A 72,089-nucleotide genomic window follows, 5' to 3' on the forward strand; every position below is an offset into this window, starting at 1 on the left:
GATTCGATTAAAAGTGAATCATGAAAAAGAATCAATGAATATCTGAATTAGAAAAAACCAGAAAACATGTAATAAAATGATTCATATGGTTGAGGCATTGTGGTCAGTGACTAATTTGAAAGGAATTAAAGTTTGGAGGATTAAATTGAGTAACTGGTAAAGAATAATAAATGATTTAAGTAAGACCAATTTGTAAGAGATAGTTTATTGAAAGGACATTTTGGTCTTTTAAGTGTAATGAATTTAAATCCTATTTAAATTAGGGATTTAAGAAAAGAGAAAAGGGGAAAAACTTATTTCTCTTATTCTTATTCTTCGCGTGCAAGGACCATCCTCCACAGCTCAAAGGTAAACTTCAATTTAATCAGTTTTTCCTTTCGATTATGGGTTGTTTTTACAACCTTAAGTGATATGTAAGCTAAAGGGAGGGTTAAATAGGATTAAAACAAAGGTATGGATGAAATATTAGAGATTTAATAAAATGGGTTTTTAAATGAGATGTTAATATAAAAGTGTTTATGGAGGTTTTATGGTAGATTTGACTTGTCATAGAGGTAAATGAGAGATTAGAAATATTAGATGGGATAAAGAACATTTTAGAAAAAGAGGTTTGATTCTTAGAATTGAATATTCTTGAATGATTTTAGATGTTCTAAGAGGCTAAATGAAGGAATGTTAGTATAAATAGTTAAGGAAGAGTTTAATGGTATTGTATGGTGGTTATATAACGAAATTTAACCTCATTTGGGTGATTTTCGAGCTAAAAACTAGCAAATCTAGGCGAGGGTATCGGTATTACTAAGAACAGTACCGATACTATAGGCTAAAATGAGGTAAATTAGATGAGAAGTATCGATACTGATTCAATCAGTATCGATACCGATGAGGCAGTATCGATACTATGATAAGGGGTATCGATACCCAACAACATCGAATCCAATTTTGGTATCGATACCGGTATGGGGTATCGGTACCATAGTAGGATAGTATCGATACCATGGTAAGGGTATCGATAATAGACAACATCAAACTTATTTTTGGTATCGATACCCAAAGGGGGTATTGGTACCATAGTATAGAAGTATCAGTACTAGGGTAGTAGTATCAATACTATGGAGCCAAAAATGTTAAAATAGGCCGATATTGGTATAGAAAGATATTAATATGTTCTTTTGAGTATTGTTTAAGTATAATGGTTAGAAAGTATTCTAACATTGGGTATGATACATGTTTTATGAATGCTTGAGTAGATCAGAACCAAGCTCCCGAAACAAGTAAAACTAAGGGCAAAAGCAAAGTATTAGAGTAATCAGCCTTATATTTGGGATACATCGTAAGGATAGTCAGGTGAGTACATTTAATTATGTACGTGTATGTTATAATAGTCATATTGTTAGGAAATATTGATGTATGTATGGTGATTACCAAATGGCATTAAGTGTGCTAAAATGATAAGAAATTCATACTAAGGGTATGAATTTCAGTATAGGGCACTTCGTGTTCTAAAAGGTTGAGAAATTCATACTAAGTGTATGAATTTCCTTATAGGGCACTTGGTGTGCTAAAATGATGAGAAATTTATACTAAGTGTATGAATTTCCGTATAGGGCACTTCGTGTGCTAATATGATAAGAAAATCATATTAAGTGTAAGAATTTTTGTATAGGAAATATATATACGAATATAAGAAGTTTATTATAAGTAAGTGAATTTACGTATTGGTATTGGTTATGCAACTCACGTAAATTATAGTAAGGGTTAAGAAATGACGTATTTGCACTACCAATGTAAACTACAGAGTTTATAATGAGTTTAGAGAGTTTAGTGATTTTTTTATATAAACAATTATTAAAGTAGAAATTCTTCTAAAGTTAAAAGATTTGAAGCCTAATTGTGCATATGACAGAAAGGTGTTATTTATGCCAGTTAGATGAAAGGCTAAGTGCCTTTGAGGCCTAACTGTGCATATGACAAAAAGGTGTCATTTATGCCAGTTAGATGAAAGGCTAAGTGCCTTTGAGGCCTAACTGTGAATATGATAGAAAGGTGCCATTTATGCCAGTTAGATGAAAGGCTAAGTGTCTTTGAGGCCTAACTATGCATATGATAAAAAGGTGTCATTTATGCCAGTTAGATGAAAGGATAAGTGACTTTGAGGGCTAACTGTGCATATGACAGAAAGATGTCATTTATTCCAGTTAGATGAACAGTTAAGTACTGTTGAGTAAAAGAATAGTAGCCTAACTGTGCAATAGGCAGAAAGGTGTCATTTATACTAGTTAGATGAACGATTAAGTACCGTTGAGTAAAACAATAATAGCCTAACTGTGCAATTGACATAAAGGTGTCATTTATGCCAGTTAGATGAACGGTTAAGTACCGTTGAGTAAAACAATAATAGTCTAACTGTGCAATTGGAAAAAGGTGTCATTTATGCCAGTTAGATGAACGGTTAAGTACCGTTGAGTAAAAGAATAATGGCCTAACTATGCAATTGGTAGAAAGGTACCAATTATGCCAGTTAGATGAACGGTTAGATACCGTTGAGTAAAAGATGAAAAGTTAAACAATGTTGAATAAAAGAATGTTAGATTAGATGTGCATTTGACAGAAGAGTGCAGAATATTCAAGTTAAATGAAAAGCTAGATACTTTGGGGTAGAAAAATAAAGAAATTGAAATGTAATATGAACGTCATATAAGTAATAGAAGGGATATAATAAAGGAAAGTGTGAACAGGACAAAATGGGCATGAAATGATGCTTAAATGAAAATACAAAGCGATGTAATAATAGTATTTAAGGTTTCAACATAATGAGTATAAAAGATACATGATCAATTGGCATCTTGGTGAAATACATGTATAGTAATTTCACCTTAAATGTACACTGGGAAAATAAAGAATAAAGGGGAAAATATACAGAAGGATAAGTATAATAGGCAAACTAAGAATAAATTCCATGATGGTACGAAAGAAATATGTTCTGACTGAGAAGGGCTTAACTAGTCACTATGAAAGTTGCAATTAAATTCTTTATTCAGTATTCATAAGATATTGAAGTATAATTGGAATACCCTAGTAGAATTATGTCTTGCAACGTAAATGCTTAACGTGTGTTTATTTCACGCGTAGGTAAAATCAAAGATTAGTGGCGTAAGGAGTGCAACAGTAGCAGCAACGTTCATTTATTAAGGTTGACCCATCAGAAATGTTAGGATACTTATTCCTTTTGAACTTAGTTGGCACGTAATTAAACTATGACAAATATTTTGTAATGTAATTATGTAAAAGTTTTAGTATGTTGTTTTCAGAAAATATCATATTTTATAGTAGATCGAATTGAAACAAATTTTTACGGGTTTTAAAATGACAAACATTTTTATGAAGTAATGTGACAGCTGTATCTCGTATACGGAAGGGTATACAGGATATGGGTGTTACAATAGTACCATGGATTTCCATATTCCTCTTATTCAATGCTATAGCAATGGGTCAGATAATCATAAGTCTGCATCTCAATGGCATCATGTTCGACTGTTCATTCACTATGAATGCTGCCGCCAAAGTAGACAAGGCATCTGTCATTTGATTTTCTTCTATGGGGAGGTAATTGAATGTCACATCTTCAAATTCTTCGATAAGCTCCATGACCAATTTATGATATTCCACCAGTTTGGGATATTTTGTTTCCCTTTCTTCCTTGAGAGTTGATAAATTACTAAAGCTGAATCCCCATATACTTTGAGTATTTTTACTTCACATTCAATGGAAGCTTTGATACCAAAAACAAAAGATTCATACTCATCCATGTTATTTGTGCAATCGAGATTTAGTTGGCTGGTGAAAGGGTAGTGTTCTCCATTATGTGAGACCAGAATTACCCCGATTTCATACTCCAATGTGTTTGAAGCACCACCGAAGTTCAACTTCCAATGTCCATTGCTAGAAGTAGACATTTCTTCCACCGAAATAGCTATTAAATCTTCATTTGAGAAATCAAAACTCAGTGGCTCATATTCTCCGGAAGTCCTGCTTGTTATAAAATCTGCTATAGCACTCCTCTTAACTACTTTATGGATCACATATTGGATGTTAAACTCTGAAAATAGAATCTGCCAACAAGCCAATCTTTTGGATAGAGCAGGCACGTCCATAAGATATTTCAAATGGTCAAGTTTGGAGATCATCCAAGTGGTGTAATACAATATATATTGCTTGAGCCTTCGGGTAGCCCAAACCAAAGCACAACACAACTTCTCGATTAGCGAGTAACTTGCCTCACAATCAATGAACTTCTTACTGAGATAGTAAATTGCTCTTTCTTTCTTCTCGGTATGGTCATGCTTTCCTAGTACACACCCCATCGAGTTCTCGAAGACTGACAAGTAGAGGATTAATGATTTTCTTGAGATAGATGGCACCAAGATTTAGGCATTTGACAAATATTGCTTGACTGCTTCAAAAGCTTCTTGACAATCATCACTCCATACCTCTGAGTTATTTTTGCGAAGGAGGAAAAAATGGGGTCACATTTCTCGGTCAACTGTGAGATAAATCGAGCAATGTAATTTAACCTCCCTAGAAACCCTCGAACTTCTTTTTGTGTTTGTGGGGGTGGTAAATTTTGAATAGCCTTGACCTTGTTTGGATCTATTTCGATTTCTTTTTTGCTCACTACGAACCTCAAGAGCTTCCCAGATGTTACCCCGAAGGTACATTTATTTGGGTTGAGTTTCAATTGGCACTTCTTTAGTCTCTGGAAGAGTTTCCTCAAATTCTCAACGTGTTCGTCCTCCTTAGTGGCCTTGAAAATCATATTTTCGACATAAACTTCTATTTCTTTATGCATCATGTCATGAAACAATGTTACCATGTCTCTTTGGTAGGTTAACCCTACATTTTAAGCCTAAACGACATCATATTGTAGTAAAATATAGCCCACATGGTGACAAACGTAGTCTTCTCCATATCTTCAGGGTGGATCTTTATTTGATTGTAGCTGGAGAACCCATCCATGAATGAAAACAAGACACAATATTATCCACCAGGGTATCTATATGTGGCAAAGGGAAGTTGTCATTCGAAATGGCTCTATTGAGAGCTTGTTAGTCGACATACATACAAACCTTCCCATCATTCTTCGGTACTGAGACGATATTTGCCACTCACTCAGGATATTTGGCTACTTTGAGGAATCCAACATCAAATTACTTATTTTCCTCTTCTTTAATTTTTAGCAGTATTTCGGGCTTCATCCTTCTAAGCTTTTACTGCACAGGTCTGCATTCTGGCTTTATTGGCAACTCGTGTACCACCAATTTTATTTCCAAACCAGAAATGTCTTCATATGACCAAGCGAATACATCTTTATATTCTCGGAGCAGTTCAATCAAATTCCGTCGTCCTTTAGCATATAGGGTGGTTCTAATTTTTACTTTTTTCCTATCCTCATCTGATTCTAGGTTTAAAATTTTAGTAGTCTCTTTATGAGGTAGAATCTGCTTATCCTCATTTTCCATCATTTTTAGTAGTTCATAAGGTAAGACACATTCCTCATCATTATCACAACCCTCGACTTCCCCCTGACATATGGGCAGCTCGAAATAAATCTCCAGGTCAATGTCATCAGCATTCATGTTATTGATATATGAGGTCTTGAAAGAATAATGAGCAAGAATATATATACATATACACATACACATACACGAGAATCTATCTGATATCAAAATAAATAGAAGAAAATAATATAAATAATAAAGAATGAAGAAATGCATGGGAGAATGTTTTACCACTTTACGAATTAATGGAAATGCATCTTTCCTTGAAAGGTTAAAAACATATAAGTTAACCCTTTACATAAGATCTCCTACTACCCCGGGTTTAGGCAGCAGGAAAATTTTTCGCGTATTACTCTGAAATAGATTTGTAAAATACAAGGAATTCTTCACCAGTCTAATTGTTTAGCACAAAGCCTGGTGGAGCGGGATAGATTCCTGCAACCATTCCTTCTTCAGATTCATCGCCTAGTATGGCATTAAAACTTAGGTCTCTCAGTACGTTCTCAATGATAAGATCCTTGTCTTGTTGAATCCTTTGGAACATATCTCCTCCAGACATAAATGTGTCATGCAATGAAGGGAAGGTCATCGGCTGCTAGCAGAGGTCTTCTCCAGCTAACTTCGTTTTTCTCATTTCTTAGCTTTTCTTGATGCCACTTAGTTTTTCTCTCAGAGTCGATTGATATCCCAAATCAAAGTGATCATTCTTGGTGATGGGGAAAAATGGTTAATAGCTCCTTGTAAACGGCTTTATACCCCATTCCCAGCCTTAGCCCCTCTTCCTAAAGTCAACTTTAATCTCATTCGGGTGCAGTTGGATAACATGGGCTTAGATATCATTCTCCCCTCAGGCATGAATGTGGAATTGATGAATTCCAGGGATCTGAATAAGCATTCGATGACATCCTCATCTACCTCAACGTAAGGAGCAGTGGTGGAAATATAAAAGATAATATCCTCTTCGGCATTAATACAGATCAGCCTCCCTTCGATCACAAACTTAAGCTTCTAATGCAGTGTGGATGACACTACCCCTTCCTGGTGGATCCATGACGTTCCTAATAGGAAGTTGTAAGTAGACATGATATCTATGACGAGGAACTCAACCTCATAGGTAGACGGGCCAATAGTTAGGGGGAATTCAAGATAAAATATGTTCCTCACATCTGATGGTGATGTGCAAAGCTTTGTGGTTGCCCATCATCCCGGAGAGGATGTCATCATTAGAAAAGGAAATAAAATTTTCTGCTTGGATGTTCACAACCAACCTATCCAGCTTGTCTACATGTACATCCTTAGGCACAAAATTCTAATTTAAAACTTTTAAAAGGGAATCTCGGTGTGCCTTGGAGCTAAATAGAAGGGCGAGGACTGAGATGTGAGCGGGCAACTTGTGCAGCTGTTCGACAATGCTGTATTTGTTGTGTTTCAAGAATTTCAAGAACTCCACAACATCTTTCTCAGTCACATGTTCGTTAATGATTGGCTCATCCTCTTTTAGTAGTCTGTCAACCTTCTTCTCTTTATCAACGGTAGATCTTTTCTCGGGCTCTTTAGTCCGATTCGGAGAGTAACTCCTCCTATTTTTGATAAAATGGCCTACTTCACTTACTTCTTGTTCAACAATATCTGATGCTCTCACGTTATATGTCTTACACTCATATCTTCAAGGGACTTGTTTGTTGTCCTTATAAGGAAATGGATACGGGGCATAATTATCACATTTGTATTTATTTTCTCTTCCGGACAAGTTTTCAGTGTGATGATTAGAGGACAACTAGCATTGTAAATCCCCTGGACGAACATTCGGATGCACAAATCTCTCATTCTTCTCTTTCATCAGTTTCTCGATAAAACTCTATTTCTTTATCATCCATCATTCTTTGTACTAGAGTTCAGAATTTAGGACAACATTGCAGGGTGTTTCCATCGCAGTTATGATATTGGCACACATCCTCATTAACACTTTTCATAATCTTCTTCCCATTTTCCTTAATAATGGCATTGACTCCTGAACCTGCTTGACTTGGCAGTGGGTTTTAAACCACGTTCGGTTGCTAACTATCACTGAATTTAATGACATTCTTTTCCCTAAATCTCTGGATAACCTTTTTAAAGGTAGTATAATTCTCTATTGAGTGTCCAAGGACCCCTGTGTGATACTCGCATTGGGCATTGGCGTCATACCATTTGGGATATGGGGGTGGTAGAGGCGACACATGGAAAGGAAAAACCATATGTCTATCATATAGGGCCTGGAATAATTCTTTATAAGATATAGGGATCAGGTCAAACTAAGGTTTCTCTCTTTCTTGCCTTAGCTCCCTTTCCCCCTACTTGGAAGGACCCTATGTGGATAAACTTATGGCTTGAGGTTGAGACACATTAATATTGTTAGAGTCATATTTCCTCACGTTGTTGACCTCGTTATCCTTCTTTCTCATTGGTTATTTTTTGTAAGACTCACCTCTATCGAGTCTCCCATTTTTAACTTCCATTTTGATTATCTCTCCCGCATTAACTACATTAATAAAACTTCTTGACAAATTCCCTATGAGGTGGCCCATAATTGGAGCTCTTAAAGTGTTGATAAAAAGAAAATTGGTTTCTTCTTCCTCTAACGACAGATGAACATGTACAATCACATCCCTCCACCTTTGAGCATACTGTCTGAAGCTCTCATTAGATATTTTCTCCATGATTTGCAACATGATTCGATAGGCCTTACATCTTTCACGTGTTTATATTGTTCTAGAAAAACTTTAGCTAAATCCTTCCACGACTTGATGTGAGCCCAGCTCAATTGGTTATACCATCGAATGGCGGAGCCTACTAAGCTTTCTTGGAAGCAATGAATCAACAATTGATCATCCCCTACATAGCCAATCATTTTTCTACAAAACATAGTAATGTGAGCAGAGGGGCATCTCCTGCCATCGAATTTTTTAAACTCTGGCATTTTGAACTTGGGAGGTAACACCAAATCAGGAATCATACTAAACTTTTTAGTATCAATCCCATACATGTTATTGTCCTCCTTCATAACCCTAATTTATTCTTCCAATTATTTCTATTTCTCTTCTAATTGTTTGTTCGACTCTTTTCTACCCTCATCGTCAAAATCTGAGACATCTTCAGCTTGTTGTTGGTTTATGGAGGTACCAAGTAAGTTTATGTGCACCCTTCTTGGATGAACAATCGCTCCTTGTTGTATTATAATATGAGGCGGTGTAAAGCCTAGAGGGTATAGGGGTTCTTCAGTAGTAACACCAACAACCGAAACCTTTCCACGATCTGCCAGTGGTGCGAAATCCGAGGGGTATAGAGGTTATTTGGCAGTAGCACCGACATTTGGAGTCTCTTCTTGATCTATATTTCTCTCTTGTAGCATGCTTGCTAACTACTCCATCAGATCATTCTGGGATTTCAGTATTTGTTCACGTGTCTCCTCTTGAGCTTTCTTGAAACTCTTCTACATTTCGAGCTAGGTTCTCTCAATTTGAGCAATTCTCTCGTCCATTGCCTTTTTTCGGGTATTATACGAGTGCTTAGAAGTTTCCAGTATTTTGTAGTGTACTCTTTATTGCTAATTTCAATGGTTTGATGATGAATATAAATTATACATAAATGAAATACTAAACAAATAACTGTAAAAACACAAATAAAATGCAGAGAACAAAACTTGAACGATAAATACAGTGCGAATTCATGCAGAAAGACATTGATTAAAAAAAGTGATCAATCTTAGAACAACTTGTTGAACCACTTTTTATAATATTTTGATATAACAAATTAAGGAAAAATTTTTTTAGACTTTAATTGAATTTATTCAAAGTTTTAAAAAATAATTCAAAGTCCATTAAAAGTGAATTTGAGCACAAAAATGATTTTCAACATACTTAGTACTGATACTGTTCTTACAGTATCGATATTATATGAACAATACCGATATTGTTTATGTGGTACATATACCAAAGGTAAGAGAAGTATTGATACTCTCAAAGTAGTATTGATACTACCAGCTTGCTCAAAATCCATAATGCAAATTAGGTATCGATACCCAAAAGGGTACCGATACTACTTTACATAGTAGTATCGATTTCATAGTCTTAGTATCGATACCATCAGGCCCAATAGCTAGTAACGACTAGTTTTATTTAAATATTACAAATGTAGTACCGATACTCCCTATTGGTGTACATATACCCTATGTCCTGACAGTTTTATTTTGTAGAGAAAATATCCCCAAATAGATAGAAATCATCCTAAATGGCTATAAACAGCCACAAACATAATCCATCATATAAATACAATTTCAAGACACTTGAAGAAAGAGTGAGAACACCTATTCAAGCATTCAAACAAAAGAGAAGAGTTTTTCACTCTTTATTTCTATTCTCTTGTAAATATTAGTGTTTAGTGAGCTTTAACTTGTAAACACCTTCCTTTTTTAGAGGATTCTTTGTTTACATCTTTTTTCTTTTGTAAAAGGGGATTGGTTCTAGCTAAGCCCGTTAAAAGCTAGGGAGTTTGTAAAGTTTACTCTTGATCCTCTAAAAAGAAAGAACAAATTAGTGAATTTGTAGAAAACTTATTAGTGAGGAGCTAAGGTAGTGGAGGTAGACTTAGTTGAGAATTCAAACCACTATAAATCTATGTGCAAATTTATCTATCTTTTCTTTCTCCTTACTCCCTAAACACATATTTTCCAATTCACCTCTTGTACTTTTTTCGGTTGTTCAAATTGAGCTTTAACAATCCCAACAATTGGTATCAGAGCTTGATTCTTTAGAAGGCTTCACATCCTTAAGACGATCCTAAAATAAGCTCTACCGATTCCCGATGCAACCGACATGAAGATGACTTCGACCTCCTGCTCTTACTACATTGAAGACTCTAAATCGGTCAACAAGCCACCTTACTTCAATAGAGAAAATTATGCATATTGAAAGAATACGATGATGCTCTTCATTCAAGTTAATGATCTAGGAGCTTGGAACTCAATCATGAAGGGATACTCCATTCCACCTGGTAAGATAGATGATTGAAGTAATGGAGAGAAGAAGAAGTTCCAACTCAATGCCAAGGCTATGCACATTCTATTTTGTGCATTAGGCCCAGATGAATATTGAAGAGTTTCATCTTGTTCCAATGTTAAGGAGATATGGGACAAGCTCTAAGTCACTCATGAAGGAAACCAAGATAAGTCTTCTCAATCATAGCTACGAAAATTTTTAAGATGAAACTGGATGAAGACATTAAAGCTATGATGGATAGATTTTCCGTGATTGTCAACGGTCTCAAGGGATTTGGAAAAGTAATCCCTAATAAGAATTTTGTGAGGAAGATGATCTACTATCTTCCAAAGTCTTGGCAATTGAAGAAGATAGCAATTATTGAAGCTAAAAACCTAAAGTCACTCACTCTTGATGAGCTTATAGGTTCTCTTCTCACTCATGAGTTAATGGTAAAGGAAGAGGAAGAAAATGAAGAGAAGAAAAACAAGAAAAAGAATGAGGCAGGCATTGTCTTCAAACCCACCAATGAAAGCAATCAAGAGTCAAATGAAGAGGTGTATGAAGAAGAAGAGATGAAACATTTGGATTAAATTAGAAACATATATTTACTTATTGGGTTCAATGTTAAAAACATATAATGTTAATAAATTTGGATTAAAGAACACAATGGTTACTCGACTATAAGGTGTTACTTTATTGAGTCCACGACTATTAAAAGTTACAAAATGGTCCCCTGACTATAGGGCATTACTTTGTTGAGATTTCTACTATTAAAAGTTACAAAATGATCACTTGACTATTCATATATTCCAAACTCATCATTTTCTATTAAAAAAGTGATGGTCGTTTGAGTTTGAGGATAACCTACAATATGAAATATGATAAAATTATATTTTAATGATATTTATTGGCACCGTCGTTACTTTTAAGCACTGACTCGACGACATAATGATTTAAGCACTGATTCAGCAGCATAATTAAAACGAAGAATCGAACAAAAAGAACGATTTTGAAATCAGATTTTATCATATCTCAATTAACATGTTTACATCCAACTCAAAAATCCGTTAATTTTTTAACGAAAAAAGACGAGTTTGAAATATATGAATAGTCAGGTGAATATTTTTTCAATATAAGTTTTAAAGTTTAAAGATGGATTTAAAATGAAGATGATAGTTGAAAAATATAAGTTGGAAAAAATTTGATTAAAGAAAACATATGAAAACAAGTAGCTCTAAAACTAATATTTCTGCAACAAATAGAAATAGAAAGTGGGATTACCTCATAAGAAGTGGTGTTGTGTTTGGTGAGAAGGGAAGCTTGGCTGAAATTGCAGAGATTGAAGGCATTTTTGTTCTGGAAAATATAGAGCTTGTACTAATACTTGTGCTTGAAAACTGAGTAAACCAAAGCAGTTACAACTCATAACCCAAAATTCAAAATATTGAACTTGTTTGAACAACACTTACTCACTGAGTCACCAACATGAACAGTAGGGTTTTCCCAGTGTGAAATGCCACCCACTATGATTGTTGCAGACTGAGAGACTAAGAAGAAGTGGAAGTGGAGAGCAACGATGAAGATGAACATGAGCAGGTTAACATCTTCATTGTTCAACAACTCTTCTTTTCAGATTTTTGGCCTTAGAAGAAGAGGTTTAAAGTCCTTCTTTGTCCTTTGGGAAGAGCATTTCATGGGGGAGGAATTTGGTATCAATGGATGACAGACAATCAGAGGTATATAGGAGCTTGTGTTTGTGTGGCTTTTGTATTATTTTACACAGTGAAAGGTGGTATCATTTTGTTTGTGGAAAACAAAACTCACCTCTCTCACTTTTATTTTTTCTTTTAAAAAGGAGGAGAATGTAGATGTGATTAGGATGTACTTCAGTGGGCGGAGGAGGCAATCGACCTCTTTAAAATTTTAAATTCTAATATATTTTAGATATTTTTTTATAATTTTTACTGAAATTAAAGTTTCGTCCCCTAAAATTTTATAAGTTATTTTCTACTTAAAATTTTATAAGTTCATCCTCTAACATGAAATCTTGCGTCCGTCTCTAATACTGCATAATATATTCTATATTGTGTTATGTCTAAATATCAAAGATAGTAAGAATGATGGTGATTATTATTCTAAAATGATTAGCTCTGTGATTTTCTTTTCAAATAGTTGTTTTAATTCTTTTGTTATTTTCTTTTTTTTAGTAGCTAGGGAATCCAATTTGTGTTTTTTTAATGTTATTATCAATGGAGTTATGATATGTCGTAGTGATGGTCAAAGTATTTTTCAACTCCCTAGGGGACCAATCTACAAGGAAGTCTATCACTTCTTAGTTTTCCTTTAAGGACACTTCGTATTAAATCAATCAATTTCACTTGAGTTTAAAGACCAAAAAAATATAATGTTGGATTAGGGGCGAATGCAAAAATTTATATTAGGGGTTAAGAACTTAAATTTTATATTAGAAATTTAGGGAGTATGAAATTATAAATTGTTATGAGGGTGCAAAATTAAATAGAGAAAATCGCCTCAGTGACCAAAAAAAGTTATAATATACGATTTTAACCAACTTTTTTTGGATTTGCCAAAATGACCAACAAAATCGCAACGCGAAATAAAAATCGCAACGCGATCCCCAGAATCGCAAATCAGTGTCCAAAATCGCAACGCGATTCTTGAAAATCGCAATGCGATAGTCAAATTCGCATTGCGATTTTCCAAAATCGCAACGCGAATATGAAAATCGCAACGCGAACACATAAATCGCAATGCGTATCCGTAAATCGCAACGTGTATCCGTAAATCGCAACGCGTTTCCGTATATCGCAACGCGTATCCGTAAATCGCAACGATAATCCGTAAATCGCAACGAGAATCTGTAAATCGCAACGATAATCCGTAAATCGCAACGAGAATCTGTAAATCACAACACTGAAATTTTGGGTATATAACACTGAAATCATAAACTAAATCCCTAAATCGCAACTCATTCCATCTCCATCTATCACTCTCTCCGGCGACATCCGTTCCTATATCCAACGACATCCTTCCCAATCCGGCAACAGGTTTTAGTTTCGCAGCTCGTCTGTTTAGTAAATTAATTTACAACCATGAAATCATCTAATGTTGATCATGTTTGGATAGATTTGTGTTTTGGAGGGTCATGGGATAATGTTCATGGTGTTTTACAATATATGCCTTTACCCATGAATCTTCAACTAAAATTGTCTTTACAAAAGTTAACTTATGAAACTCTAATGCTACGTGTTTCAAATAAATTGAATTTAGAGCCCCTAAGTGGATTTAGGCTATCTTATCAGAGAAATGGTAAAGTTTATTTGTTAACCGACAATGAATGTTGAACGATTCATTGCTTACATTAGGGTTTCACAAGATGATGTTACATTGTATGTTGTTGAACCTAGAAGTAGTATTGTTGGGTCAGTAGCGGGTAGTAATCAACTAAGTTTTTCTCAAAACCCACAACCTTTCTAATCCAAATCCCAATCAACTTTCAGCACCAAATTCCGGTTTTCGTATTGACCAGTTAGACGATGATGAGCCAACAGAAAAAATTGTGAGTACTAGTCAGTATTCGAAATTTGGTCTTGGTCAATATCCGGACTTTGATATTGGTCAATACACGGATTTTGATGATGTTCAGAAGAAAACAGACCATGCGTGTAATGATATTGATATTGGTCAATACCCGAATTTTGATGATGAAACAGCCGTTGCCGAAGAATGTAATGTTGAGATAATGAGGAGGAGTTACGACTGTGAATGAACATGTTGAACATCCATTCTGTAATTCATATAATCCTGAAGAAGAAAAAGAAGAAGAAAAGTCCCCGAAGAAAAGAAAATGCCACGGGCGTATAACTGGAATATGCCAGAATTACTTAGATACGGAAGAAGAGTTGATAAAGAAAGCAGTTGATTGTACACAAAAGTTATTCGTATCAAGAAAGATGATTGTTTTGATACAAAGGAAGACTCGAAGATAGCTTTATATACGAAATGTGTGGAAGATGGCTATCAACTAAAAGTTAACAAATCAAGCAAAGATCGTTTCGAAACAAGGTGTATGATTGACAAAAACTGTACGTGGCGTATGATTGCAAAGAGAATAAAGATTGCAAAATGTTTCAAGTTAGGACTTTTATGATAAACATACATGTTCAAGAACCCAAGTTTTTCCTCACCATAGACAGGCAAACAAAAAGGTGTTGGGTGGTTTTCTGGCTGAGTTAATGTTTTTGAATGGCAGGGTATATCGGGGACATGAAATTATGACTGACATGAATGCTCGGTTCAAGATTAATATATCATATTCTCAAGCTTGGAGAGCCAAATGTTATGCCTTGGAATTGTTGAGGGGGTCGCCAGAAGCATCGTTTGCCCAACTGCCGGCTTATTGTCACAATTTAAAGCTGAAAATCCTGGGTCGGTAACTCATATCAAACAGATAGAGATGGACGCTTTGAGTTGCTGTTTATCGCATTGGTGCTACGGTTAGTAAATCAATATAATTTTGTTGACTCATTTTTGTTAGTTACATGCATTTCACATTTAAATGATTATATTTCTTGTGTATATTATTTTGTAGATTCGTTCGTTTATTACTTGCATGCACCCAGTTATTATAGTTGACGGAGCACATTTGAAAGGTCGATACCTTGGAGTAAACTTATTAGCAGTAGCCATGGATGCTAACAATGGGATATTGCCAATAGCTTACGGGGTTGGCAAATCTGAATCCTCTGATTCATGGACATGGTTTATGGGGCATCTTAGGGATTGCATAGGTCCTATTAGCAATCTGACAATCATACCGATAGGGCAAACTCAATTGACAACGCTGTTAGAAGGTGTTTCCCAGATGCTTTTCATGGACTTTGTGGTGTTCATTTGTATAGAAATCTAAAATCAAGGTCTGCTGGTATAAAAAAGCACAATGGACATACCGGAAGGCTGTAAAAGCTTATCGGGAAGTGGATTTCAATAAGCATATAAATTGTTTAAGACGTGTTTGCCTCAGTGTGCTCAACACTAGAAGATGTCGGGTTTGAAAGATGGTCAAGAGTACATCAACTTGGAGCAAGATATGGTTTCATGACGTCTAATAGTGCAGAATCAATCAACGCTCTAAGTCGTCATTCCCGGAAATTACCCATTACTATGTTAATGGAGTTTTTTCGAGCCTCTATTCAACAGTGGTACTACAAGAAAAAGAAACCATGCAGGTATTATTTCTTTGAATTCGTAACTTATCATATTTATATTTTACTAAGTATTGTTTATTTAAATTTACAGGAACATTGGAACATCGTGTTACACCATGGACTGAAAAAAAGATAACGAAACGTGTTGTGAAGTCAACGTCATGGAGAGTTGAACCATGTTCAAACACTTTGTTTCAAGTACTGGATAATAACTTAAATGGGTAGTCGATCTAAATGCAAAGACGTGTAGTTGTATGAAATGGCAAACATCTGGTTATCCGTGTGGCCATGTTATAAAAGTTGCTCTCATTTAAACCAAGATGATTCAAGCGCATACGCTATGGATTGCTACACTACAGAAGTTTATCGACAGACTTATGCCGAGATTGTCTACCCTATTCCATCCTTCTGAGTGGGACATACCAGATGACTTACAAACAGTTTTGCCACCAGCCATGGACAGAAGGCTACCTGGCCGACCAAAAAGTCACGATCGTATACCGTCTAAGGGTGAAGAGAAGAAGAGATCGACATGTAGTCGGTGCAAGGAAAGTGGTCATACAAGGTTGACATGTGGATCACCAGTGCCCAAAAAGTCACGATCGTATACCGTCTAAGGGTGAGAGAAGAAGAAGAGATCGACATGTAGTCGGTGCAAGGAAAGTGGTCATACAAGGTTGACATGTGGATCACCAGTGCCATCAAAATCATCTTTTCTCTACCAAAATATGGATCCTCATCAAAATCCAAAGCTCTATGGTGTCAAGCAAAAGGCAATCATCTTTAAAATCACAATCACAATTGGCTTCACCTTTTGAGACTGTTAACTTAGGTGATTTTTAAATGCAAACGTTGTATTATGTGGATTTTATGTGTGAACTTTTAACATTTTCAGTTGAATTAATGACTCAGGCCAACCATTTTGACTTAACCAACTCTTGTTATTCAGTTGTTATCACTATTAGGCATGCATTTGACTATCGCAACACGGAAATTACAATCGCAACGCGAAATGAAAATCCCAACATGAAAATCGCAATGCGGAAATGAAAATCGCAACGAGAGAATCGCAATGCGAAATGAAAATCGCAATGCGAAATGAAAATCGCAACGAGAGAATCGCAATGCGAAATGAAAATCGCAATGCGAAATGAAAATCGCAATGACAGAATCGCAATGCGAAATGAAAATCGCAATGCGAAATGAAAATCGCAATGCGAAATGAAAATCGCAATGCGAAATGAAAATCGCAATGCGAAATGAAAATCGCAATGTGAAATGAAAATCGCAATGCGAAATGAAAATCGCAACGACAGAATCGCAATGCGAAATGAAAATCGCAATGCGAAATGAAAATCGCAACGAGAGAATCGCAATGCGAAATTATAAACGCATTGCGATTTTCATTTTCGCATTGCGATTTTCATTTCGCATTGCGATAGTCATTTTTGCCTTCAACATAATGCAGATTGAAATCAACAAATCAACCATTAATTTCAATCAATTAAACAAGCACAAATAAGAATTATGTTCGCATCAATTACACAAATCAACTTTTACAAATCTCTTTTACAAATCAATTAAACAATCAAAAAATAAGCATAATTCTTATTTCCGATCATCTACTATTGAATCAACTTTTACAAATCAATTAAACAATCAAAAAAACAAATTAAACTATTGAATCAACTTTTGCAGCTCGACATCATTTTCACGCAGTTCACTTCTGAGATTAACCTGCAGAAACCAACATTTGTTCAAACAACACTTCTACACGTCTAAAACCTACAAACAGCAAATTATTGAATTCTAGTTACTTAACCAAACATTTTCAAACCAAAAGTATATAAATTACCAATTGTTTATGGACATTTTTATAACGCGGATGCAGGTAGGCAGCGTCTCGTATATATCGATTTAGCATATAATGCCGAAACCACAGCCTACTGCAGCTTATCTCTATCGGTGGGAGTAGATACTTGATGCTTCCCGTCGTCAAACGCTCCAACGCCAAGCATACGAGAGGACCACAATCTCCTCTGGCTCCGCTCGTTTGTTGGCGCGGTCCTCGTCTCTAATAACTGTAATATTGAGCTTCTTTGGCTTCTTGTTTCCAGAACGAGTCCAATAATTGATCGCATCCAAGAATTTAGCAATGAGAGCTCCATCCCTTAATAACATCTCTTAAATCAGCCAATGATATGTAATTTATCATGCTGTCATACACTATTGTCTTAAGGGATGGGAGCTGAAGCTCGACGAGAATATGTTTACGTTCCAAAACAGGGATAAACACCTGCAATCATAAGTAATAATTCATTCATTTGCGCACTTATTTCATAAAACCTTTAAACTCAATCTAAAATAAATACTAACCTTATCGACCTCCCACCATGCAGGATAAAGTTTAGCTTGTCCATTGCCCAAATCAAATGATTCATCTCGTGCATTCTTCAAGTGAACGGCGTGAAAAGACGTCGGCATAATTGTATATTGTATATTTTTATTTTCTTAAGTTTTCTTATTATTAGAAGACGTGTCACCCACGCATCGATATGCTGTTTTACAAAAAAAGACATATTAGTGACTTACATAAATTTAAAAAAAAAATTAATCAAATTGAAATATAAGAAAAATATAAGACTTACCCCCCATCGAAATAGCCATTGTCTTCGACCCCTAATAATACGCCCCACCAAGACCGATCAAGCAACAATAGATATCATCGGTGAGCTTGCATATGTCAGTAAAACACCCCTGGCTCTGCTCATGTAGATAAAAATCAACAGCGGTCTTAGCCAAAGGGTGTTATCCAGAATTGTGTCCGGTAGTTGTTCCCTCTCCTCTTCAGATACCGGTATGGTACTGGCCGGTAACTCATACGAGAGCCAACTTGAATCCATCATGTCCGGCACGTCAGAGGGTTTCTCAAGAAGCCTACATATGACGCCATGTGAATCGGGCTCTTGAATGGTGGGAGGGACCTCTTCAATGATGACAGTGGCCTCTTGAACGGTGGAGGGGACTCTCGAGGAATGATAGGGGGGGCCTCTTCAACGATAGGAGTGGACTCTTGAGGGATGACAGGCGAGTCGGGCTTCTTCTTGCGGTGTCTTCGCACTATTGGGGTGTACGGAGACTTAATAGCACGTGCACGCTGTCTGATGCGTGAACTCCGTCGTGCAAGCATAACCCGACGTAAAGCATCCACTCTATCGGGCCGCTAAATAATTAAATACAAAAATCAGTAAATAAACAGACATGATATTTAAACAGTGAAAACAAAGACAAATATGTTTCAACTTGCATTGTATTCACCCAAGTCATTATTCTATCATAGTTCACAAAATGCATCAGATAACAAAGAAAAATATGTTTCAAACTAATACCCTGAAGTTAGTATTTGTCTTTGTTTTGTCTATTGGTTGAAGTAATGCAATCCATTCAAGTTTCAATTGCAGAAGAAGAAATAGTTTACTTTCGCAACACGAAACTTAAAATCGCAACGCGAAACCAAAATCGCAACGCGAAATGAAAATCGCAACGACAGAATCGCAATGCGAAATGAAAATCGCAACGAAAGAATCGCAACGCGAAATGAAAATCGCAATGCGATTTTGGTTTCGCGTTGCGATCTTGTCGTTGCGATTTTGGTTTCGCGTTGCGATTCTGTCGTTGCGATTTTCATTTCGCGTTGCGATTTTGGTTTCGCGTTGCGATTTTAAGTTTCGTGTTGCGAAAGTAAACTATTTCTTCTTCTGCAAATTGAAACTTGAATGGATTGCATTACTTCAACCAAAAGACAAAACAAAGACAAATACTATTTCACAGTGTTAAAGAATACAAAGTTTAGCAGAATTGGCAGCAACCGAACAAATTTACTTTCAACCAAAAGAAACAAAGACAAATACTATTTCACAGTGTTAAAGAATACACAGTTTAGCAGAATTGGCAGCAACCGAACAAATTTACTTTCAACCAAAAGACAAAACAAAGACAAATACTATTTCACAGTGTTAAAGAATACACAGTTTAGCAGAATTGGCAGCAACCGAACAATTTACTTTCAACCAAAAGACAAAACAAAGACAAATACTATTTCACAGTGTTAAAGAATACACAGTTTAGCAGAATTGGCAGCAACCGAACAAATTTACTTTCAACCAAAAGACAAAAACAAAGACAAATACTATTTCACAGTGTTAAAGAATACACAGTTTAGCAGAATTGGCAGCAACCGAATAAATTACTAAGCAATCTAAGTGAAATGGCTAATCTAAGTGAAATTACGAGTAAATTTATCATTAAGTTAAATATGGAAAATCTTAAACTTACCTCGTTGCGTAGAGTATGAACCTCATTCTGCAACAATACTCATCTCACGTAGAGCGGCAACCTCACCACGTAAAGTTGACACCTCCACACGCCATGCACCATCGTTATCGCGTAGAGTACCGATCTCCTCACGCAAGGCATTGACCTCATCACGTAACTCCCTTGACTCATCCCGTTGAGGTGGAGGTGGAGAACAGGGAGATAGGAGTCGTGGCATCTTTGCCGGTCGCCTATCATGAGGTGATGGTGGAGAAGAGGCTCGATGATGTGACGGGATAGGTGATGGCTCTCGTTCTAGAGGTGTATAGTCGGGTCTATCGGGTGATGGCTCTAGGTGAGGTGATGGCTCTCGAATTGGAGGAAGTGGATGCTGCTCATCATCCGTGCCATCAAAAAAACTCTGACTAGCTTGCCACCAATCAGTGGCAAGCTTCCTCCGTGGGTGTCAGTCTTTGTAATGGAATGTTGGCCTCCTAAATATAAAACTCAAACAAAGTTAAACGTCTACTATTAATAACTTGTTTATATATATGAAAGTATTTGTGTTAACTTACATTATTTATTGTCGCATATGGTATTAAGTCTTCCCAATCCAACAGAGTTTTCCTCTTCCAGGAAATAGCCCTGGGAATATCATTTGACGTTTTTATTGCATATGTACGCATGCTGGGGAAAGCCTCGAATATCCAAATCTACAAACAATATAATAACAAAATTAGTAATTGTTAAATAATTAATTATAATTTTAGAACATTATATAGAAATTCTTACCTTAAAGGCCCAAACAAAGCCTGACAAAGTGTATTTGGACCCATCGCCCGCAAACTTTTGCGGTCATCAAAGGCAGACGACAACTTAGTCCAGGTAGCTTTCCATATATACGAACCCCACGGAAACAGATTCCATGCATTCAGGTCCTCTACCAATATTATTAGCTCCCGATGAATAGGTTGTCTGGCCTCTCTGCCTAAAAAGCCGGCATACACAAGTAGTAGAAGGCATACTCGGACAACATCGACGTCATCCATCCGAGTGAAACCAGCTTTCTTATTAAACAATTTCTTCAGGTCGTCGACATGTAGGTTCGGCTTCTCCATTGACTCATCCGGAAAAACCCGGGATAACCATGATGGGCGGGCGATATGACGAGTGTACCGGCCTACATCATCGTGTCCGAATCGTAGACCAGTGATTAAGCAGAACTCCTTCCGCCCAAAGCAAGTATACGCTGGTGGAAAATGAAACCATATCTCTTCCTCACCACGTTGTATACTGTCGGGTAGATTGATGTCATGGTCTGAAGCCACAAATGGGTCAAATTAGCATCTCCACCCGGATGCTGTACTCTCAGCCATGGCCCGAAGCAGGTTTCCTCAAACAATTGTCTTTGAGCAGGTGAAAGCTTCGAAGCAATTGTAGTGGCCAGGCTGACTTTATTTCTCAAGGTCAATTGAGCCGAAAAAAATTTCTACAAAAACAATAAACATACCAAGTTAGATATACCAAAAACTACACTGTGAAGATATACCAAAAACAATAAACATAAAAAGTAGTAGTTTATTCTTGAAACTAAAATTTGCAACACTGTTTTGTCTTTTGGTTGAAATGAAAATCGCAACGAGAGAATCGCAACGCGAAATGACAATCGCAACGCGAAATGAAATCTAAGTGAAATGGTTAATCTATTATTGAAATGACCAGTAAACTTATCATCAGTTTCAATATGAAAAACCTACAATAATGCAAACATTTCAAAATAAAAATAATTAAAAAAACTAACCCTCGGAGGTTGATTTTCCATTTCTGAATATTGTGAGGGATTTCTGACCGTGAATGGTTGTGAGGGATTTCGCCGGAGATGGGGACGAAAATCTTCGGAGATGGAGACGGATTTCTTCGCCGTAGAGAGTGAGAGATGTGGAGATGGGACTGAGTTGTGATTTTAGGTTTTAGGTTATGAGTTGCGATTACGGGATTTTGTCTTAATATTCGTTTTTGTAATTTGAAAATAAAATACGCGTAGCGATTATAATGGCGCTTTAAATATCGCGTTGCGATTTACGGATACGCGTTGCGATTTTATGTATTATCGTTGCGATTTACCGATACGCGTTGCGATATACGGATACGCATTGCGATTTACCCATACGCGTTGCGATTTACGGATACACGTTGCGATTTACGGATACGCATTGCGATTTATGTGTTCGCGTTGCGATTTTCATATTCGCGTTGCGATTTTGGAAAATCGCAACGCGAATATGAAAATCGCATTGCGATTTTCAAGAATCGCGTTGCGATTTTGGACACTGATTTGCGATTCTGGGGATCGCGTTGCGATTTTTATTTCGCGTTGCGATTTTGTTGGTCATTTTGGCAAATCCAAAAAAAGTTGGTTAAAATCGTATATTATAACTTTTTTTTGGTCACTGAGGCGATTTTCTCAATTAAATAATCAATAAAAATACATAAAATAGAACGGAATTTAAAATCACCCCTCAATCTATTCCCGATTAGATTCCAATTAATTCATATTTGGAATTTTTATTTATTTACATTACATTGAGAAAATAATTACCATACTCCCAAAGAAACTGTTTAGGCCTCTTGTCACTTTATTAATTTGGTCAATGCATTTCATATCTCCGACCAACAATAAAGTCCTTCGATGCTCATGAACAAAATCTTCTTAATTTATTGATTTATTTCTAAGGATTGTGACTTAGAGGTGGCAAAATGAACTGGGACCAAAACCCATTTATAAGCTCGCTTATTTCAAGAAAAACATATTTTAAAAATAATTTCCGTAAAATGAATTACACTTCATGTAAAAACAATTTCTGAATATTATTTTACAGTGTTTGAATGACATTATGTAAATCATTTTCCACTAGTTGATAGTTTTTTTAGAATTATCTAGTATAATCAAATATAATAAATAATATTATTTATTAGAAAATTAATAATATTATTTTTATTATTTATGTCAATATTATTATTAAAATGTTATTTTTATAATTTTATAAATAAAAATATTAAGACTAATATATTTTATTAAATAAAAATATTATAAACTATTAATTATTTATTAAAATAAAAATATTATATTATTAATTATATTAATTACCTATTAAAATTAAAATATTACTCTCAACGTTCAATTAAATGTCTCTTTTGATTTTTAAATTGGTCTCATTCAAAATGTCTTATTAGAAAAGTCAACAAACAACATTATTTATATTTTCTATTTTACCCTTACATGTCCCATTGTTTTACACCAATCAAAATAAATCTATCAAATATATCAATTACTTTTTATTGTCAAATGTATATCCTAAAACTATGTGTATAATCAAAGGGACACAAATTATGGGACATAAGAAGTATATTATAATTTGAAAATTATTAATAAATATATTTTAAATATTTTATAATTTTATAATATTATTTTATAAAATTAATATATATATATAATTGATTTTATTAATAATTTACTATCATTTATACAAAGTACATCCCTTAAAAAAATATAATATCATATATTGTTTAATATAATTGAATATATTATTACAACACTGAAAAATATAATACTATATTATTAAAATATTAATAATTATATTTTAATAATTGATATTTTATTAAAATAGTAATAAAATAATATATTAATATTAAATATATAAAATAATAATATTTTAAATATTTATACTTTAAAGTGAAAAATTTTAAAAATGATTTACGAAAAATTAAATTTGTAAATCATTTTCAAAAAATATAAAGAAAATTCTGTTGACCAGAAAAATGAATTATATTGACAATATGTTTTTCATCAATCAAACACAAAAATGAGAAAAACGTTTCAAAAAATCAATTACAATGAAACATATAGAATTTAATATGGATTCGATTGCCACATCTAATAGTATAGAAAAAGAGCATTTGAAAAAGGATAAGGTTGGAAGAAGCATCGATAAACAGCCTAACACATTTGCATCATTCATGCACATAATTTCAATCAAGGATATCAGAAAGTAGTGCTCTAACTAACAATATAGACAGATCAATACTGACCGTTCTAAATTTTTAACTAAAGTGCTGCCATAAGTTAGAACCACATAAATACAGTACACTTTTGTTCCTTATTGATCATGCAGCTAAGGAGGAGGAATCCATCATTAGCTATATAAACCAGCTTGCCTCCTTCACTACATTCCTTTGCCACAGAACCTTCTATTCGATAATACGGGATCTTTCGTTCATGGTTCTGGTTTGGCTTTTCATTTTGTTTACATATGAAGAACCGAAACTGCTCTAGACTACCATCACAGCTTTGGAATAGCTATTCAAAAGAAGAAAAATTTAATGATACCTCTTACTGTACCCCCCTCCTTTCCTCCTCTACGTCGTCAGATTAGCTATTTCCTTTCCGTCTCTCGCATCCCAATAAAATAATTATCTACCACTGCAATGATCGAACTCTACGGAGCACATGTGGTGGTCTTCGCAGCTCTACAACTGGAACCACCTTCTCCATTAGCTGCAGTACAAATCAACATGATAAGCACTCTTTTAGGAGCTTAATAGGCATCCGTAATTGTATTTCTCACTTGGGTATTGTTTGAGAAATAAAACTACTTAAGCCAATTTATGTATGAGGTTAAAATACAGGTTATGTACCTCATATTACACCGACAGGATCACAAAATTCCTCAACCAGAAATAATTACACATATCTACATATTTAAATCAAATTATGTTACTTGTTCGAAATGAAAAAAAAAAATAAGAGGAGAATTTCACAGTTCTTTACTTTACTATTAACAACATAATACTGTATATTTAATGCAGTGGGTTATTCTTAAAACCTTCCTACTTTAATTTCCCATTACCAGAGTGTGTCAACCATACTTAATATCAAACTATTTCTTCTTTTTTATCAATCCCATAGAATCTGATTAACCATTACTCTAAATGCATAGAAGCAGCAATTTATTACCTGCTTAAACCTTTCCTTAGTTCTCTCAGCCTGCAAGCAAAAACAATTGCAATTAGAGATGAAAACATATACAATAAAAATCTAGTGAAGTGACGTTGCAATGAATTAACACGGAAGTTAGCATGGGCAAATAGAAAACACAAAATAAAACTAATTATGAGCATTAGCTTACTCTACAATATAGTCAGGACCGGTCCTGACATTTTAAGAGGCCTAGGCCAGGAGGTTATGACAAGCAGATAAGTGGGGGCCCACACTTAGTTTCCTTCCAATCATTAAAATGGGCCCATTGGATCACCATATTTTCGAGTTTTTTTAATAAAAAATGATGTTTAAAAATATTTTTTAATTATTGGGGCCCACTAAATTATCATATTTTTGAGTGTTTGAAATATAAAAATACGTTTAAAAATATTTTTTAATTATTAAACTTAACAATATTTTTAAAAATGTGCCCCTTCAAGCTTGGGGCCCTAGGCGGTCGCACCCCTGGCCTATGCCCAGGGCCGGCCCTGAATATAGTACCAAAATTTAGAATACTGTAACTAAGAATCAAAGGATAAAAAGAAAGCTCAAATTCAAGCTGCTAGGAATTGAGATCCAGGACACAAACAAAAACATACATAAAACAAGATAGATAACGATAAAACTTAGTTCCATCCAAGCACTTGATTTAAATCCTCATACATGAGATGAAATAACAAGGACAAGAAATGTTTTGCTCTGGGTAAAATATGATTAATGTAACGTGCATAAGTGCAAGAAATATCATGCATTGAATAAATTTTTCATTTTTTTAAGTGTGGTATATGCATGCAAGTTTGTATGGATGCACCTGTGCAAGATCTTGATAATTGCCCCTAACCACAAACTCAAGTAACTTAAGACAGGGAGAAGTTAGAAGAAATGAAATATATATGACCATCGTAAAGGGAGCCAAAACTTAGCCCTATAAATAAAGCAACAAGTCATTGGCTAAATTGAGTATATGCAAGGTAAAATTGGTAAATCTAGGGAATTCAAATTCAAGCTATCTCCAGCACCAAGTATTAAAGCAGCCTGTACCCACATGCATTTATGGTGAATCTAATCATGTTCAGTTCTTGAAAATGCTAGGCTTCTAAATTTGAGTGCATAAAGGAGTGCAGGATGCACCCAAATACCTCTACAAAAAACCATGGACTATAAACACAACACATTGCAAATAAAGAATATTTTTATAACACATGAAGCTGAAAGAAGACGTTAGACTGCTAAGTGAAGGAACACCACAAAATGAGATTATAACTTACAAGTGGCTTGGGAACTTATAAAGTGAATAATCACCATATCCAATAAAGACCATGGACATAGTGGGCAAGGAAATTAATGTAGAATCCAAGGTAGTACTGTGAAACTTTTGTTGCCAGATGCATCAAGCCACTTAAAAACAGCAACGCTAAAAAATAGTGAGTATAATTATTATTAAATTTTGGAAGTTTGGAAATAAAAGTTGATTAAAACAGAAGCTCCTAGATTGAAAAAAAATCCTTTCAAAGGCAGATAAGGCTAATGTCTCTACTATATGACGTCAAAACTCAATAGCAACTATATTGAGAGCAAGCGGCATACACTGTGTTTGAGATAAAAGAAATTTCCCACATTTAGCAAGTAAATAATAAGGAAATTAATCATTCCAATTATTATTTGAAATCATAACAGGAAATGTTCAAAGCTGAGAACAAATTTCAATACCTTTTCTTTCAACAGCCACTCGTTCTCCTCTTCCAGCTTCACAGCCAATGACTCCAATTCAACTTGGTATGCCTACAATTAAGAGAGCATAGTAAAATACATTTTTTTTTATAAAAAAAGAAACAACAATTTTTTTTTTAAAAAAAGGAAACAATCCATTAACGTCGCCACAATTCAATCAAAAGAATTCAACCAATTTTTAACCTGCTTCCTTTCCCGAGACCGGGCAGCAGATTCCCTGTTCTTAATCATCCTTCTCTGCCTCTGTTGTGCTGCCTTATCCAACGGCTCCATCAAAACCCCTCTTCCTCTCTTCCCTCTCCTTCCACCACCTCCACTTCCAATAATTTCCATCCCGTTCCCCAACCCAACAATTGACCCCTCCATCTTATCCAGCATTTGAAACGCACCAGATCCCACCGGATCAAATGTGCACACTCCACCACTCAACCTATCGGGATGCAACTTAACCTCTGCTGTCGCAACAGCCGCCGTTTCCTCCACGGCACCAGCCTTCGCCAAGAAATCCTCCAAAGTCATCATCTCGTCCGGCGCCTCCTCTTTCATCGAGATCTCTTCCTTCTCGCCGGATACAATCTCCCTCCAGACCTCGTCAACACTTCTCGCCACATTGTTACTATAATCCGGTACAGCTTGAACCTGAGAAGCTTCGGAATTATCCACGACGTTATTCGGAATCGGAGCGTCGATTAGAGTGATCGAAGCGTCAACCAGAGTCGTCTCAGTCGAAGGAGCGGCCGAGTAAACGTTTCGAAGGATGCCGTCGACCGTCATTGTCGAGCTCAATCTGTTGCTATCCTCGTTTTTGTTCTGATCGTTGAAAAGTTGGGGGTTTGTAGAGGAAGAAGTAGTAGAGCGTCGGGAGAGATCCGAATTTCGCAAATTTGAAGTCGATGACGCCATAATCGGCGGCACCTTTCTCTGTTTCACCGATAGATTCTCTCGCGGAAAAATTCAGTTCTCTCCCACTCGAGAGATTATCTAGGGTTTGGGGTTTCTAATTTTTATTTGGGATATTTGAGGATTGTCGATTTTGAACTTGTACATTTTGGGAGTTTTGGGTTTGTTATTCTGTTGGGATCAGGGGGACTAAAGAGCGCGTGCAAGGGCGCGTGAGAGGTGTTTGACTTGGCATTTTGTGAGTTTAGCTTTACTCACCATCCGGTTTTAATATTGGTTTCTAAGACTGTAATGTTTGACCTGAGATTGTGTGTTGCAATTTGATTCGTTCGCTTTTACTTATTTATTTAAGCCAAAATTTTCTATTTTTTCTTTTATCATACTTAGGTTGTGAAGTTTAACATAAGATATTTTGATTCCCTTATTTTTAATTATGTGTATATTTTTAAAATTGTAATCATATTCAAATAATAGTAATAAAATTTAATTTGTTTTTTAATAGATAAAATATAAATTAAATTTTGTTATTAATTTTTTCCTTTGAATCGAAAGAAACTTAACAAATTAGATAAAGATGACACTTTGGAGTGTTGGCTCCTTGATACTTCATCAACAATTAAAATATGAAATAGTTTAACGAGAGGAGTGGCGTAGAGTGTTAATGGAATACTAAAAAAGAGAGAATTTTATTATTCAATTGTTCAGTTGTACAATACAATGTGAGTATCCTTTTTATAGTGCTTGCATACAAGCAGTTAACTCTAACAACTTGTCAACAGCTCTGCAATAACATGCTAACTGACTAACAACCAAACGTCTTCAATACACAACACTCCACACTCTATTTGTAACAAATGGTTATAACAGGCCTTTGACATTGTTGAATGCTAAGATCCTTCAACAAAGCAGTCACCCACGATACATCAGCTGTTGCACCATCTACACTTTTGTATTCAGCTTCCATTGTGGATATGGAAATTGTGCACTGCTTTTTCGAAGACCAAGCAACAAGACAGTTTCTTAAAAATACTCCATACCCAGAAACGGGTCGACAATCAACGATGCTAGATCCTCAATTAGTATTAGCAAAGGTAACAACATTCAAACTGGTAGCAGTAGGAGAAAATACAAGATCAAAATCAATGGTGGAGGCCAAGTATCGAAGAATTCTTTTGAATGCTATAAAGTGAGACTCTCGAGGGGCATTCATAAACTGAACAACTTGTCAACACTGTATGTAACACCCCAACCCGGATACGAGTCCGAGATGTCACATTAACTTTTTAAAACGATATTCTTCCAAAATAACAGAACATTTGAACTCATTTTAAGAAAATACGATGATATATTATTGAATTATACTTTATTATAAAGATCTAAAAAAATATGTATCTATGAACAGTACTATACGATATGAACAATACCATGAACATTACCATGAACAGTGCCGTGAACAGTGCTACAGTGCATCGATGCACATAAATTTCGAATGCAAATTGTGCATCGATGCACTGCTACAGTGAATCGATGCATTGCTACAGTACTGCTACATCGATTTTCGTAAAATGTACATAAAACTCGTAAAAATTTAACCATTCATTACTATGCATTTAATTTACATAAATATGTTTAAAACATTACAAAACTCGATAAGAGCATAAATACTTAATTTACCGACTTTGTTTACATGCCAATCTATTTATCACATAATAATACATACTGTGTAATTTACTTCTGATCTGATCTTTGAGCAGAGATATGTTGTTACTTTGAACTTAGCTTTGATCCTTCTGCTTTTCAGTACCTACGTGTAAATCACTTACACGCTAAGTCATAGACTTAGTGAGGCATAAACATAATAATAATGCATTTCTCATAAATATAAACATGCAATCTATGAATTCAATCATATCACATATGATTCAGCATACATAATAACATATGATAATACAAACACTTTTAATACCTTTTTATTGTATAAGTATATACCGAACATTTCTATACATACCATGGAACATATATACTATTTCACAACAAAACATACATAGTATCATATCAATTTATTTATTTACTCTCTTTAAAGACCATGTATTAGCCCATGTATACTTTTGAGAACTTAAGGTATGTGAGTACATTGAGGTTGTGCACAATTATGCTGTCACCACAACTCGTATAAATGTCCCGAAGGATTAGTCCATAGATTCCAAAGAACCTAGGTAAACAATCCATATGTCCCGAAGAACATAAGTAAACAATCCATATGTCCCGAAGAACATAGGTAAACCCTCGACCCTTGGCATGCCAACTATACCCCTAGCTCTCATATCACATAACATGGGCATTATAATTTATAACAGTTCATATTACTTATTCATATCCTTTCTCTTATAAACAAATATATTTTCTTTTCAGTCACGTATCACATATACGTATAATCATTGATCTTATAATGACATGTTCCTTCTCTTTTGTAACATACCACATGTATGTGTAAACATATATCTAATATCATATAACACGTATCACAAATGCATGTATTCACATAGATCATTTCATATGACTTTATCATTTCTCATTTGTTCATGTACCCTTGCATGTCATATCAAGTAACATATATCATATGTTGCATTTCCACGTAAGCATGTAAATCATGTAACATATAATAACATACATTCATTTCTATGTACTAATGCACACATAGTAATCACATAACATTTTATAAGTTACTTCTTACCATAGTAACTCTATCATTGGCTCATCGCAAGCCAATATTTGATCAATCACATAAGTACAATTTAAATTGCACTTACCTATATTTCCTTGCCTTTCCCTCGATCAATCTTACTTGTCACTTGTTCCAGAACTTGTTTAGGCTCAATATCTACATAAATATAATTTTCAAGACAATTATAAGAAGTCTAAACCTTATAATTTGATACTAATAACTTGAGCTAACTTAATGAACCCAAAAATTAAGTTTTCCTTTAGGGGTGTACCGATGCACTATAGATGCATCGGTACACAAATTAGGTTCGAAATTCCCATGCATCGATGCACCTTCAAAAATTATCTTAGTGCATCGGTACACACTCATAATGCATCGATGCACCAACCCAGAATAGACTATTTCATCCAAAAATTCCATAACTTTCCATTAAATTTCCTCATATAAAACTCCTTTTATACCACTAAATTCAACTACAATCATTTTAACTAACTTTTATCATTCCAATACCTTATTATCTCTCGTATCTCATCCAAATTCTTAAAGCTAAGAATCATACCAAAATTTCCATGTTATCCAAACTTAATTCTAACACTTCTATCTTCTTATTCTCATAGATGACAAGTCAAATTCATCCTCCAAATTCATTTAAACCTTCTTATTCAAAATTCCACTTAAAAACCCATTTTTAATCTATCATAACTCCTTTATCTTTTGATTTTAAGATAACTTAAGCTTTCTTTAAGCTTAGTTATCATCTAATGATCAAAACCTATGCTTAAAATCAACAAACAATCAAGAAATCAGAGAACTCACATTTGCTTTGAGTGTCTCACGTTGGAGAAGAAGAAGAATCAAGAATGAAGAGTTAAGAGATTTCTAGAGAAATCTCTCAACCTTATCCCCATATATATAATTATTTTATTCATTTCCAAGTCAAAAGACCATTTTGCCCTTTAATTTCTTTAATAATTACTAACAACTTTTAGGATTTATTTCCAAATAAATCATTGAACTATTGAACTATTCTGCTTTAATCACCATATTCTAAAATTTTACAATTTAGTCACTAACCCGTAGTTTGGGATGTTACACTGTAAACCACATCAGGTCTCGTGTGACAAATATAGAGAATAGATTCAACAATGTTACAATACTCAGTTGCATTTTGGAGAAGAACACCCTCCTCGTGAGAAAGTTTGGAAGACATAACCATTGGAGTAGTACAACTAGTAGCATTCTTCATACATATCTTTTCTAAGAGTTCAAGAATGAATTTCTTTTGATCAAAGAAACAACACCATGAGAATGTTTGACCTCGATACCTAAAAAATAACTCAACTCACCAAGGTCTTTCAGAGAAAACATATCTTATAACATGAACACAACTTTATCAAAGGTAGTAGATGAGTGACCTATGATCACTATATCATCAACATAAACCATAATGTAGATGGAACCTTGTTCAGAACAGTTATGAAACAAAGATGGATACAAAACCTAACTGCAACATATTTTCTTTCAATTTGTTATGATAATTCCGTGGCACTTGGAGAATACCATAGAGTGCCTTCTGGAGTTTACAGACAAGCAGAGTACCATGTTCATCATATTGTTCAAACCCCAGGGGCTGCTGCATATAGACATCTTACATCAAGTCCCTATAGAGAAAGACATTGTTAATGTCAACATGCATGAGGACCCAACCATTGAAGACAACAATCAAAATGATAATGTTAAAAGTTGAAAAACGTATAACAGGACTGTATGTATATTTGAAGTTAAAACCAGGGATTTGAGAAAAATCCGTGGCAAATAACCATGCTTTGTAACGCTTCACTGTTCCATCCAGATTGTTCTTTATTTTAAAAAGCCATTTACACCCTATCGGTGTGTGTTCCTCAGGGAGTCGAACCAGAGACCATGTGTTATTTTTATCAAGACATCATACTAGTCTTGAGCAGTCTTTTTCTAGTGAACTGACTAAAAAGCTTATTAAATCGAAATGGGAACCTCATTTTCTAGAGCGCCTGAGTGCACTTTTGGTTTAAATAACCCCACAACGACTTCGCGTCATCATGGGATAAACCCATTGAGGAGGCCCAGTTACAACATCAGGAATAAACGCAGCTGTATCACGTGTTGTATCCATATCATCCGGGATAATAGTCACCAACTAAATCATCAAGACTAGTGTAACACCCATAGACCGGTGCAGGTGACTCGATCCAATCCTAGGTGTCACATTAGGGCCACATGAGCGACCCACGGTAAAAATCATAGAAAATTTAAAATTTATATTAAAACGGGTAAAATCATAAAACAATTTATAAATAATACAAGTTCAGAAAACCATTCATATATTATAAATAGGATTAAATCATACAAGTAAACATAATACAACCTACATGTCCCCTAATCACATACACCGTACTCCGCAAGCAACACTGATGGAACTCCTTTACTGACGTTGATAGCTGCATTGGTTTGATTCTTTTAACCTAAAATGGTGAGTAAAAGAGTGAACTTTGGGAAGCTTAGTAATACAAAACTCTACCAAGTGATGCTGAAGGACATGTAAATAAAAGGAAAATCATAAATTTTCCTTATTGACTCAGTCGTCTACAATTTTTCGTAATGAGTTGAGGTTTGACTGATATTTCATCGAGTAAAAGCCATGACGATTTCAGTTCATATGAAACATTCAGAGTATCAAGTTTTCAAGAGATCAAAATAGGATGTCTTGTGTGTTCTAACAAAAACCAATGTAAAGGTACATATCTTTTTTTTAAACAATAATAGTTTAAAACATAATTTTAAAACCATAGTAGAACCCTCCAACCGATCACCTTTATGTAGTTCCCCCATAATTGCATCCATAAGGACTTACCCTAAGTACACAACAAAGGAGCCACCCTAAGGGAATGCCTTGGGGCCTACCCAATGGTCTCTTTAGGTATGTAAGGATTTACCAGCTTGATTAGAGTTGAACCTCCATACTCCAGAATCCTACCCATATAGTATCCAATATAAATAAGATTTTATAATAAACTATAATATCAGGATCGTGATCCAATAAAATCTCGCAAGAGTGACAATGAAATAAATCAAATAATTGTCCTCCACCCGTACACCATATGTAGTCCCATAATTAACCTAAGGGATTGCCTTGGGGCCTGAGAGCCTACCAAAGAAAGTTTCTCGGGGCCTCAGAGCCTACCCAAAGGTCACCTTAGGTCTATAATGATTTACTAGCTTGATTAGAGCTAAACCTCCACACTCCAACCTACCCAAATAATATCACAATAAAATAGTTCAAGTAGTAACCAGTAGATTCCCTGATCCATAAATCAGGAACAATCATATTTCTAATGAAAACATAAAACCATATAACACATTTTAGGTAACCATAGTTCATAAACCAGTAGATTCCATGATCCATAAATCAGGAACTATTATATTTTCCAATGAAAATAGGTAACCAGAGAACATATACCATGTAGCCATAGTTCATAAGCCAGTAAATTAGTAAATCAGTGTTTTTAGAAAATCACATTTAAAAAAGATAAAACATTTACATGTCACATAAGGAACACACTAGATGATCCATATATTCTTCAGAGCTACTTGGTAATCAGGAAGGTATTCATAATCTTGTGCATCAGAGTTACTTAAGATCTCAAGTATGACATGAGTGATTCCATTATTCAAACAAACATGAGTATTTTAGATATTTTGTTTCTTGGAGAATACTTAATAATTTAACTCAATAAGGATAGAGCAATGATTTTTGGTATTCAAGATTATACATTGAATCATTAGGATTTCGAGTCCGATCGAACTATAGATCCTAATACTGCGATAATTGTTAATCATTCAGACCGTGATACTTCATTATTATTTACTTCTTATTACTTACTGCACCAGCTGATCTGATAAAGATTATAATCATCCTTGATCAGTTCTTGAGGAAAAGAATAGATATTCCATTGGCATTTATTTCAGTTTCACGTTGTAATAGTATCCAAAAATGTCTGACGACTTGGGTCGTGCTCCATAACCTTTAGAGGTAGTACATCATTTAGGTTCATCGATGTTCCCATAGTCTATCCAAAGGCATTCACTTGATCCAAGTCATAAAGGTATTTAGATCATCTCGGTATTCGAGGTTATTTTAGTCATTGGGGTCCAGACTTATTAGTTATTTTAAAACTTGAGGAATATCCATCATTTAAATACTTCAGTGATATGTTACAGTTCTAGTAATCTAGACTTCAAATGATCATTCAAAAACAATGAGATCGACGTATTGAGAACTTCAAAAATGTAGGAGTTTATTTTTGGAGGTTTTCAAATAGATCAAGAATTTAATCGGTGATCTAAAGGTTCAAGTGAATTAAAATATAAGTTCTTAGGCCGTCTTCATTATCATAGCCATCCATAGTCCTTTTTATGTGTTAAGGGTATTATCGTCATTCCATTCAATTTTGTCAGTGACATTACTTTTGATAAATTAGACTTCACAGTATTCTAGTTCCTTTAGAGTCCAGGGTATTTTTGGTCATTTGAATGTTGGAGGTTATTTTAGTTATTTCGTAGCTCGAAGACATTTCAATAATTCATATCAATCCAAACATATATACCTTTTCTGGTAATTTGGTCAGATATATATGTTCAGCGTTATCTTTCACTCTTAGGGGTAATCATGGTCTTTCTACGATGCAAGGGCATTTTGGACAAATTACAATTTAAGTTTATTCCAGTCATTTCCATTTAATTCCATTTTTTGAATAATTCAAACAAGAATAGTACTTCCAATATTTTAGTCTTTAGGTGCTTGTTGATAATAAACAATTACAGGTCTTGTACCTTTTTGAATATTTGGATCCGATTATTAATGATTATCCAATTAGATCGTGAATTTAACATATGAAATGGTGATTTATCGGATTAAAAATACAAATTTTCAAGGTACTTTCACTCTCAGGTCAGTCCGGGCCATTTTTACTCCATAGGGTAATTTCGTAAATTTTATAGTCAGGTGATTCCGGTATTAAGCCTTTTAACGAAAATAATTAGAATTTAATAATTCTGAAGTCATTGTCTCTTCAAATTAATCACTGTACTTGAAATCATTTCTTACCAGTCTTTCAATTCCTTTCTGTAATTCAATCGAGTCTTGACCAATTTATCACTTAAACCATATTTGGATTCTAGTCCATCCATAATGAAACATGTATAATAGACCAATTATATACATCTATGCATTTATCCATTATCAACATGTTCAATAAAGCATGCAAAGAGGTAGTAAAGTATTACCTCGATTTTTATGCTCCATCGAACATTTAAACTTCATTCGATCACTCTCGAACTTGAATTCAACGTCCAATAATTCCTCGGATACATAATAATCGAATTTACGTTAGAAACTAAACTTAATTGGAAAACTAAAATTTGATTCTAGAGATAAATCACTTAAAAACGGCTTATTGAGTACGAATTTGGCAAAACGGACTTTGGATTCGAACTCGAGATGTTGAAAAATATAAAATATGACTTTTTGGGTCAAAGTCAAAGTCAACAGGCAATTCAAAGTCAATGGGTTGACTCTGTCTGAGTTGACTCATTTCGATCCGAGTTAACTCGGATCGAGTTGACTTGGTCGGGTCAAATAGACCCGGTTCAGGTTGGTTCAGACCGGCTGGACTGGTTCTAGAAGAAATTTGAACTGGGGAACGAGCCCCATGCGCACTGCCAACGCATGGTAGTACATGCAGTAACGATGGGGGCTAGGGATAGTAGCAATGGGGGCCAGGGATAGAAGCCGATTCAACCTTGGTCTCCTACACACTTGAATTCATGCATTAATATAAACCAATTTCACAATAAAACTTTTCGAAATCACCTAAAAATATTAGAACCGAGTTTACCTACTCTGACGACGATGAAACAGTGATAATACTTCGACCCACGGGTTGGGTCACAAGTGCCCGAGGATGACGATGCTAACGACGTAGGGGGTGAGGTGAGCCGAGGTGGCGTCTTAATCGATGGAATTTGAGTGGAAATCAAACGGTGGGGGTCTTGGAACAGACAAGGCTTCGAAGGTCCCTACACGTTGATCGGTGGCCAAATCTGGAGCAACAAGGGAGGGGTTTTGGTCGTCGCTCAACGACAAATCGAACGAGGGTAGTAGTATGTCGAACAGTGGTCGGACGACGAGGGCTTGGGGAGGCGAGTGAGGTTTTGATGGAGGGTTTTAGGGATTTGATTTCCTTAAATTAGGGTTTTTTCCTTTTTATTTTTATTTGTCTACATAAAATGAGAAAATTTAAGGTTAAGTCTATGAACTTCCCAGAGATTCAAAACTGAGTTGCAAGTTTCTAAAACTTACAATTTAATCCCTTAAATTTTCTTAAATAAATTTTAAAATTCAATTTTTTATTATTATTTTTATTTTCCCTGGAAATTCGGGTGTGACAACTAGGGAGAATAGAGTCACCAGCTAAATCATCAAGACTAGTATCCGATGCAACAAACTGATGTACAGTCTCGACATCTGGTGCGCAAGACACAACAATACGTAGAGAGTCCGAGGGAAAGGGCACCAAAACAACATTATCAATACCATGAGAAATAGAATGATTAAGTGGTACAGAAGGTGACTGAAAAAATGACTGTGTTAGATTAGCAACAAGAGGCAAGTGCTATGACATCGAAGACGTAACCACCATAGAATTGCAAGTATCAACATCTGCTGCACCTGAAAAAGGAAACATACGTTCATTAAAAACAGCATGTCGTGAGATGTAAACACGACCATATGGACCCAAGCACTGAAAACCCTTATGATGTGGACTAACACCGAGATACACATAAGGTCGAGATCGAAATGCTAACTTGTGACTTTGAAAAGGTGTTAAGTATCGAAAACATTGGCACCCAAAGTCTCGCATCATGGTATAGTCTGGTTTTTTTTCCATAAGCTTCTCAAAAGGAGACAACCCTTGAAGAACCTTGGTGGGAAGTCGGTTGCTTAAGTAGACAAAAGATACAACATCATAGGACCAATACTTAATGGGCATGGTTGCTTGAGCTAATAACACAATAGCTAATTCCAAATTATGACAGTGTTTTCGTTCAACAACACCATTATGTTCCGATGTATATAGATAACTCAACCGGTGAATAATACCTAGCTTTGCCAATAATACCTAGCTTTGCCAAAACAGGAGACAAACTAAAAAATTCTCCTCCCTGATCACTTTGAACAACTTTAATGGATTGGTCAAATTGATTAACTATAAGCCTATGAAACAAATCAAATGCTATAACAGCTTTTTCCTTACTTTTTAGGAGATAAAATCATGTATGTCTTGTAAATGCATCTACAAAGGACACATTATACCAAAATCCATTGGAAGCCACATGTGGAGGTCCCCATATATTAGTATAAATAAGTTCAAATGGAAAAGAAAAAATTGTATTTGATTCAACAAAAGGAAGCTTGTGGCTCTTGCCCATGTAACAAGCAGTACATTCTTTATTTACATTAAATTGAAACTAAACACCAAGTGCACTAGAAAAACTAGCTAAAGTATGAGCAACAGGATAACCAATACATCTGTCATAACCATTTTTTTTGAAAAACCAATTAACTGTTATTTTAAAAAATAATTACGACTTTTATTTGGAAAAATTGGCAGTTTTTCATTAATTAGAATTAAATTGAAAGGAGTCGACATCGACCTTCGGGTTAGGTAGGTCGAATACCTAAAAACCGTCTTTTAATTTTTTTTAAGGAAAATCATTTTTAAGACAAAAAATGGTTCACGTTTACCAATAATTCGATTTAAAGGGTACAGGAGTCAATTACGCGTGGGGAAGGATTAGCACCCCCACAGCATCCAAAATTGGTACTCGATCGCTTACACATTATCGTAATGGTGGAAATCAAGAATTGAATATAAAGTAAAAATATGATCCATTTATTAAAGTTTGATTAACTTACTTTGAATTAATTATTTAAAAGAAAATCCTTTTACTCGATAAGAAATCTTGATATTTGCAATCCTCCATCGGAAAAGCTATCTCAACCATTTCTCATTCGTAAAAGAATATTCTATATTCGAATATATAAAATATGCATGTCAAATATAAATTGCCTATCGACATTTTGCATAAAATAAAATAAGTTGCTATTTGAAGAGACATGCCTTGCATCATTTGAATAATAAAAAATTAGTTAGTAAAATAAATGAAATTTATTTCAAGTTCCCATGTCGTTAAAATGTCGTATCGAATGGTACCACTTCGACCAAGTGATGCTTTCCACGCTCATTCTACGTATACATGTTCTTGGAAAAAAATTTCAATATCTCAACAATAAATAAAAAATTACAAAGAAAATAAATGCAGTTGGAAATATATGAAATAAGATATTTACATTAAATAGAGCTAATAATATTTATTTACTATAGTGCAAATAATTACATAATATGTAAAACATATATTCAATATAAAGGACTAGCATACATAGAAGAGAACATTGCGGATTAAAATACAAACAACAAAATAAGTATATTCAGTGATTTATGGGACCAAAATAAAAAAATAGAAACTTAAAGGACTGAACATATATTATGAACAAATCAGAATCACAACCAAGATTTTAAACAAATATAGGTACTAAAAATGAGATTAACCCATAAATAATGTTTACATACTGAAATAAATTAAATCAGAAACATAAAAGACCAAACAATAATTAAACCAAATGTCAAACAGTGACTAAAATAAAAGATTTACAAATATCATGAACGAAATTACATATTAACAAAAAATACATAATATATAATAATAATAAGACTAAAATACAAATATCAAAACATTAATGCTCGAATTAAAATAAGATAAAACTCCATTCAATGGCTAAATAATGAAATTACAAAGGCGGAGGACCAAAATGTGATTATCCTACGCACGAAAATACAATATCACCCCCTCTGAAACTACGTCATTTCACTTGGGTATTTAAACCTGAAACTGAAGCTTCATCTCTCATTTACCCTCATTTATTTCATTTTAGAAAACGAAGAGAGATAGAGTTTTAAAACTCTTTCAACATTCTCTCATCGGAGAGAGGGAGCCGCCTCCCATCGGCATCAGCTATAGCCGCTCACAGTACAGCTCATGGTGGCCGGAGAGGGAAAAGAACCCAGAAAAATCCATCTCGTCGCCTTCAACCCCTCTGAAACATCCATCTCTTTTATTTTTTCCACTGTTGATAGACTGATGGATTGCTTGATGGAATTTCGGTCATTGTAGGTGATAACATCACCATCATAGCCTATCAGAGGTGGCAACAATAGTAGTGGTAGTGATAGCTCTCTAGGTTTAGGGTTTTAGACCATAAATGACCTTTGATATGGACCATTAGATGGGTCTAGATCAGATGATCCCTGATAGTACGACATTGGGGTAGAGAAAGAAAACCCTAGCGGGTCGATTGGGCCGGTTCAGGTCGGGCCTGTTGGGTTTCCACTTGGGTCAACAACTTGTAATTGTAACACCCATCCCCGTATACCCTTCTGTACATGATATATAGATGTCACGTTACTTTTAAAATAGTTCTTCTTTTAAAAATCCTGAAAATATTTCTTTCTTTCTTTATGAAAACATAACATTTTAATATAAGACAAAACATTGATTGCAAACTGTTATAAGTTCTACTTAATTAAAATTAAAAACATTTAAATATTGTGATTACATGCCAACAAAGTTTTTCCAAAATAAACTAGATTGTCCAGGTGTCACGGATGAGTCCACCTTAGTTGATGACCACCACAGCTACAAGAGCACTCCTTACTAAGTTAATCTTTGCTTTTAGCTACGCGTGAGAAATAAGACACGTTAAGCAATTACTTAGTGAGATATAATAGAGTAAAGAACATTAATGGATATATAACTATCTCATAGTTATTTGACTTCAAACTAAGTTATATCATCCATAGGAATTAATTAAATCCTTCTTATCATAACCAAACCTTGGTCATATTATCCTCATAACAATCTTTAATATGTCCAACATACTTCTTTTTAGTTCATTACCTTCAATTATGTCTCTTTTCACGTATTAACACATCCATTTATGCATTTAAATTATGACATCCTTTCATGCCTTAATGCATCCTTTCATGTATTTTGGTTTATGACATCCTTTCATGCCTTAATGCATCATTTCATGCATTTTAATTATAGCATCCTTTCATGCCTTAATGCATCCTTTCATGCCTTAATGCATCCTTTCATGCATTTTAATTTTGGCATCCTTTCATGCCTTAACGCATCATTTCATGCATATTAATTATGGCATCATTCCATGCCTTAATGCATCATTTCATGCATTTTAATTATGGATTCGATTTAGAGCAATTCATACTCTAAAACTCGTTCATAATATTCTTTCCATCCATATTAAGATAACATAATCAATATTATAAAACATATAAAAATTTAAAGCATTCTATGTAATACCCCAAAAATTTAGATAATGACCAAAATGGAAATTTTGAAAGTTTGATGGTTAAAGTGGAAAATTAGGAAAAGTTTAGGGAATTAAGTGATCATTTCCTAAAAAGAAATTTTATTCCATAAAAAGATAGTTTACTCTTGAGAGTGGGGTTTTATAGAAATCGTATTTTTGGATTTGGAGTTTTAGTAAAGAAAAACTAGAAAGGGTTAAAGCCGATAAGGAATCGGTAATTCAGATCGAATTGTAGTCTTACAAAAATTTAAAGGATGTTATAAATTTGGTTTGGAAATGTGCAATTTTTAAGATTCAACCGAAACAGTGGAATTTAATGACTAAAACGCAAGATTTGAAAATTTAGGGGAAATTTTGGAAATAAAAGTCAAAATAATTCAGCTTTGACTTTGAAATATGATAAGGATGAGTTGTCATGGTTTTATGGTAAATAAGAAGATTCATTAAGGGTGATTTGGTCTTATCTCAACTAAATGAATATTTTATTCATTTAAAGTTAGATTAAAGGTAAATTAAGATGAAATGTATCTAACATTTCATTTCACATGCTCATGTTCTTCTCCAAAGCTGTGTGGGTTTCTCCTAAGGTAAGAGAAAGCTTCAATTCAAATTTCAAGCAATTTCCTTAGGATTTTGAGTATGCTGAAAATAGAAAATTGTTATATGCGAAAAACGCTATCATTTGGTATCAATATTGCATGATAATATTGTTAGTGTTCAAGTTTATCTTGAGTTGATGAAGGGGTTCTTGTGTTTTATGGGTTTTGAAGAGTTAAGAGATTTTAAACAATTGATTGTAAGAATTGATGAAGAACCTAAGAATGAAGTTAAAGAAAATAGTTTGGATTTTTAATATGGCAGTAGGTTCAAAAATTCACCAGAAATTATATAAAAATAATTTTGAGGTTATTTTTATATATTTGTTTCCATATATTGATATAGTTTTGTTTAAAATAAATGGGGATCAATTTCAAGGTGTATATAAAAAGATATGAATTTTTTAACCAAGAAAAGGTCAGAAAAATCGGACATTATATTCTGCAAAACAGATTATGTTGGTCAACTTTGAAAATTCACCATAAATTGTACAGAATGAATTAGATGGAGTTATTTATATGGATGGATTCTTATTTGAGTCTAGTTTTCAACAGAAGAAACGGAATTAAATTCCAGTGTGTATATCGATACATAATACTGATTCTTTAAAGGTAGTACGAGTTGTCTGAATATGGAAAATTGATGGGTTGTTGTGTAAGTGTTATAAGTGATGTACTTTGCTGGAAAATGCTGTTTTGGAATTGAAATGAGTGTTAAATGTGGACTATTATTATTTTGGAAGTTTGAAAAGATTAGTGATTTAAGTACAACAATTGTATAATTAGTGTACTTAAATGTAATTATGCTTTTGTAAAAGCATTTGAATGGGAATATATTTTAATGCTGGAATTATTAGTATTAAGAATTTAAGTGGTAAAATGGTAAAGGACCATTTTGGGTAAATTGGAAAAGTTGGTTCCAATGTTATAGGAACTATTAATTATTGAGTATTTTGATATAAAATGAGTTCAAGTATATTTTGGAGTTATTTTGGAATGTGTTTATGTTAGTACAATACTAACATATGTAATCGTTATAAATTGAGATTTATACAGATTATGATTGATTTGTGATTGAAGTAAGTCAAGTATAAAAAGGGTTTATTGTGGAACATAGTGAGGCTCATATTTTGAAAGATATAAAGTGTCAAGGTGAGTGCAATAAATGCATGAAATTATACATGAATATTTTATACATCATCAGGAACACTTGCGATAAGTCGACCTTGTTTATGTTGACATGATATTTATGTCATTTATCATATATTTGATAGATTCAAAATATGTCAAATGTTGAAAATATAATGCATTGATTATGGAAATTGTGATATTTTACCATGAATATTATTTCGGGTATGAACTGCCCAATGTTAAATTATGATAATATACTTTGCCATGGATGGATCAAATAAAATAGACTGTACGCCCAAGTAAGTCATTGAGGGACAAGGTATAGTTGGCATGCCATAGAGTCCAGCAACAAGCTGCATATTCGGGAATACACTAAAGGATACCTAGTGTATATGGTGGGCATGACCTTATGTGTCATATTCGGGACTGTACTTAAGGATACCTAGTACAGATGGTGGACACGACCTTATGTGTCATATTCGGGATTGCACTATGATGCAAGTATTTGACTCGTGTACCCAGGGTTCTCAGGGTTATATATTGGGCTATTGTCTATTGTTTATGGCTATTGTCTATGGTATATGGTTAAGGAATAATAGAAAGTGTATTGGTAAAATAAGCTTACGAGCTTATGGTACAAATGGTAAGTATTTTGGTAAAATAAGCTTACGAGCTTATGGTACAAATGGTAAGTATTTTGGTAAAATAAGCTTACGAGCTTATGGTTAATAAATGGCAAAATATTTAATATGCAAATAAAATGATTTTATGGCATTTTGAATTTGTCATTGAAATTCATGCATGATTTGTATTGCACTGTATATTGTTTTAAATTGTCTCACTAAGTTTATACTTAGTGTGTGATCATTTTCACAAGTAGGTAAAAAGCCAGTAGTGGAATAAAGAGTTCAAAGTGACATCAAGCATCGAGGAGTATATTTCAATATCAATAAGACATCCTAAGATGGAATTTGATTTAGATAGTGGCATGTAATTAATAATATTTAATTTATTTTGTTGAATAAATTTGGAAACAAAATGGTAAATTTTATAGTGATGAAAGGTTACTTTTTTATGAGTTTTATATGTATTTTTCAGAAATTACTGTAGCAGTGCATCGATACACAATTTTAATTCGATGTTTTTGTGCATTGGTAAACTGTTCACGTACTGTAGCAGTGCATCGATACACTGTTTACGGGTACTATTCAATATTACTGTTCACTGTTCACTATTCATAAAAATCTTTTGTTTTAAATTTGTTATAATGAAACATAATTCATATGATATGATATTTTTATAATATCATTTACCATTTTAAAGGAAATAAATTTTAAATCACTATTTGAAGTGGAAATGGTTTTATAAACTAGGGTGACATCTATAATCTGTATAGGTATAATTATACGGGTTATGGGTGTTACATTTTAATTTGGATGTTCTTCATCTCGCATACTTACAATAAAATACTCACCTGATAATCCCCGCTAATAAAGTGTAGAGACTTATAACTAATCATCAACTTTATCTTTCTCCCTTTTCTTGATAGATTCAGGAGCTTGGTTCCGATCTACACAAATATCCATTAAGTACACATAACATACCAATGTTAGTATACTCCTTAACCTTGTTCTTTAAGAATATTCAAAATATCATTATCTCAATTTCTATAACAATTTTAACCTAATTGGCCGTTCCAAGCTCAATAGTATCGATACTACTACTCTGGTACCAATACTTCTATACTATGGTACCGATACCCCTTCCGGTATCGATACCAATTTTAGATTTGATGTTTTCTGGTATCGATACCCTTACCATGGTATCGAAATTACCATACTATGGTACTGATACCCCTTTCGGTATCAATACAAATTTTAGATTCGATGTTGTCTGGTATCGATACTACCTCGTCGGTATCGATACTAATTCAATCAGTATCGATACTACACAGCTAATTCATCCTATTTCAGCCTATAATATCAGTACTGCTCTATCAGTATCGATACCCTTTCCTAGATTTTCCAGTTTTCAACCCAATTATTATATAAATAGGGTTAAATTTAGTTATATTCACACCATACAATACTATCAAACTCTTATTTAACTATCCATGCTAACATTTATTCATTTTAATACTTAAAACATCTAGTACCCCTCAAGATCATTGGATTCTAAGAATCACACCAAAATTTATAACTTGTTTTTAAACTCATCTAATGCTTCTAATTTCTTATTTACTACTTTGACAAGTTAAAACTACTAATAATCATGAATAAACACCAATATACTAACATATCATTTCAAAACCCATTTTCAAAAATCTCCATTATTTCCACCATTTCTTAGTTTTAATCTCATTTAATCCTTCATTAAGCTTCTATCATACTCCAATCTTCACTAAACAACCTAAAATAAAAGGATAAACAATCATATTGAAACCTCACCTTTAGATAGGTTGAGAGCTTCTTACGTGAAAGAGGAAGAAGAAGAGAGTCTTGACCTTGCTTTTCCCCTTTTTCCTTATTTCTCTACTTAATATACCATATTGAATTAATTTTAAATTCATTTTATTCCAAATACCCAAAAATGCCCTTTTTAATCCTTCATCACTACAATTTAGTCTAAACTACTATTCCAACTCATTCTCATCTTTATCAATTAATCAATTTAGTCCTCCAAATTTTTAATTCCTTTCAATTTAATCATTACTATTCCCAACTCATTCTCATCTTTACAATTCTTTCCACCATATGTCTGTGAATGAAAAGTTGTGCTGAAGTTCAATTGAGTACCCAATGACTCATGCAAAGACTTCCAAAATCTTAAAGTAAATATTGGGTCTCGATCGGACACTATTGATATCGGTACTCCATGCAGTCTAATTATCTCCTTTATATACAACTCTGCAAACTTATTCATCAGGTAATCCACTCAAACCGAGATAAAATGAGCCTTCTCGGTTAATCTTTCTACTATTACCCATATCGGATAAAATGAGCCTTTTTACCCAGTAACAAAGGTAGCCCCAAAACGAAATTCATCGTAACTTGCTCCCATTTTCACTCAGGAATGGTTATTGGCTATAGTAACCTAGATGTCACTTGATGTTTAGCTTTCACTTGCTGACATGTCAGACATTTAACAACAAACTCTGTTACAGCCTGGGTGCATAGTCAAAGGGCTAATGTGTGTCATAAGAATATCCTTCCTCAAATTATCATCGTTGGGAATACAAAGTCTTCCCTTACAATCCATCCACTCTTATTCGAAGTCTTTGATCTCATTCTTTTTGACCTATGTCATCCTCGCCAAGCATTTCTCATTTTGATTTTGTAACTCTTTGATCCGATCAAAAAACATCATCTTTAACTTAATCTCAGCAATTAAAGCACCATCTTCCTTTAATGACATATGCGCATCCAAGGCCCGTAAAGAAGCAAAAATCTTTCGACTTAATGCATCTGCTACCACATTCGCCTTTTTCGGATGATAATTGATGATTAGATCATAATCCTTTAAAAGATCAATCCATCTTCTTTGCCTCAAGTTCAATTTTTTCTGCGTCAATAAATACTTTAGACTCTTGTGATATGTATAAATATGGAACCGCTTACCATACAGATAATGACGTCATATTTTTAGTGCAAACACAACTGCCGCCAATTCTAAATCGTGCGTCAGATAATATTTCTCATGATTTTTCAAATTTCTTGAAGAATAAGCTAAAACCTTTCCATCTTGCATCAGAACGCACCCCAATCCATTATGGGATACATCACTAAACACAACATATTCTTTTCCCGACTCAGGTTGTACAAGTACAGAGGCCTCTGTTACTATTCTCTTGAGCCTTTCAAAGCTTTCTTGACATTTCTCCGTCCAGACAAATGGCATATCCTTTCGTAACAATTTAGTTAGCGGCAAAGCTAACATTGAGAAGTTCTTCACAAAACGTCTATAATAACCAGCAAGTCCAAGAAACTCTGAACCTCATAAACATTCTTTGGAGGTTGCCAATCTACTATAGCTCGAATCTTTCTTGGATCTACTCTTATACCTTTAGTAGAGACTATATGACCTAGGAAAGCAACTTCGGCTAACCAAAATTCACACTTTGTCAATTTGGCATACAACTTCTTCTCGCAGAGTATCTGAAGAACTACTCGAAGATGAGCATCATGCTCTTTTCTTGACTTGGAATATACCAAGATATCATCTATAAATATCACCACAAATTGTTCAGATACGGTTGGAATACTCGGTTCATCAAATCCATGAATGTCACTAGTGCATTAGTCAAACAAAATGACATCACTACAAATTCATAATGCCCATACCGAGTCCGAAAAGCTGTATTTGAGATACCATCCTCTTTAATCTTTAGTTGATGATACCCGACCTTAGATATATCTTAGAAAACACCACTTCTCCTTTCAATTGATCGAACAAATCATCAATCCTCATAAGAGGATACTTGTTCTTTATTGTGACTTTATTTAACTGACGGTAATCGATACATAATAGTATAGACCCGTCATTCTTTTTCACACACAGCATCAGTGCTCCCCTAGGAGAAACACTAGGTCTTACAAACCCCTTATCGAGTAGTTCTTGCAGTTGGACTTTTAATTCTATCAATTCATTTTGGATCCATTCTATATTATGCCATCGAAACAGGTTCGGTACATGGGTAAATCTCAATCCTGAACTCTACCTCATGATTTGGAGGCAATCGTGGTAACTCCTCAGGAAAAACGTTCAGAAATTCTCTAATCGTGGGAATATCATTTACTTTAACTTCCATAATTCGAGTATCTATCACATTGGCTAGAAAAGCTATACATCCCTTCGACATCATGTTCCTAGAAATCATGGCTAGTATCACATTTGATGGTAATTTCATTCTTTCGCCGATCACTATGATTTATAAACCTTCGACATCCTTTAAAATAAGCATTTTTTTTCGACAATCAACCCATCCATAATGTGAAGACAACCAATCCATGCCTAGAATAATTTTAAATTCATCGAAGGGCAACTCCATCAAGTTTGCCAGAAATATAATCTCTTGAATCTTTATAGGGTATTTCTATATATTATAGTGACTCTTGCACTGTGACCCATGGGGTTTACCGTTATTATATCACTCACAATTGGTTCTAAAGGGATTCCCCTAATTTTAGCCAATTTGTTACTAATGTAGGAGTGTGTAGAACCAGGATCAACTAAAACCAATACATGCTCATTAAAAAGATGAAAAATACCTGTTATAATTTCAGGGTCATCCCGATCCTCATTAGTCTTAATATTATAAATTCTAGCAACTCTCTGAGTCTCTTGTCTCTGCATTGAATCCATTTGTCCCCTGGATCTACCCCTTCCTCTGCTTCTATTTAAGGCTGCTACTGTTCTTTCAGATTACGCCGAGTTGTCTCCAGATTTCTTAGGACAGTTTTAAGCGAAGTGACCAATCTCGCCACATTGGAAACAAGCTCCACTGAGTAGTCTGCATGCTCCACTGTGCATCTTGCCACATGTATGATATGGAATTCTATCCTCTACTGCTCTACCCGAGCTTGCAACAAAAGAGTGAGATTGTCTATTTTTCTGTGAAGCTGCTGCAAAACTATCTCTATCTGAAAATCTGGAACTCGAGCCATTGCCTCTTTTAACTTGATTGGGAGTGGAAGGCATTCCCATTCTTTTCCCTGTCTGAACTCTCTGCTCTACAGCTAACGTCTCCTCCTAAGCTCTTTCAATAGCTTTCGCTCTGTTTATGACTTCTTGTAGACTCGGCAAGTTCAAGGTCAACATTATTTCTTTTAACTTTGGCCTCAAACCCTCTATGAACCAATCGCGTCTTGCCTTGTCATTTGGAATGACTTCAGTGGAAAAAATGACTCAACTTGTTGTACTTGGCCTTGAATTCATGTATAACTAGATCAGTTTGCTCCAGATTAAGAAACTTTAGCAAAATTGCCCTTTTGAATTGTTCACCCACGCACTTGTTCTTGAATTCCTCTAGGAAAAATTACCAAGTCACTTTCTCCGGTGGTGCATACATCGTAGTATTTGACCACCATACTCAGGGTGATCCTCTAAGTAAAGACACATCTCCTCCTAACCTTTCTGGATCCGTGCATTGAAGACTCTCGAAAATTAGTATAACATCATTTAACCACAAGTCTGCCTCTATGGGACCCTCCATCTCTTTTCCACGACACTCTGGTGCTTCCAGGCTCTTTAGCTCTTTTAGGATTAACAATCTTGGTGTCGGAGGAGTAGTGGGAGGTTGAAACTGAGTCAGTATAGAGTTAAGGGCTTGCATGAAAGTTCTAAACTCAGGCATCGGAATCCCTTGAGGTACAGGTGCACTAACATTTTTAGAGGGGATAGGCTATTCACTATTTGCCTCATAGCTCTCACTATCAGTTCCTTCATGCATCTCCTATCCCCCAGCTCTTCGTGAATTCGAAGATTCTGACATCTATAATAACATACATAATAATATTTCAATTAGTAAGGAGTGTCATCAATTTCGCTAAAATGACACCATACCAGTAACATTGACAATCTTTATGGCATGTAATCCCCTTTTCTACTTTAAAATTGAGACTGGTTTTGGCCGAGAATTGGCTAAATTTGTAGCTCTGATACCAATAAATGTAACACACATTCCCCGTATACCCTTCCGTATACGAGATATAGATGTCACATTACTTTTAAAATAGTTCTTCTTTTGAAAATCCTAAAACTATTTCTTTCTTTCTTTATGAAAATATAACATTTTAATATAAGACAAAACATTGATTGCAAACTGTTATAAGTTCTACTTAATTAAAATTAAAAACATTTAAATATTGTGATTACATGCCAATAAAGTTTTTCCAAAATAAACTAGATTATCCTGGTGTCATGGATGAGTCCACCTTAGTTGATGATCACCAGAGCTACAAGAGCACTCCTTACTCAGTTAATCTTTTCTTTTACCTACGCATGAGAAAACAACACACGTTAAGCAATTACTTAGTAAGATAATAGAGTAAAGAACATTAATGGATACATAAGTATCTCATAGTTATTTGAATTCAAACTAAGTTATATCATCCATAGGAATTAATTAAGTCTTTCTTATCATAACCAAACCTTGGTCATATTATCCTCATAACAATCTTTAATATGTCCAACTTACTAATTTTTAGTTCATTAACTTCAATTATGTCTCTTTTCATGTATTAACACATCCATTTATGCATTTAAATTATGACATCCTTTCATGCATTTTAGTTTATGGCATCCTTTCATGCATTTTAATTACGACATCCTTTCATGCCTTAATGCATCCTTTCATTCCTTAATGCATCCTTTTATGCATTTTAATTTTGGCATTCTCTCATGCCTTAATGCATCCTTTCATGCATTTTAATTATGACATCCTTTCATGCCTTAATGTATCATTTCATGTATTTTAATTATGGATTCAATTTAGAGCAGTTCATACTCTAAAACTCATTCATAATATTCTTTCCATCCATATTAAGATAACATAATCAATATTATAAAACATATAAAAATTTAAAGCATTCTAATTTGGATGTTCTTTATCTCGTATACTTACATTAAAATACTCACCTGATAATCCCCTCTAATAAAGTGTAGACTTTTGACTAATCAACAACTTTATCTTTCTCCCTTTACTTGCTAGATTTAAGAGCTTGGTTTCGATCTACACAAGTATCTGTTAAGTACACATAACATACCAATGTTAGTATACTCCTTAACCTTGTACTTTAAGAATATTAAAAATATCATTATCTCAATTTTCTATAATAATTTCAACCTAATTGGTTGTTCCAAGCTCTATAGTATTGATACTACTACCCTGGTACCGATACTTCTAAACTATGGTACCGATACCCCTTCCGGTATCGATATCAATTTTAGATTCGATGTTTCTTGGTATCGATACCCTTACCATAGTATCGATACTACCATACTATGGTACCGATACCCTCTTTCGGTATGGATTCCAATTTTAGATTCGATGTTTCCTGGTATTGATACCTTTACCATGGTATTGATACCTTTACCATGGTATTGATACTACCTCGTCGATATCGATACTGATTGAATCAGTATCGATACAACACAACTAATTCATCCCATTTTAGCCTATAGTGTCTGTAACGTTCTATTAGTACAGATACCATTGCCCAGATTTTCTAGTTTTCAACCCGATTATTACATAAATGGGGTCAAATTTAGTTATATTTACACCATACAATACTATTGTCGTAACCGGTTTTTGCCCGAGCATGAAATTTTTTTACTTGGCGGGAAAAATAATGTGGATAAAAAATGATTTTGATGTAAAAAAAATTTTAGGAGTCGCCATTGACCTTTTTGGGTTAGGTAGATCAAATACCTAAAAATAATCTTTTAAAATAGTTTTTAAGAAAACATAATTTAAAAGATAAAATGATCTGCGTATAACTAAAAATTAATAAAAAAGGATTTGTGGTCGGTTACATTTAGGGAATGATTAGCACCCCTATAACGCCCAAAATTGGTACTTATTAATCATAAATTGTATCTATTATTAGAAATTTAAAAATTCAAAACTATATTTAATTCATAATTTTATAATTTCAAATTTATTACTATAATTTTAAGAAAATATTTATATTTTTATAAATAAGATATTTATTTACTTAGAAATATCAGAAAAGGATTTCTAGGTGCTTTAAGACATCCCATTTCTTAATATTAAAAATAAATAATAATAAAACATTTGTCTAAAAATAATTAAATATAATATAATTTATAAAAATAGAATATTTATTTATTTAAGAATATCAGAAAATGACTTCTAGGTGCTTTAAGACATCCCTTTTCTTAATATTAAAAATACATATTAAAATATGATTATTTTTCCTAAAAGTAATTTATATAAAATTAAATTTATATATAGGATTTTTATTTAATATAAAAAAATAAGTAAATAAATATTATTTATTATATATATTTATATGACTACATAATAATAATAACAATAATAATTAAATATATCAACATATAAAATTAAAATATAAATAAATAATGACTAAAATAAAATTAAAACTATAGTATTAAAAAGTAATAAAACTTGTAAAATAAATGAAATTATTAAAAATTATTGACTAAATTAGAACATATTAAAATTAAAACCCTAATTCGTAATTAATTATTTAAAATTATAGTGGCTAAATATGCTATTTTTCCTATTATTAATTTAGGGACTAAAATAAATAAATATAAAATTTGAATATTAAATTAAAACAAATTAAAACATGCTTTCGAGACTAAAATATTATTTAACAAAATCATAATGGTTATTTTGATTATTTTACCTAAAATCTATATCTTTATATTAGTAACTAAATTATAATGTAAATAAAATTTAAATATCGAATTAAAAGGATTATAACTTTAATTCAGTGACTAAAATAGCAATTTTCAATCATAGGATGGGAACGGGTAAATTTTACCCATTTAAAATTATGTAAATACCCCTCCCCAAAACGGCATCGTTTGGGAAGGGGTATTTAAACCCGAATATGGCCGGCCCTTAAGAGCCACTCTCTCATTTTTTTTCATTTCTCTCTCTAACTGAGAGATTTTCAAAACTCTCTTGCCTCTCTCTAGATTCTCCAAACGGAGGAAGGCCGGTGCCCGGCCGACAACCGTCTGCCGCCGTAAACTCCGCCTTCGGTGGCCGAAAAATATTATTTTACACGAAAATAACACCTCGATCTCCCCAAAGCCAAATCTGGCCTTAGTTTCCCGTAAAAGACTCCTAATCGGAGTAGATCTATGAAAATACCTTTGGTATTTTCTATTCTCCGGCGACGTTTGTTGCTTCCGGCGATGATCGAGGCTTCAAGGGTAAGTTCTCTTTCTTCTCTTTTTTTCTGTTGGTTGTGTTTTGGTTGTTTGCTATTGGTGTTCGTTGTTTCTCTTTGTCTGTGTCTTCTTCGCAGGTTCGGTTGATGGTTTTATAACCATCACCGGCGCTCGTCTCGGACCGAGTAAAAGGGTGGCAGTTTGGTGAGTCACCAAACTATAGTGGTGACTCACCATAGCCCTCAACGTGGACGACGTTCCTTGTTTCCTCTGGAGGCTCTTGTAGGCATCGTGGCAGTGTGTAGAGTGGCATGGAATGGTGTAGATCGACAGCAACAGAGGCGGCGACCGCGTGTCCCTAGGGTTATGATACCATAGGGTTTGTTACTGGGATCATCTGGACCGTTGGATCTAAGTTAGATCCAACGACTGATAAGGAGAGGCGGTTGGAAGCTTAGATGAAAACCCTAGTTGGGTTTTAGGGTTTTTGGTGGGTTTGGGCTGTCTGTTTGGGTCAGTCTGGGTGTAAAACAGGCCTCCGGGTATTGGGCTCTATTTTTGGGCATGTTGTAATAATAATAAAATAATAATAAAATAATAAATAGTAAAATAATAATAATATAATAATAATAAAATTAATAAAATAGTATAAAATAATAATAATAATATTAATAATAATATTAAAAATTAAAAAACAAATGGATAAAAAATTAGTATCTTCAGTTTCCCCTCTTTGCTCATTCTTGTGTTAACAAGAATAGGGCAAAGACGAAAAGATAATTATTTTTTTATCCATTTGACTTCACTTGATTATGATGGCAATGTTGAACAAAGTCTTCTTTGGGATTAGTTCTTCCCATTATGAACTTTTCTACTGTGGATGACAATTTATCTCATTCTATGATGTAATCTAGCAAAAAGTTGAACAAATTCTTCTCATTATGAACTTCTTCTCATTATGAACTTCTTCTTCTTTTTCAGATGAGTTATTCTCATTATGAACTCATTCTGGAAATGCTAATCTTCAAAAGAGGGGTTGTTAATTTAGCTTCATATGTGATTAATTAAGGCAAGGTTGAACAAGTTCTTCTCATTATGAACACTTTTGGAAATGTTGATGTTGATCTATCTTCTTCTGTGATAGAGTCATGCAAAGGTTGAAAAAGTTCTTCTCATTATGAACTTTTTCTTCCTCTTCAGATAAGTTCTTCTCATTATGAACTTTCTATGGAAAAGTTGATGTTGATCTATCTCTTTCTGTGATAGAGTCATGCAAAGGTTGAACAAGTTCTTCTCATTATGAACTTCTTCTTCCTCTTCAGATAAGTTCTTCTCATTATGAACTTTCTCTGGAAAAGTTGATGCATCGAGTGATGAATTCGAGCAAAAGGTTGAACAAATTCTTCTCATTATGAACTTCTTCTTCCTTCTTCAGATGAGTTCTTCTTATTATGAACTCTACCTAGCAATGTTGATCCATCAAGTACTTCTTCTTCCTTCTTCAGATGAGTTCTTCTCATTATGAACTCTTCCGAAAATGTTGATCCATTGAGTGATGGATTTAAATCTTTACTAAAATCTTTGAAATTCCTGTCAAATATTCAACATGGATAAAATGAATGAAAATGCCCTATTTTGTAAATGTCTAAATATGAGGCATGAATGTTAAGTCCATCTTTATTTGATTTCAAAGTGGTGAATTCGGCCTTTCTTCACTTGTGTAGAAATTCAATAAATCTTTCTTCTTTGAAAAGAGAATCTATCATCTTTGAAGAGATAATCTATCATCTTTGAAGAATGTAGATGTAGATATGCCAAACTTAGTAGATAAAGCAAGAGAGTAGTATGTTCTGATTGGACTCTTGAAACACATCATAAGGAGGATTTATCCTAATTCCTTTTATGTCTCCACATCTAATCAGATCTCAAACAAAGCCATTCAGACCATATCATGTCGAGATACTTAACAACAATCTACTGTTCAATATTAGTTGGCTCCCCTAGTTTCTTGTTGTTAAAATTTCAGATTCCCTTCTGTGGAAAAAATCTTTATCATATCTTACTTCAAAGCTTAGTTTTGAAGAAGACAAACTTCATTTCAGATCAATAAATGAAAACACCATATGGTCACAACATTGGTTCAGCACCATAATTACTGGTTCAGCACCAAAATTACTGGTTCGTAAAACATTTGACAACACATTCATCCTTTCCTGTGGCTTCTGCCCAGAATTTCTTTTATGCTTTTTTGTTTTACTTACTTCCAAATAACTCTATGATGGTAATAACTTGTTTTCTTTCCAACAATGATTGCAAATGTTGATAAGACTTACTTTGGATTCCATGCACTTAAAAGTATTAACATAAAGTGATAACCAGAAATCTTTTGTTTATTTCAAAATTATGTTAATCCATTTGCAAGATGTTTATGTGAAAGAATAAATTAAATTTCGAAAATAAATTGAATTTCAAAAAGATAAACTTGGAATAAATAATAAATATATATAAATGTATTCAAATTTATGGAAAACATAGGAATGATAAAAATTCAAACGACTCAACAAATTATTAGCATACGTATTTCTAAACTAATCAACTTGATATAATTTAGAGCACTGAGGTAAGCTTATGTTTGGAAGATCTCAAACGTTGCCAGAATGCTTGTAGATGTAAAGTTTCTCCCAAAATATCAAACTCTTAATAGGGTTTAATTGCCATATGCCTAATATCAGCATGTATTTGAGCAACAGTTTCAGGTTTTCAACTCAAATCCTTCATTTTGTTGCAAGACGCCCTTTGCGGGTTTTCATCTTGACCCTCAATTTCTATTTTCTTCTATTTTTCATTTTTTTCATTTTCATTTTTTTTCTTTTCATTTTTTATTTTTATTCTTCAAACATAATATTTCTTGATAGAATATGAGTTTATTGGGGTTCTCAGAACTTTTCCATCCATTTCTGCCAAGATCAACGCTCCTTCGAAAAAGGCCTTTTTTACAACATATGACCCTTCCCAATTAGGCATCCATTTCGCACAGAAATCTTTATGTACATGCAAGATCTTTTTCAGCACCAGATCACCCTCTTGGAATTCTCTTGGATGTACTTTCTTGTCATGAGACTTCATCATCCGTTTCTGATACATCTGTCTATGGAAAATAGCTTTCAATCTCTTCTCATCAATAAGGTTCAATTGATCAAATCGAGCTTGGATCCATTCAGACTCATCCAATTTTACTTCTCTCAAGATTCAAAGTGATGTGATCTCAACTTCAATCGGTAGGACTGCTTCCATCCAATAGACAAAAGAAAAAGGTGTTGCCCCAGTAGATGTTTGCACAGTAGTTAGATATGCATATAAAGCAAAAGGTAACTTCTCGTACCAATCTTTGTAAGTTTCAGTAGTCTTTGTAATGATTCTCTTGATGTTCTTGTTTGCCGCTTCAACTACCCCATTCATCTTTGGGCGATACGCCATTGAGTTTGCATGATTGATCTTAAACTGTGCACAAAGTTCAGTCATCATTTTGTTGTTCAAGTTCAGAGCATTATCTGTAATGATTCTCTCTGGTAGCCCATATCGGCAGATTATTTCTTTCTTTATAAATTTGCAAACTGTAGACCTCTTAATATTGGCGTATGAAGCAGCTTCAACCCACTTGGTAAAATAGTCAATTGCCACTAGGATGAAACAATGTCCATTTGATGCTTTTGGTGTGATTGCCCCAATGACGTCTATTCCCCACATAGAAAATGGACAAGGTGCAGTCATTACATGTAAAGGTGATGGAGGTACATGAATCTTATCCGTATATACCTGACATTTATGACATCTTCTTGCATAATCAATGCAATCTGTGTGCATGGTAGCCCAATAATATCCATATCTTATTATTTTTCTAGCCATGGAAAGACCATTTTCATGTGTTCCACATATCCCACTATGTACTTCCTCAATGATGCTTCTGGCTTCGCTAGTATTTACACATCTCAACAACATTTGATCATTGCTTCTTCTATACAAAGTTTCACCATCAAGAAAGTATCCAGCAGTCATTCTTCTCAATGTTCTTTTATCAATCTCAGATGTATTTTGTGGATAACTTTGATACTTGATATATTACAAGATAACATAAAACCATGGCTTGCCATCCGCCTCTTCTTCCATACTGTAGCAATGTACAAGAATTTCATATACTTGCATTTTAATCGGCATCATATGAACTTTCTTATTTACCTGAAACATAGCAGCTAATGTAGCCAAAGCATCTGCCATTTGATTTTCCTCTTAAGGGAGATAATTGAAGGTGACTCTCTCAAATTCTTTCACTAATTCGAGGGTAAAATTTCGGTATTCCAGCAATTTGGGATCTTTCGTTTCCCATTCTCCTCATAGTTGATACACCACTAACGATGAATCTCTATATATCTTGAGAAATTTAATTGTTCTTTCTATGGCTGCCTTCAGTCCCATGACACAAGCTTCATATTCTGCCATGTTATTGGTGCAAAAGAACTCCAATTTGCTTGTAAAAGGATAATAAATATTTTCTGGAGAAATTAACACTGCTCCAATTCCTTGTCCCAAGGCGTTGGATGCTCTATCAAAATAAAACTTCCAGGATTCATCATTTATTTTGACTTCTTCATTCATGATATTCACAACAAATCTTCATCTGGAAAATTAAATCTCAGAGACTGATAATCATCTGATACACGACTGGCCAGAAAATCTACTATGACACTTCCTTTTATAGCTTTTTGGTTGACATATATAATATCAAACTCAGATAATAACATCTGCCATCTAGCCATTTTTTCTGTCAAAGCTGGCGATTCCATTAAGAACTTTAAAGGATCAAGTCTAGATATCAACCAAGTGGTATGATATAACATGTATTGTCTGAGTCTTCGAGTAGCCCATACCAAGGCACAACATAATTTTTGTATTGGTGGGTATCGAATTTCACAATCAGTAAATTTCTTACTCAGATAATAAATGGCTTTTTCTTTTATTCCAGATTTATCATGCTGTCCCAGTACATATCCCATCGAATTTTCAAAGACTGTCAAGTAGAGAATTAATGGTCTATCAGGCACTGGTGATACTAAAATGGGGGCATTGGATAAATATTTCTTAATAATATCCAAAGTTTCTTGACATTCATCATTCCAGACTTCAGGATTATTCTTTCAAAGTAATTTGAACACTGGATCACATTTGTCAGTTAATTGAGAAATGAATCGAGATATATAATTTAATATCCCCAAAAAGCCTCGCACTTCTTTTTTTGTATTGGGTTGTGGAAGATCTTGAATTGCTTTTACGTTATCTGGATCAATCTCGATTCCTTTTTGGCTGACTACAAATCCCAAAAGCTTCCCTAATATTACCCCAAAAGTGCATTTAGCGGGGTTGAACTTTAATTGATACTTTCTCAATCTCTAGAAAAGCTTTCTTAAATTATGAATATGTTCTTATTTGGTTCGGGATTTGGCAATCATGTCATCCACATATACTTCAATCTCTTTATGCATCATGTCATGAAACAGAGTTACCATTGCTCTCTGATACGTTGCCCCTGTATTTTTTAGTCCAAATGGCATTACTTTGTAACAGAATGTGACCCACATGGTTACAAATATTGTTTTTCCATGTCCTCAAGATTCATTTTTATCTGATTATACCCTGAAAAGCTATCCATCAATAAAAACCATGCATGTCTTGCAGTATTGTCCACCAATGTGTCTATGTGAGGTAATGGAAAGCTATCTTTTGGACTAGCTTTATTAAGATCTCTGTAATCCACAGACATTCGGACTTTCCCATTCTTCTTTGGTACTGGACTATGTTGGCTACCCATTCTGGATATTTGGATGCCTGTAGAAAACCTGCATTTATCTGCTTCATCACTTCTTCTTTAATCTGCAACAACATTTCTGGCCTCATTCATCTGAGCTTTTGTTGAACAGGTTTATATTCTGAACTGATCGGAAGTTTGTGGACCACTATATCTGTACTCAGACCATGCATATCTTGATAAGACCAGGCGAAGATATTTGTGAACTCTTGGAGGAGATTTATCAATTCTTGTTTTATTTGGGCTGACAAAGTAGTACCAATTTTCACTTCTTTCATTTCTTCATTGGTTCCCAGATTTACATTCTCAATCTCTTCTTTGTGAGGTAAGATTTGTTTATCCGCTTTTTCTACCAGTCTTAACAATTCGATAGGAACATCACATTCTATTTCATTCTCCCACTCGTTGATTTCTTCCAAACATACAAGCCACTCTAAATTTATCTCATGATTAAATTTAGGAATAATCATGCTATTAACATTGTGATTCTTGCAAATTTAAATCGGATATATTTCCGAAAGGATATAGTAAATTTATGAAATAAATATAAATAATGAATGTAAAAATGTAAGAATGTAAGGTATAAAGAATGATTGCCATTTGAGAATTTTAAGAAAACTTCTTGTATTTGATATTAAGTGAACTTAACATAATTTCCCTTACAAGATAAAAAAACATTTTATATTCTCGAGCTAAAGCATAAAGATTAGTTCTGAGTATTACTCTGAGTTAATACTAAAAACTACAGGGAGATCTTCAGCAGTCCAATTATTGAGTGTTTCCCCAGGAAGACAAGGGCAAATTCCAACCAAGTATTTGCAAATCTTGTGGTCATTTGTGATCATGTTGATAAATAATCCTCCCATAGCCTCCTCAACCATGCTTTGATATTTTGTCAACTTTTCTTCTTTAAGAGCATCAACAAGCTGTTGTTCTACATTAACCATTCCTCCAGATTTGAATATGGAATTCAAATGAGGGAAAGACATGTGTTCCCAGGGAATTTCTTCTCCTTTTAATCTTGCCCTTCTATCTCAGCTCTATTTTTCATCTCTTTGTTCTTTTGTTGAAAGTTAGGCTTAAATCCAAGCCCAAAACGATCTTTCTTCATCTTCATACTTACAGGAACTGAACTTCCCTAAAGATTTCTTCCCAAACCTTTCCCAGTTTTAGCTCCTATGCCTAAAGTCTGTCGTACAGTCATTTTAGTGCAATCAGATAATATGGGATGTGGAATTTTGCTTCTGTCAGCAATAAAGGTTGCATTGAAAAATTCCAAAGCTTTCACTGATCTCATTCCACCTTCAGGTATTTCATCATCAGTGAACGTTACGTAATTATTAGAGGCTATGTGCCCCACAATCCTGTCAAGCTTGTTGAGAGATATATCTTCTGGGATAAATGTCTGATTAAGCATTTTCATCAAGGCATTTCTGTGTACTTCTGAATTCAACAACAAATCAAGAATTGAAATTCGCGCTTGTTGCTTATGTAGCTGTTCAACCACACTATATTTGCTATGTTTCAGAAATTTCAAAAATTCTTGTGCTTGTTTTTCCGTTACGGGCTCATTGACTGTTGGCGGGGATTCATCATCAAATACCTTTTGGGGTATCACTGTAGTTTTTCCCTTTGCTTTTGCCTATTCTGATGTATTCGATGTCTCGGGAGAGTAACACCTCTCACTTCTTGTAAAGAATCCGACTTCACTTACTGCTTCAGATGTCGAATCCACACTCTGTGCTTTCTCTTATGCTTTTTCCTGAGAAACAGATCCTCCTACCATTGAAACATTGGTAGTATAATTCCAAGGTACCCTGCGGGTATCTTTATATGGAAATGCTAAAGGAGTTGTGATAACCACTTTCAGCTTTGTTGGTGCAGGATTCACTGTAGATGATTTTACAGTGATAATCATGGGATCACTTGTTCTCTGCTTAGCTTTAGAATCTTCTGATGCGCAAACGTCATCTTCTCTTTTTCTTGGTTCTTCTTCAAAGAACTCTTTCTCTTTTTCATTCATCAATTTTTGCACCAATCCCCTAAATTCAGGGCATAGTTGAATTCCATGTCCCTTTTCTTGATGATATTCACAATAATTCTCGCATTCATTATGCTTTGGCTTGAATTGTTGCTGAATCATACCAGATAGGGAGAGTTGTTGAAATATCCAACCAAAGGGAGATTTAATCTCAAAAACATCGATTTTTTCTTTCCTTCTATTCTCTTCCTGGATTGCGTTCATGCTTTTATCTCCATGATTTGGCAATAGATGATTTGACGTAGCTGGTGAATTGAATTCCAATTTTCCAGTATTAATCAAATTTTGGACCACCCTTTTAAATGCCAAACAATTTTCAATAGAGTGACCCATAATTCCGTCATGATAAACACAATGTGCTTTCACATCGTACCATGGAGGGAATGGTGGTTGCATGGGAATCAAAAGATAAGGTCGTATTATATCTGCCTTTAACAATGAATCATAGATCTCAGCATATGGTACTGGTAATGGTGTAAAGGAAAGCCTTTCATTTTCCCTGTGAGATCCTCTGGATTCCGTTCGATTAGTGTTTGTTTCTTCCTTCTTAACCCTTGGTTGGGTTATCGTAACACTTTTTGAGGTATCCTTGTTGTAAGCGTTTGCATTGTTAACTTCGTTCTCCTTTTTTCGGTACATGGGTCTTTTGGAACTAGACCCCTCACTTGATTCAATTTTGCCACTTTTTATGATATTTTCAATGAGTTCTCCAGAAATGACCAGATCTGAAAAATTTTTGGTTGCATTCCCCATTAAATGGCTTAAATATGGAACTTTTAAAGTGTGGACGAACATCACTGTGGCTTCTTTTTCTGATAGTGGTGGTTGGACTTGGGCCGTTGTGTCACGTCATCTCTGGGTGTACTGTCTGAATATTTCATTGTTCTTTTTCTCTAAATTTTGAAGAGTCCATCTATTAGGGACCATATCTGTCACGTGGCGGTACTGCTCGAGAAATACTTTTGCCAGATCCTTCCATGATCTAATGTGGGCTTTGGTCAGTTGAGTATACTACTTTAAAGCTGGTCTTGCCAAACTATCTTGAAAGCAATGAATTAACAATTTCTCATCTTTCACATGGCCTGCCATTCTGCGACAAATCATGGTTATATGGGACGAAGGGCATGTAGTACCGTCATATCTTTCAAATTCAGGAACTTTGAACTTGATGGGGAGGATTAGGTCCGGGACCAAACTCAACTCGCTGGCGTCAAACCCATAGAACGATTCAGTTACTTCCACGGATTTTATTCTTTCCTCCAAGCTCTTGATCTGTCTAGTTAATTCTTCATTGGCTTTTTCTTTCTCGTTCAACTCATTCAGGTTTGGAATTAGATGCTCAGCATTAAATTCTCCTATCTTCACATCTGAAATAAGCGGATTTTTGCTTGAAGACGCAGGATCCACTTGTTGATTTTCATTTGGTTTGGTCTCTTGAAGTGCTGAAGTGCGTGCATGGATTTGCATAGGTGTGATACCAGAATGTTAAATCAGTTCTGGCGTGAAACCTAAAGGATACATAGGTTCGTGATCGAAAGATATAGGATTTTCATGAATTTTTCCAATGGTAGCTTGCTTCTTGAGCATATCCTCTATTTTCTGCATCATACTCTCTTGTGAATTAGCAATGCTGGATTCAATTTTCTCTAACTTCATTCTCATTTCTGCTTGTTCTTTATTATGTTGTTCCTTGAGACGTTGTATTTTATCCTCCATTTTCTTAGTTGCTTTTCTAGTACCGTAGTGATGTTGAATTTCTTGTTTTGCGAGGGTAACTGCGATTGAAAATCCTTTTCATATTATTTTTTCAAATTTTACTTAATGAATGTTTATCTTAATTTAAATAAAAAAAGAAAATAATGCAATGAATAATGAATGTATGCAAAATGAATGTATGCAAAAGGTATTGATCCCAAAAAGTTAACTGTCATAGAACAACTTCCATCGGTATACAAAAGTTTCTATATAATAGTTCATAACTACAGATACGACATAACTTTCCTATTAAGCTCTATGATTTCCTTCATCAGCCATGACATCTTCTTTTTAAACTTAGAAACTGGATCAACGTGATGCTGAATAATCTTTGCTTTATCAGCTAACCCCCCAATATATCTGGCAACTTTGCTCATTTGTACCATGGCCTCAAATACCATACTGCTTCTTTCTTCACTTCTTTCTTCATAGAAATCAGTTGATTTTTGCCATTGTTCATTAGTTCCCTCAAGAGTTTGCTCTAACTCAGTGATTCTGAATTGACAACTGTGCAGAGTATTTTCAAGATCTCGGATTCATTTTCGTAATGAAGTGTTATCCTCATAACTCTCTTTAAGCTCACTAGGTCCTAGACGAACCTTTTCTTGGAATAACGATTCTTCAAGTTGCAAGATATAAGCATTAAACTCTGTGTTTTTGTTTCTAGACTGATCCAGATCCTCTTCAAGTTTTGTTCGTGCTTCTTGTGTCCTTTGATTAAGCTTCTGGATTTGTACATTCTTGTTTCTACATTGTTGCATCCAATTATTGGCCACCTCTTGCTCTACTTAGAGTCTGGTATGGAAGTTCTTTCTCTCCAAATCCCATTTTTCCTTTTCAAAATCAAACTCTTCAATCCTTTGGCCCCTAACTTCAAGTTCAACAATCATATTATTCATTTCAGCTTCAAATCCCTTGAACATGATGTTTTTCTCAACCTCAAATCCTTCAAGCATGCTATTATTCATATCTTCTAATTCTTTGGCTCGATCCCTTTCTTTCTGTATTTCATTCATAATCTCGTAGCTTTCAGCTTTGTTCTTTATAATTCGCTCCCTTTTGTCAATCTCAAGATCTTCCATTTTCTGCTTTCCTTTCTCAAGGCTTTTGAGTAAACGACTATTTTTTCCCTTCAAATCTTCAACTCTGCATTTCTCAATGTTCAACTCTTTGGTCATCTGTGTTGCTGCTCTGCTCGATCCTGATGCTCTTCGGGATTTTTACAGCTCATGGTAATTCTTCTTTAACGTTCTGAACTCATCATCAACTTTTTCTTTGTTTTCCCTCAGCATTGCACATTGTGTTGAATGAAAGTCGACGTCGACACCCAACATAGCTTTATCTCGTTACATTTGTTCTAACTCTTTCGACTAACCCTATCTTTCTACTTCAAACTCGAATCTTAGGATTTCTATCTCTGATGGAACTACCCGAATGTGATATTCCATAGAGATATCCTTATTTTGGTCTGGTAGAGGAATATTTTCATTTTTCCTGACTGACCTCCATTCCTCATAATCAGGAGTTAACATTATTTTTACGGCTTTGGCTCGAATATAGAAAGTTATTTTCCAAGCTTTAATGGTCTCCATGATGTTTCTTTTGTAATTTTTGCTGTGAAATGCGAACTCAGACGAATGTAACCCAACAGTAACAGGAACAAATTGACGACCCTCGTACTACCTTATAACCAGAAGTAGTGCATATCCAATTCCTCCCCACAAACCGAGTAGCATTACCCAGTTATAGTCACCACATTTATAAAAGAATTCCCTTTGAATTGCCACGGGGTGTGCCAAACGATGTCATTGCTTTGAGGAACAAATTGACGACCCTCGTACTACCTTATAACCAGAAGTAGTGCATATCCAATTCCTCCCCACAAACCGAGTAGCATTACCCAGTTATAGTCACCACATTTATAAAAGAATTCCCTTTGAACTTGCCACGGGGTGTGCCAAACGATGTCATTGCTTTGCAGATTTCGAAGGGAATTTATCCACATGTCTTTCGTGACCTCTTTCGACCATTCTTGCTCTAGAAACTCTTTCAACGTTGAGTAGTCCGCACTAAAGCGACGGTATGAAACCTTTTATGTCCTCTAAAAATGGCTATGGATCCATACATATAATAATTATGCACATCCAAAAAATCGTCCACCTCCCAGTCTTCTACAAGCGCTTAAAGATCGAAAAGTCTATGCTAAAATTGCAGAAGCCGTATTGACCTTTTTTAGTAGCTGCTCAAACAAATCTACTATTGCAACTTCAATGTATCCCAATGCTTTCGGGAAGATGACCATACCATATATACCCAGAGCAAAGAGATTAAATCGTACTTTATCATCTGGATGACTCTGAATAATTTCTTTGATGTTGGTCCAGGCAATGCATTCGTCTTCACCCTTTTGTTTCGTACGGTTACTTCTGAGTTTGGAACTATTTGATTTGAAACACTTTTATCCATAGATGAAGGTTTTCCAATGAGACGATTAACTCGCAGATCAATACCTTTAATCCTGTATGATGCTATGCCAACAACAAAAATAAAAGAAAACATAAAAAAAAGAAATGAATTAGTTCAAATAATAAAGAAGGAAAATTTTAATTTAATGTCTACCCAAATATTTCTATTTTAAACATGCTTTCTACATAGCATACTTTAAATAATTTAAATTTACATGCAATTTATTCAGCAAGAAAATAAATAAATAAATTAAAAGGAAAAAGTTAGAATTCATTTCTCCTTCGTGTACACCTATTTTGGACAAACTTTCGGCATGGTTTTAGATCGGAAGAGTTTCTAGGGTTTACTATATGCAGAGTTTCAGTTCTAAGAGTAAAGGTACCCGAATTATCCTTGTTAGTGCCCCCTTGGGTTGCAACCCTCAATCCTAATCCATACAGACTTAAGCAGATCGAGTTCAATTTGATTCATTTCTCCTTCGTGTACACCTATTTTGGACAAACTTTCGGCATGGTTTTAGATCGGAAGAGTTTCTAGGGTTTACTATATGCAGAGTTTCAGTTCTAAGAGTAAAGGTACCCGAATTATCCTTGTTAGTGCCCCCTTGGGTTGCCAACCCTCAATCCTAATCCACTACAGACTTAAGCAGATCGAGTTCAATTTGAGGGGACACATTTCCCTATGCCTGACACGGAGAATAAATTCTCACGAAGACATAGAGCATATGAACCCCGAAAGCTACTTGCTAGTCTGACGCGAAGAATAAATTCTCACGAAGACGTCGCTTCACTCCCACTTAAAAAGGACAAGCTTGATTATAAAGCTTATGTTATGCAATGTACGTGTTGTGTGTGAGGAGAAATGTTCAAACCTCTAACAAACAAATAAATAATGAAATTTAATACTTAAAAATAAAATAAAAAAACATTAATAAAAAAATAATATATATATAAATATTATGAAAATAATAAGTATATATAAAAATTTTGAAAAGAAAGAATTATAAATTAAATATATGAAATTTTAATTTCTAATTAATAGAGACAATTTATAATTGATTTTAAAGCTTGACCGTCCCCATTGGAGACGCCAAGCTGTCGTAACCGGTTTTTTCCCGGGCGCGAAAGTTTTTTACTTGGAATGAAAAATAATGTGGATAAAAAAATGATTTTGATTTAAAAAAAACTATTTTGGGAGTCGCCATTGACCTTTTTGGGTTAGGTAGATCAAATACCTAAAAATAATCTTTTAAAATTGTTTTTAAGAAAACATAATTTAAAAGATAAACTGATATGCGTATAACCAAAAATTAATAAAAAATGATTCGTGGTCGGCTACGTTTAGGGAAGGATTAACACCCCTATAATGCCCAAAATTGGTACTTATTAATCATAAATTGTCTCTATTATTAGAAATTTAAAAATTCAAAAATATATATTTAATTCATAATTTTATAATTTCAAATTTATTACTATAATTTTAATAAAATAATTATATTTTTATAAATAAGATATTTATTTACTTAGAAATATCAGAAAATGACTTCTAAGTGCTTTAAGACAGTCAATTTCTTAATATTAAAAAATAAATAAATATTAATAAAACATTTCTTCAAAAAATAATTAAAATAAATTAATATATAATTTATAAAAATAGAATATTTATTTATTTAAGAATATCAGAAAATGACTTCTAGGTGCTTTAAGACAACCATTTTCTTAATATTAAAAAATACATATTAAAATATGATTATTTTTCCTAAAAGTAATTTATATAAAATTAAATTTATAAATAGGATTTTTATTTAATATAAAAAAATAAGTAAATAAATATTATTTATTATATATATTTATATGACGACATAATAATAATAACAATAATAATTAAATATACAAACATATAAAATTAAAATATAAATAAATAATGACTAAAATAAAATTAAAACTATAGTATTAAAAAATTAATAAAAGTTGAAAAATAAATGAAAGTATTAAATTATTGACTAAATTAGAACATATTAAAATTTAAAAACCCTAATTTATAATTAATTATTTAAAATTATAGTGGCTAAATATGTTATTTTTCCTATTATTAATTTAGGGACTAAAATAAATAAATATAAAATTAGAATATTAAATTAAAACAAATTAAAACATGCTTTCCAGACTAAAATATATTTAACAAAATCATAATGGTTATTTTGATTATTTTACCTAAAATCTATATCTTTATAATTAGTGACTAAATTATAATGTAAATAAAATTTAAATATCGAATTAAAAGGATCATAACTTTAATTCAGTGACTAAAATAGCAATTTTCAAACATAGGATGGCAACGAGTATAATTGACCCATTTAAAATTACGTAAATACACCTCCCCAAAACGGCATCGTTTGGGAAGGGGTATTTAAACCCAAATATGACCAGCCCTTAAAGGCCACTCTCTCATTTTTTTTCATTTCTCTCTCTAACTAAGAGAGTTTCAAAACTCTCTCGCCTTTCTCTAGATTCTCCAAACGAAGGAAGGCCGGTCACCGGCCGGTAACCGTTTGCCACCGGCCACAACCTCTAGTGGTCAAAAAATATTATTTTACACGAAAATAACACCCCGATCTCCCCAAAGCCGAATCTGTCATTAGTTTCCCCTAAAAGACTCCTAATCGGAGTACATCTAAGAAAATACCTTCGGTATTTTCTGTTCTCCGGCGACGTTTGGTGCTTCCAGCGATGATCGAGGCTTCAAGGGTAAGTTCTCTTTCTTCTCTTTTTTTTTCTATTGGTTGTGTTTTGGTTGCTTACTGTTGGTGTTCATTGTTTCTCTATATCTGTGTCTTCTTCGTAGGTTTGGTTGATGGTTTTATAACCATCACCGGTGCTCGTCTCAGACCGGGTAAAAAGGTGGTAGTTTGGTGAGTCACCAAACTATAATCGTGACTCACCATAGCCCTTAACGTGGACGACGTTCCTTGTTTCCTCTGGAGGCTCTTGTTGGCGTCGTGGAAGTGTGTAGAGTGGCGTGGAACGGCATAGATAGGTGGCAACAGAGGCGGCGGTCGCGTGTCCCTAGGGTTATGATACCCTAGGGTTTGTTGCTGGGATCATCTGGATCGTTGGATCTAAGTTAGATCCAACGGCAGACAAGGAGAAGCGGCTGAAAGCTTATATGGAAACCTTAGTTGGGTTTTAGGGTTTCTGGTGGGTTTGGGCCAATCTGGGTGTAAAACGAGCCTCTGGGTATTAGGCTCTGTTTTTGGGCCTGTTTGTAATAATAATAATATTAATAATAATAATAATATAATAATAAAATAGATAAAGTAGTATAAAATAATAATAATAATAATAATAATAATAATATTAAAAATAAAAAACAAATGGATAAAAAATTAGTATCTTCAACTATCAAACTCTTATTTAACTATCCATACTAACATTCCTTCATTTTAATACTTAAACATGTAGTACCCCTCAAGATCATTGGATTCTAAGAATCACACCAAAATTTCTAACTTGTTTTTAAACTCATCTAATGCTTCTAATTTCTTATTTACTACTTTGACAAGTCAAAACTACTAATAATCATCAATAAACACAAATATACTAACATATCATTTCAAAACCCATTTTAAAAAATCTTCATTATTTCCACCATTTCTTAGTTTTAATCTCATTTATTTCTTCCTTAAGCTTCTATCATACTCCAATCTTTAATAACCAACCTAAAATAAAAGGATAAACTATCATATTGAAACCTCACCTTTAGCTAGGGTTGAGAGCTTCTTACGTGAAAGAGGAAGAAGAAGAGAGTGTTGACCTTGCTTTTTTCCCCTTTTTCCTTATTTCTCTACTTAATATACCATATAGAATGAATTTTAAATTCATTTTATTCCAAATACCAAATAAATGCCCTTTTTAATCCTTTATCACTACAATTTAGTCTAAACTACTATTCCCAACTCATTCTCATCTTTATCAATTAATCAATTTAGTCCTCCAAAATTTTAATTCCTTTCAATTTAATCACTAACCTATTATTTGGGGTATTACAGTAATGGGGTTGGATCTTGGGGTGTTTGGGCTCTAGGTTCCAGTTAGGCTTGGTTGAGTTGAGGGGTTAGCTGGGTCTGAACCGGGTAGGCCTTGTTCAGTTGTTGGGCTTTCTTATAATCTGCTATTGGGCTCTAAGTTGTTGTTGTAGTTGGGCTCTGAGTGAGGCCTGCAAAATGATGTAATTAAATTAATATTATTATTATTATTATTATTATTATTATTATTATTATTATTATTATTATTATTAATATTTTTTAAGACTCGGACAAAAACAGGTGTCTACAACTGCCCCTCTTTGCACATTCTTATGCTAATATGATTAGGGAAAAGATGAAAAAGACAATCAGTTTTGTCTGGTTCTTTTTTTTTTTGCTTTGAAAATTTGATTTGTTTGTTGTTGGGGACGACACTACTTATACGTGATGAAAAGGTCTGGTCATTTAAGGGTGGCACAGCTCCTGGAAGGGTGATAACACGGTTCCTACGTGATGAGGACGGCTGGTTATCTAGGGGTGACACGGCACCTACGTGATGAGGAGGTCTGGTCGGTGGATGACACGGTTCCTATTTGATACAACAAATCATTTTATTTGATCGAGGCCTGGTTATTTATGGTGCATACAACAAATCATTAAATAAAAGCACATGAGAAGAAGAATAAATACATGATCGACCAACCATATTAACATTAAGAGGAATACCATTGCCAACAACCAATTTACTTGGACCATGAAACTTTGACTTATCTAGAACGTTTGATGCTTCAGAAGTAACATGAAGAGTGGCACCGAAGTCTACCACCTAACAATCAGAACTGTCAGTAGTAGTTGCAGCGTTTGTCTGAGATTGTCTAGATGAGCCTGAACGTTGTTTACCACAATACTCACAGCCAGATCTAGAGATTCTTTTCTTTATTGAGAGCGATTTCCATAAGTAACACAAGAAAAAATCCTCATCATATTTGTGACAGCATCGATCAACAAGGTGTCCTATTTTTCCACATGACTGACACTGAACACACCACCTGCCACGACCTCTACCACCATTGTGAGATCCAGGAGTAGGAGAAAAGGTAGATCGCGATTGTTGGAAGAAGAACACTAGAATAAGAATGACAATGATTACAATAGTGTTCAACAAAAAATTATTTGAATGAATACAAATTTGACTCTTTTTGCTCGTTGATTGTTTGAATAGCTTTTGTTAGGTTTGCGGAAGTTCATATAGACAACTGAAAAAGTTGAAAGGGGTGAATTGGCAAGAATTTGTTTAGGAAGTAAAGAGAGTAGAAGATAGAAAAAATTTGGCATAAGAATTTATAGTGGTTTGACTTCTCAACTAAGTCTACCTCCACTACCTAAGCTCCTCACTTAGGTTTTTCTAACAAATTCACTAATTTGTTCTTTTTTTTCAAGGACAAAGAGATAACCTTTACAAACTCCCTATCTTTTTACTTGGATAAGATAGAACCAAAACCATTTTACAAAAGGATAAAAGAAGTAAACAAAGAAACCTCTCTAAGGTAGGTGTTTACAAGAATTTAGCTCACAAGAACAAAATATTTACAAGAGAATTGGAATAAAGAGTGAAAAGCTCTTCTCTTGTGTTTAATTGCTTGGATAGGTTTTCTAACCTTTCTTCAAGTGTCTTAAACTTATATTTATATGTTGGAATGTTGTTGTGGCCATTAGATGCGTTTTGGAGTCGTTGAGGATCAATATTTCATGTAAAATAAAACTACCCAGAACAGAGGGTATCAGTACTCCTAAAGGGAGTATCGGTACTACCTTTGTTTATATTTAAATCAACTAGCTGTTACTAGCTGTTGGGGCCTGATGGTATTGATACTATGCCTATGGTATTGATACTACTATGCAAAGTAATATCGGTAACCCTTTGGGTATCGGTACCATTTTTGCATTCTAGAATTTAAGCAATGCTAGTAGTATGGATACTACCCAATGAGTATCGATACTTCCCTTACCTTTGGTATCGGTACCTTATGAGAAATATCGGTACTGTTCTTGAGGTATCGATATTGTAAGAACAATATCGATACTTTTAGTCCAGAAAAATCATTTTATGCTCAAATCCACTTTTAAGGACTTTAAATTATTTTTGAAAACTTTGAATAAATTCAATTCAAGTCCAAAAACATTTTTGCCTTAAATTTTTATATCAAAATATAGTTCAACAATCTCCCTCTTTTTGATATAACAAAACATTTGAAAATTTGTTTTTGACAAAACTCTCCCTTAATAAAATATTTAATGAAAAAGATACCAATTGTTGTAAAAAAAATGAAAATGTTCAGCTCCCCATTTTTCATTAAGAAATTGAATTTTTCAAACCATACTTCTCCCCCCTTTTTGTTATATAAAAAATAATTCAACTTTAAAGCTCTAAAATAACTTTGGAGAGTAAGTGTTAAATTGTATCTTAAAATCATTTGAAAAATCAAAAAGCTCCCCCTCAAAAAGTTCATTCCAAACAAAATTTGAATTTAAAAGCTTGACACTTAAACAAAATTAAATTTCAACAAAGAGTAACAAACATGTTAGTAACACATGAAATTCAATATATCAAGTCTAAAATACTTTATGCAATATCAAATGTTGAATTTAAGTGTATGTGCATAAAGCAATCCAAAAATGTTATGCATTTGAAAAATATATATCAATTGTTAGAGAGATATCATTTATAATAAATTACTTGCATAACCATTTAAAATTAAGGTCAAAAAAATTTAAAATTTGTAAAATCAAAGCATTTGAAAAGTTGATATCAATTGTTACAGAGCTATCATTTGCATTGAAAATCAATTTTGACCAAAATTCATTATGATGACCTAAAAAATTATGAAAAATCATTAAAACTTTAAAATGTTCATCATAAAGCATTTTTCCACATACATGAGATTAAAAACAATCCATAATCATTTAAATTCAAAACTCATGCATGCATAAACTTAAATGAGCAACCAAATAATCAAAATTAAAAGCATTAAGCTTAGAGATTACCCATTCCTTTTTCAAGTGTGGCTAGAGCATTTGAATATCATAACTTTCATCACCATTGCTCCCACACACCTACAAGAGACATTTATTTGGATTTTGGTATCCAAATTTCTTTAGATCCTTGGACGTTAGTTTTGATGCCCCTTGTTCCCTTAGGAACCCATACTTGTCCAATTTTAAAAGATTTTCGTTTCTTTATGGGACAAGAATGTTCCAAATGACCATAAA

At 34.0% G+C, this 72,089-nt stretch overlaps 2 protein-coding genes across 4 annotated transcripts; both read right to left on the bottom strand.

Moving 5' to 3' along the window:
* Positions 1 to 3,617: 3,617 nt before the first annotated feature.
* LOC120207427 lies at positions 3,618 to 4,364 on the bottom strand. Its single transcript, XM_039206878.1, has one exon. It carries the CDS (start codon positions 4,362 to 4,364, stop codon positions 3,618 to 3,620), a length of 747 nt encoding a protein of 248 aa, XP_039062809.1.
* A 19,743-nt stretch (positions 4,365 to 24,107) lies between these two features.
* On the bottom strand, positions 24,108 to 28,003 carry LOC120206751 (G-box-binding factor 4-like). Of its 3 annotated transcripts, XM_039206350.1 has the most exons (5): positions 27,071 to 28,000; positions 26,867 to 26,938; positions 25,133 to 25,162; positions 24,814 to 24,869; positions 24,108 to 24,673 (listed from the first exon to the last, which is right to left on the bottom strand). In XM_039206350.1, the coding sequence occupies exons 1-4, from the start codon at positions 27,788 to 27,790 to the stop codon at positions 24,846 to 24,848; spliced, it is 846 nt and encodes a 281-aa protein (XP_039062281.1). In that variant the 5' UTR covers positions 27,791 to 28,000; the 3' UTR covers positions 24,108 to 24,673; positions 24,814 to 24,845. The 3 variants fall into 3 exon arrangements, with proteins under 3 accessions (XP_039062281.1, XP_039062272.1, XP_039062287.1); XM_039206341.1 differs by lacking the exon at positions 24,814 to 24,869 and having other exon boundaries at positions 24,514 to 24,673; XM_039206356.1 differs by lacking the exons at positions 24,814 to 24,869; positions 26,867 to 26,938 and having other exon boundaries at positions 24,514 to 24,673; positions 27,071 to 28,003.
* Between the last annotated feature and the right edge of the window lie 44,086 nt (positions 28,004 to 72,089).

Source organism: Hibiscus syriacus, unplaced genomic scaffold (assembly GCF_006381635.1).
Source record: "Hibiscus syriacus cultivar Baekdansim isolate YM2019G1 unplaced genomic scaffold, ASM638163v2 tig00000477_pilon, whole genome shotgun sequence".
Lineage (NCBI taxonomy): Eukaryota > Viridiplantae > Streptophyta > Magnoliopsida > Malvales > Malvaceae > Hibiscus > Hibiscus syriacus.

What these genes read in the sequence shown, in the direction of transcription:
- LOC120207427 (XM_039206878.1), bottom strand. Translation starts at nt 4,364, where the DNA reads ATGGGGTGTGTACTAGGAAAGCATGACCATACCGAGAAGAAAGAAAGA.
- LOC120206751 (XM_039206341.1), bottom strand. Translation starts at nt 27,790, where the DNA reads ATGGCGTCATCGACTTCAAATTTGCGAAATTCGGATCTCTCCCGACGC. An exon ending in AGTGGCTGTTGAAAGAAAAG is followed by an intron (nt 25,163 to 26,866) that starts GTATTGAAATTT and finishes TTTTGCTTGCAG; the next exon opens with GCTGAGAGAACTAAGGAAAG. An exon ending in CTAAGGAAAGGTTTAAGCAG is followed by an intron (nt 24,674 to 25,132) that starts GTAATAAATTGC and finishes TTTGTACTGCAG; the next exon opens with CTAATGGAGAAGGTGGTTCC.